This window comes from Scyliorhinus torazame, chromosome 8 (assembly GCF_047496885.1).
Source record: "Scyliorhinus torazame isolate Kashiwa2021f chromosome 8, sScyTor2.1, whole genome shotgun sequence".
NCBI classification, from domain to species: Eukaryota; Metazoa; Chordata; class Chondrichthyes; order Carcharhiniformes; family Scyliorhinidae; genus Scyliorhinus; species Scyliorhinus torazame.
In genome coordinates, this window is record NC_092714.1 from 229731260 (window position 1) to 229803348 (window position 72089).

Below are 72089 nucleotides of genomic sequence, written 5' to 3' on the forward strand. Positions count from 1 at the left end.
CTGGACCACTTGTTCACGTTCAGGAGAAGAGAAGCTGTAATGTGCAGGAGCACACACGTCTGGGTAGTGGAGTCCCCAACCTCTTCCAATTCGAGATGGATGTCTTGGACCTTGAAGGCAAGCAAGGAGCACAATCCTCAGGTGTTGGTGAGGCAAGGGTGTCACAGGGCAATATTGATGCGACCATCAATTCACACAAGAGGATTAGTAGAAGTGAACAGTGGTTTTAATAAGCTAGATCTGTGCCTGCCTGTGACTGCCCTGTACTGAGTGCCGCCTACAGGCTGCAGATCTGTATACCACCCCCGAGGGGGCAGAGCCACAGGCAGAGCCCACAAGGGTATCAACATAATACAATACAGTGGTGAATTGTAGCAGCAATACGTTCACCACATTCACCCCCTGTTAAAAAATTGAAGTCCAGCGGGGGTGAAGTGGGCTCACAGATCGAGTCTGTCCGGCGTCTTGATCGTTCTCTGTGATCACCTCAGCTCCGGCCTCGCTGCGGGCGCGGGTGTTGGGCTCGTTGACTCCGGGAGCGTGTCGTCTGGAGCTTCATCACGGTGGGTCGGCGATGGGGGAAGGGGGGGTGTAGGCCATGTAGGGGCGGGGGTGGTGTTCGGTGTAGGGGGGGTGCGTAGGTGATGGTCGCTGGGGAACCAGCGGGTGCCAGATCCCGGAGGGAAACTGTATCTTGTCGGCCGTCGCAGTGCATACTGAGGGTTGGCATGTAGGAGCTGGACCCTTTCGGCCAATGGGTCGGACTTATGGCTCCTCACGTGCTTCCGGAGGAGGACAGGCCCCGGTGTTGTCAGCCAGGACGGAAGCGAGACCCCGGAGGTGGATTTCCTGGGGAAGCCCAATAGATGGTCGTGAGGGGTCTCGTTCGTGGCTGTGCAGAGCAATGACCAAATGGAGTGGAGCGCGCCGGGGAGGACGTCCTGCCAGCGGGAAACCGGGAGACTTCTAGACCGTAGGGCCAGAAGGACGGCCTTCCATACCGTCGTGTTCTCCCTCTCCACCTGCCCGTTTCCCCGGGGGTTGTAACTGGTAGTCCTGCTCGAGGCGATGCCCTTACCGAGCAGGTACTGACGCAGTTCGTCGCTCATAAACGAGGAGCCCCGATCACTGTGGACGTAAGTTGGGAAACCGAACAGGATGAAGATGCTGTGCAGGGCCTGAATGACAGTGGCCGCGGTCATGTCGGGGCATGGGATGGCAAAGGGGAAACAGGAGTACTCGTCAACGACGTTGAGAAAATACACGTTGCAGTCAGTGGAGGGGAGGGGCCCTTTGAAATCGACGCTGCGGTGCTCAAAGGGGCGGGATGCCTTCACCAGGTGGGCCTTGTCTGGCTGATAGAAGTGCGGCTTGCACTCCGCGCAGACTTGGCAGTCGCTGGTCATGGCCCTGACCTCCTCGGTGGAGTAGGGCAGGTTGCGGGTCTTGGTGAAGTGGAGAAGCCGGGTGACCCCCGGGTGACAGAGGTCATTGTGGATGGCCCGACATCGGTCATGTTGCGCGCTGGCGCATGTGCCACGTGCGGGACAGGGCATCTGGGAGCTCATTAAGCTTCCCCGGACGATACACAATATCGTAATTATAGGTGGAGAGTTCGATTCTCCACCTCAAGATTTTATCATTCTTGATCTTGCCCCGCTGTGTGTTGTTGAACATAAAGGCTACCGATCTTTGGTCAGTGACAAGAGTGAACCTCCTACCGGCCAGGTAGTGCCTCCAATGCCTCACAGCTTCCACAATGGCTCGAGCTTCCTTTTCGACAGAGGAGTGTCGAATCACGGAGGCGTTGAGGGTACGGGAAAAGAAGGCCACGGGCCTGCCTGCCTGGTTAAGGGCAGCGGCCAGGGCGACATCCGACGTGTCGCTCTCCACCTGGAACGGGATGGACCCGTCCACCACGTGCATCGCGGCCTTGGTAATGTCTGCCTTGATGCGGCTGAAGGCCAGGTCGGCCTCAGTCGTCAAGGGAAAGATGGTGGCTTTGATAAGTGGGCGGGCTTTGTCTGCATAATTGGATACCCACTGGGCATAATATGAAAACAACCCCAGGCATCTTTTCAGGGCCTTGCGGCAGTGGGGAAGGGAAGTTGCAGGAGGGGGCGCATGCGGTCGGGGTCGGGCCCTAGGACTCCGTTTTCCACGACAGAGCCGAGGATGGCTAGTCGAGTTGTGCAGAAAACGCATTTCTCCGTAGGTGAGATTGAGGGCTTGGGTGGTTTGGAGGAACTTCTGAAGGTTAGCGTCGTGGTCCTGCTGCTCATGGCCGCAGGGGTGGTGTTATCCAAGTACGGAACGTGGCCCGCAGCCCGTACTGGTCAACTATTCGGTCCATCGTTCTTTGGAATACCGAGACCTCATTGGTGATGCCGAAGGGGACCCTGATGAAGTGGAAGAGCCGGCCGTCTGCCACAAAAGCCGTGTAGTGGCGGTCTTCCGGGCGGATCGGAAGCTGGTGGTATGCGGACTTCAGATCTACCGTGGAGAAAACCCGGTAGTGTGCAATCTGATTAACCATGTCCGCTATGCGGGGAAGGGGGTACGCATTGAGTTGCGTGTACCGATTTATGGTCTGGCTGTAGTCTACAACCATCCGGTTCTTTTCCCCGGTCCTGACGACCACCACTTGGGCTCTCCAGGCGCTATTACTGGCCTCAATGACCCCCTCCCTCAAGAGCCGCTGGACCTCCGACTTGATAAAAGTCCTGTCCTGGGCACTGTACCGCCTGCTCCTGGTGGCGACGGGTTTACAGTCGGAGGTGAGGTTCGTGAAGAGTGAGGGAGGGGCGACCTTAAGGGTCACGAGGCTACATACGGTGAGAGGGGGTAGGGGATCGCCGAACCTCAGGGTCAGGCTTCTGAGGTTGCACTGGAAATCCAGTCCTAACAAGAGAGGAGCGCAGAGATGGGGAGGACACAGAGTTTAAAATTGGCGTACTCGGCGCCCTGTATCGCGAGGTTCGCGACACAGTACCCCAGGATCTGCACTGAATGTGATCCGGACGCAAGGGAGATTATTTGGGATGCGGGGGAAATCTGGAGGGAACAGCGCCTTACGGTGTCCAGATGAATGAAGCTCTCCATGCTCCCAGAGTCAAACAGAAAGGGCGTTTCGTGCCCATTGACCTGGACGGTCATCATGGAGTTCTTGAGGTGCTTGGGCCGTGACTGGTTGAGAGTGACAGTGCCAAGTTGTGGGTAGCCGGCGTGGTCGGTGGTAGCGGGGTGGTCCCAAGATGGTGGCCCCCATCGGTCGCACGTGTTGGGCGCCGTTGAAGATGGCGGCCAGGATGGCGGCCCCCATGAGTCGCACGTGTTGGGTAGGGTTAAAGATGGCGGCCCCCACGAATAGCACGAGGCGGATGAGGCGTCAGAAGAGGGCATTACTGGCAGGCACGCAGCCACGCTGCGGGGTCTGCGGGCCTGTGAGTATGTGAGTTGGGCCTGCGATTTTGGAACTTTGGGTCGGGCCAAGCAGACTTTGGCAAAATGTCCTTTCTTGCCGCAGTCGCTGCAGGTCGCGTTCCGAGCTGGGTAACGCTGCCTGGGGTGCTGGTTCTGACTGCCGAAATAGCAAGGCGGCCCCCCGGGTTGGGCGGGCAGCCACGCGGCACAGGCCTGGGGCACCCTCGGGTCGGGTGATGGACGCGTCTCCGGCGCCCACGAGGAAATTGCGTGGTCGGAGGGGACGCATTTAGGCTCTGGAAGGCTACCTCTAATGAGGTGGATAGTTTTACCGTCTCTTCTAGGTCGAGGGCGCCCTTTTCGAGCAGTTGCTGTCTGACATAGTTGGACCGGACACCAGCCACATAGATGGCCCGGAATGCGAGTTCCATGTGCTGTGAGGCCGTGACGTCTTTGTAGTTGCAGTTTTGAGCGAGTATCGTCAGGTCACGTAGATATTCCTCCAGCGATTCCCCGGGGCGTTGACGACGTGTGGTGAGGAGATGCCGCGTGAACACTTCATTCACCTGCCTCACGTAATGTCTTTTCAGGATCATGACCGCGTCTGCATACGTGGTCGCGTCTTCGATTAGTGCAGAGATTCTGTGGCTCACCCGGGCATGGAGGAGACTCAGCTTCTGTGCCTCGGTGATGGCGGGCAAGGAGGAGGCGGCGAGGTAGGCCTCAAAGCAGCGGAGGCAGTGTGAAAAGATTCCTTTTGCTTCAGCTGCCTGTGGGGCGAGTTCCAGTCGATCAGGTTTGAGGGCGGCTTCCATTGCGATATCTTAGCTTATTAAATTGATGCAACCATCAATTCACACAAAACGATTAGTAGAAGTGAACAGTTTTTTTAATAAGCTAGATCTGTTCCTGCCTGTGACTGCTCTGTACTGAGTGCCGCCTACAGGCTGCAGATCTATATACCACCCCCGAGGGAGCGGAGCCACAGGCGGAGCCCACAAGGCATCAACATAATACAATAAAACACAGTGGTGAATTGTAGCTGCAATATGTTCACCACAAATATGAATTCAGTTGGTAGAGGAGAGAGAGAGTGGGGGAATGTGCGGAAAAGGCTGGATAGTGCCATTGCTACTGAGAAGGTTTCTTCCAGAGATCCCACAGATTAGCCGCTCTGAAAATCTAATAGAAACATGTGGCTGTTTGAGGAAAAGTACCGACTTGCTTGCACAGACACTTGCTGAGGATGTTCTTCATGACATTTTCTTTGTATCCCATAAAAGCGTGATCCTCTGAATATGCCTGCGATGAATGTAGAAATTGTTATATATTATATTTTATACACTGTTGCAGTAATGTTATTAAAAACCCAGGTTTAACATACATAGAGTGAGTATGTTTGCTAAACTGTAATTAAGGAGTTGTAGAAGGTGTGGACATGATTCATTCCAACCTACTTGGTTACAGATAAAGGGTTAATGAAATGTTGTTATGATTTTTGGCGATTCTCCAGAGAGTAGATAATTTATGAGGGGTTGTAATTAGTCCAAGCTAAGCAGGTGATGTTACATCTTAGTGAGATACAGGTGAAGTAATTAATGGGAGGAGCAAGGTCTGTCTGTACTTTTTCTGTTTGCCATATGATTTGAGTCTGACAAGACAGAAGGATTTTAAGTTGAATAGCAGTTTTGCCAAATGCAGTTAGGTTGAGCAGAAGTGTACTGAATATGCTCTTGAAAGGAACTCTCTCCAAGATCTGGCAACGATTCCAAAAGTGCCATGGTCTCTGTCATGGAGGGGTCCATGCAATGTCTCAGCAATATGTTGACCACGAACACCAAGCATTCAGCCTCCATCTTTGGAAGAGTGGCAATTCTATTGGAGATGTTACTCCAGGTGCAGAGGCAGAGGTTCCTGGATTGCACTTGGGCTTGCAAGCCTACATACAAGCAATGACTTCAGGATGAGCTTGTTGGAGTGGGGGATAATGAGGCACCCAGTTTCACTGCCAGGAGCTTGTTCATCATTGGTAAGCAGGGAGGTGCAAATATGACTCATGCTGGCAAAAGAGCCAGGCATCTCTGTGGGCTCCTCTCATGGCGCTCCTCCGGACAAGGGCGGCAGCTCCCCTATACCTGTGCCAGTGACCAAAGAATTTTCTGAGTTTGCACCCACTGAGGAATACTCAGCCATGTCGCTGCATGCACCCTTGCTGGCAGAGCCACCTCAGGCACCACAGGCCAGAGGACCACTGCCAAAGTCATCAGGTCCAACAGATCAGCAGAGTCAGCAATCCGCCTCATGCTGCTGCCAGTTGTAGCCATCTGGGATGGCCACGTCCCGATTATGAAATGGACACTTGCAAAGAATGCAGGGAAAATTGGACAATACTAAGAAACAAGCAGGCGCAAGCTCTGTCTGTTGATTAGGACCTTAAACTCTCAGGTAGGACAGAAACTGCCAAGCAATCTACATACTAATGAGCCATCTCCGGGGACAATACACAATGTTAAGGCAGACACCCCGGCGCCAGAAGAGGCTAAAACAAAGCAGACCAACAGTCACCTAGGACACGCCCAACGATCATGGAACCACCCCTCTATTGGAGGAAGGTCGATACGGATGATTGGGAAAGACCCAATTAGTTGACGCCAAGTTCAAGGCCCGCCCAAAAGCGCGCAAAGCCCTTTTTAGTATAAAAGGTATTCCCCAAGGGTGAATCTTCCTCCTTTGGCTTTGGCTCTCAGCGAAGAGAGAGACCAGCCTAGCAGCTACAGCAGACCAAGTAAGTTCCAAGTCAACGCACGCTACGAGATAGACGTTCCTAGTTGCTACCCTGTAAACAGCTCAACTCAGCAGCCTCAGAACCGAGCAACGGCCATTGTTCCTCTGACTGAATGGGCACCCAAAGCTAAGTATAGTCTTTAGTAATAGTGGTAGTTTAGTTTGTAGAGTTTATGCATGAGTAGATTTGACTGTGTGTAAATAAATGAGCATTGCTTTTGAACTTACTAACTGATGTATCGAGTCATTGATCAGTATTCGGTTCTGAACCTTGTGGCGGTGTCAAAAGATACCTGGCCACTCTTGAACAAACGTAATTAAACAGAGCAAAACTAAGAACCAACCAAAGAGAGCAACACAGTGAGTGGGGGAAGCATCAGGATGTAGCAGTCGCAAGTCTAGTTTTAAGGAACCTTGAGCACAGGATGGTTTTTCGCAGGTGGTTTTCATTTCTTTCATCAAAATATTGCTTTGTGTCTGTGTTACTTTGTCAAACATGTTCTGATCTATTTGTTGTCTGGTACTCTGCAGAGCAGATAACAGTTTTCTGTTGCTATGACTTAAGTGGTCTCATGTCTTTTCTTGGTGCTGGCCTCAACAGACCATGATATTGGAATGCAGGGGCAACACGCTTTATTTGAGAGATATCTTGAGGTGACATTCTGCTCCAGGTATTGTCTTCTCCGACATGTAGGTTAATGAGGCGGTGCACTTGATTAGCGACAATGAAGGTGAGGCCTTGGCAACTTAGCTGACTGTTCACTGAATGAGTGCCCCCCTGGTGTCCCAGTACACCTGCAGATTCAGAAATGCTGCACCCTTGTTCTCACCCTCTGACTGTCCATTCGAGTCATCATTGGATTCTTACTCTGAGGCGAATGCATCTGCCTCAGTGTGCTCCTGCTCCAGTGGTATTTGCCCCCCCCCCCCTTCCACCAGATAGTTCCAGGCATCAGAACCTGATTTTAAGTAGACCTCTTGCCCTCTCCACCATCACCCTTATGGAGGCATGACAGAGATTGTCTCTTGTTATGGGCCAGGGTTTAGAGAGCCCCAAAGTGTATCATGGAGTTCACCTGACCCACAACTTTGAATAGATTGTGGTTACGGGGAGCACATGGCCCTACTCTGCAGGTGTGATGCAACAGAACTTTACAGTACTTTTAAATTAAAACAATGTTTATTTATGAAACCAGTTAACACTTTATAAACCCACAGTAAACATCTTAACAACTATCAACACCAATAAATCCCCCAAAGAATACCATACTCTCTAAGTAACTCGTAATCCTTCCTTGCAACATCCATAAGACAAACATAACCCTCTTTACAGAAAGACATCAGGTTTAACTTCACTACTGAGAACAGTTACCACTTTGAAATCACCAAATGAACATTCATAAGCTTGCAGAGATTCATACACATCTTTCTGTGATTACAGCTGTTCCAAAACTAAAACGAAACTAAAAACACCCTGTAGCAAACAGCCTAAAGCGAAAGTAAAAGCAGACAGAGAGCCCAGCTCCACCCACACTCTGACATCACTGATAAACACCCATTTCTTTCCTCTACTGATATTTTTCTAAACATCCATTTCTTAAAGGTACTCTCACATGATAGCTCCCCCCAACAAAACAAATACACCATCAACTTCAAGATGGTTTCATTTTTCACCTTTTCACTTTCCTTTAAGAAATATGGACAATGAACATATGTTTTTTTTTAACAAAACAAAACACGCAAACATTTCATAATAACATCGTCCATTTTTGTTCTTCTTCCTCCAACTGGAATCCTTCTCGATTGACAGTCTCTTTGGACAAGAAGATCTCTGCACGATCGATCCATTTCTCGATGCCCGGCATTTCTCTTTAAAGTCAGATACTTTAGTTCAATCTGATCACAGAGTCCCTTGTAATTCTCCAACATGCGAGTATTGGTTATCACAACTTTCAGGCAGTCAAATACCACCTGAAGCTCCGCTGTCCACTGAAATTTTCGACGTTTCTTCAGCAAGTCCATCAGTGGAGCAACCACGCTGCACAAATTTGGCATAAATGTTCAATCAAATGCACTCATGCCAAGAAATCGCATTATTTCCCTTCCTCTCAAGGGTATTGGAAACCCCTCTATAGCTTTTGTTTTCACATCCCGTGGGACCATTCGACTCTGTCCAATTGTATGGCCAAGGAAAGTGACTTGGGCTTTTCCAAATTCACTTTTGGCTAAGTTTATTACCGAACCCACCTCCTGAAGCCGATCGAATAATTCCATCAGATGTTTTAAATGTTCTTTCCATGTCTGGCTGAAAATACCAGATCGTCGATGTATACCACATAATTGGGTAATCCTGAAACAACTTTGTTAGTTAACCATTGAAATGTGGCTGGGGCGTTTTTCATGCCAAATGGCATAACTTTGAATTGGTATATACCATCTAGAGTCACAAAAGCTGAGATCTACTTTGCCCTGTCGGATAAACGTACCTGCCAGTAACCTTTAAGTAAATCCAGTTTGGAAATAAAAACTGATTGTCCCACTTTCTCAATGCAATCTTCTAAATGTGGGATAGGATAAGAGTCCATTCTTGTAACTGCATTAACCTTTCTATAATCCACACACAACCATTGGGTACCATCTGGTTTAGGTACCATCACTATGGGTGAGCTCCATTGTATGCAACCCACTTCAATTATTCAATTTTTAAGCATACTCTCAATTTCTTTGTTAACCTGTGCCAATTTTAAAGGGTTAAGTCTATATGGATGTTGTTTGATTGGAACAGCATTTCCCACATCTACATCATGTATAGCCATTTCAGTGCTTCTCAACTTATCTCCACAAACTTGCCCATGTGATATCAATAACTCTTTCAGGTCGGTCCGTTTTTCCTCTGGAAGGTAACTCAACAATTTGTCCCAATTTTTAAGAACATTCTCGTTTTCCAATTTAATCTGAGGTTTGTCAAATTCAAAATCATCTGGATTTGGTTCGTCACTTTGAGTTAGAATCATTAAAACTTCCCACTTTTGCTCCCTTCCCTTTCAAAGTACCTTTTAAGCAAATTCACATGACACACTCGGTGAGTTTTCCTTCTATTTGACATTCTTACCACATAACTCACTTCACTTAATTTCCTTTCAATCTCATAAAGTCCACAAAGTCTTGCGTTTAAAAGTTCACTCACCACTGGTAACAATACTAAAACTTTGTCCCCACTGGCAAAACTACAAACTTTGGATTTCTTGTCCGCTATCCGTTTCATCACATTTTGTGCAACTTTTAAATGTTATCTAGCCAATTCACCTGCTCTAGCTGTTTAGCACAGGGCTAAATCGCTGGCTTTGAAAGCAGACCAAGGCAGGCCAGCAGCACGGTTCAATTCCCGTAACAGCCTCCCTGAACAGGCGCCAGAATGTGGCGACTAGGGGCTTTTCACAGTAACTTCATTTGAAGCCTACTTGTGACAATAAGCGATTTTCATTTTCATTCATTTCATTCTATTTAATCGTTCCCTGAAATTTGACACGTAATCCAATAATGTAAGTTCTGATTTCTCACTCACCAATTTTTCCTGAATCAATTCAAGTGGTCCTCTTACCTCATGAGCAAAAATTAGTTCAAAAGGACTACATTTGGTTGACTCATTAGGTGCATCTCTAATTGCAAACAGTACGAATGGAATGCCTTTATCCCAATCCTCTGGATAATCATGACAATAAGCCGTCAACATTGTCTTTAATGTCTGATGCCACCTTTCCAACGTTCCATGTGATTCTGGATGGTACGCAGTTGATTTAAATTATTTTATTCCTAAGCTATCCATAACTTCTTTGAATAACCTTGAGGTAAAATTTGATTCTTGATCCAATTGTATTTCTGTGGGTAGTCCATATCTAGTAAAGCATTTAAGTAACTCCTCCACAATTTTTTAGCTGTAATATTATGTACTGGAATGGCCTCTGGAAACCTAGTACACACATCCATTATAGTCAAAAGATATTGATTCCCACTTTTCATTTTAGGAAGCTGTCCTACGCAATCAATTAAGACCCTTGTAAAAGGTTCCTCAAATGCTGGAATGGGGGCGCTAGTTTTATCACTGCTTGAGGTTTCCCTATCACTTGACATGTGTGACATGATTGACAAAATTTAACTACATCTTTATGTAGTCCAGGCCAATAAAAATGTTTTTGTATTTTAGCTTGAGTTTTCCTGACTCCCAAATGACCTCCCAATGGTACCTCATGTGCAACTCGCAACACCTCCTTTCTCTACCCTACCGGCAATACTGCTTGATGAACTTCTGCCCACTTTTCATCCGCCTGCATATGTAAAGGTCTCAATTTCCTCCTCAAGACATCATTTTTATGGTAATAACACTCCAGTATACACTCAGATTCCTCTTCTGTGTAGGCTTTCTGATACATCAGTTTTATTCCTATATCTTTCTGTTGTAACTCAGCCACTTTTCCTGAACTAAAAATATCCACCTCAACCTCCACCTGTTCTTGTTCTTTTTCAACCATCTGATCAAAAATCGTTTCTGATAATTGCACTTCAACTTCATCTTCACTCTTTGATTTCTCCTCTTGTCTTAACCTTTGACTTTGCGACCTTGTTACTACACAATCTGGAAAAATCCCAGGATACTCGTCCTTCAACACTTCAGTTGTCCGATTTTCCACTGGCTTATCAACCACAGTAGACATCACTCCCACCTGCGATCCAGCTGGAGCATTACCCAAGATAAACTGTACGCCTGGACAAGATAGTTTCTCTATTACTCCTCCTACCACTTCACCACTCTTCATCGGACTTTCCAAACGTACCTTATATAATGGAACACGACTCTTCTCACCCTGAATTCCACATATTACCCCTTTTCTGGCAACATTCTTCCCAAACTACATAATTCCTCATCTCTTACCATTAAAGATTGACTAGCTCCCGTATCTCTTAAAATTGTGACTTCTTTACTTGCTCCTTCTGGTACACATGAGTAAACTTTACCCACACAAGTAAATTCTTTGAAGACATCTGGCACCTTCTTATCAATCACCTCTTGATCAGGCTGTACAACCTTTTGCACCTCCTTCGCTTCACTTGGGCTTTCCTTTACCACTTTAACAAACCCCACTGTCTTATCCTGTTTTACCACATCAGCCTTCCCAGTGCTTTTCTTCAACCATCAATACTGTGACTTTACATGGCCTAGTTTATTACAGTGAAAACATTTGAAACTTTTCATTTCTTTTCCACCCTCCTGGATTTCCTTTTTAATCTGAGGTACACTCTCCTTATTACCTCCCATCAGATCACCTTTACCTTTACCACTTGAGTATTTCTCATGTCCCCAGTTTCTATCCCTCACAGGCTGAAACTGATGTTGGAAAGCAAGCTTTGATTTTTGAACTAATTCATAATCATCTGCAATTTCTGCTGCTAATCTCACAGTTTTAACCCTCTGCTCTTCCACATGAGTTCTCACTATATCAGGAATTGAATGTTTAAACTCCTCCAAAAGTATAATTTCTCTGAGAGCTTCATAAGTTTGGTCTATTTTTTTTGTGAGGGCCACGAAGAATCCAGCACGAGTTTTAAGGATACAAAGAAATAACATTTATTTACAATAACATATAAATACAACAGCAGCAGCAGCAACTTCACTTGCTGCCCACTCCTTCCTGCTGGTTCCAAACTGGCCAGCTTTATTTATACAGGGAATCTGCTAATGATTTCTCCACCCCCCTCATTGGGGAAGCTTATACTGCCACAGGATTGTGGGATTGTCATTAGTCCCCAGCCAATGGTAAGCAGGCAGGTTATAACATCCCTCCCCCCCCAAAGTCCAAGGAATCCACCGAAGACCCTGGCGAAGGAGGGCGTCGGACTCGTTTTGCCGCAGGCCGGACACCATTTGCATGAGGCGCTGGATTGGGCGGCGTGTAACGAGATGGAGACCGGCGCTTCCGTGATGAACGGCGTAACGGTTGTACATCCACGGCCCGTGGGCCCGAGGACTCCCCCTCTGATGCGTCCTGTGTCTCCATCTCGGAGTCAGAGTCTACTGCCTCTGTCATCTCGGCGTCTCTGTCTCCATGCGGTTCTGTAACAACCTGCGCAGGCTTTGAGTGAGGCACCAGAGGAAGGTTGTGAGGACTACTTTCCATTGTCTCTGTGGCTGTAGAATTGAGCTCCGGGGGCGGGGAATCTTTGGAAGGGATAGTCTTCTGGACCGAACGTAGTCGACATGTTTGCGCTGGAGATGACCCTGGGCTTGCACCTGGTAAGATATAGGGCCCGTTTGGCGAAAGATTACGCCAGGGACCCACTGGGCACCACCAGCAAAATTCCGAATGAACACTGGGTCACCGGGCGCAAACTGCCGAATCGGCCAATGCCGAGAAAAACCATGTCCCTGCCGTTCTTGTGTGCAGCGTACTTTTGCGCCAATGTCCGGGGAAACCATGCTAAGGCGGGTGCGAAGTCTCCGGCCCATTAGGAGTTCTGCGGGAGCTACCCCAGTCACCACATGGGGGATGGTCCTATACGAAAATAAAAAGCGAGCCAGTCTCGTGTCCATTGTCCCAGAAGACTGCTTCTTTAGGCCTCGTTTGAATGTCTGCACTGCGCGCTCCGCCAACCCATTTGAAGCTGGGTGGTAAGAAGCAGTGCGGATATGGCGTATACCGTTCATCTTCATGAACCTCGCAAACTCCTCACTTGTGAATGGAGTGCCGTTATCCCTGACCAGCACCTCGGGGAAGCCATGCGTACTAAAAGACAAACACATCTTCTCAATTGTTGCGCAGGACGTTGTGCCGAGCATCTTATGCACCTCTAGCCATTTAGACTGGGCGTCGATTAATAGAAGGAACATGGATCCTTGAAAAGGGCCGGCCCAAGGCCGCCCTGGCCATTCCCAGTGATGTAGGGGTGCAGCCGGCGGAAGCTTCTGATGCTCCTGGCAAATGGAGCAGTTTTGGGCCACCTTCTCAATGTCGGTGTCGAAGCCTGGCTACCAGACATAACTCCGGGCCAACATTTTTATTTTGGTCACACCTGGATGCCCATTGTGCAAGTCTCTTAGTATCAGCTCTTGTCCTTTTTCCGGGTCAATCACAGGTGTCCCCCACAAGAGGATGCCGTCTTCCATGCTGAATTCTGACAGCTTGCAGGAAAATGCCCGCAACTCGCCTGGGAGCTGTCTATGCTGCCCACCATACAGGACTATGTGCCGAACCTTTGACAGGACTGGCTCCGTCTGGGTCCACTCACGGAACTGTGATGCCGTGACAGGCAAGGTGTCCATAAAATTTAGGGTTGCAACCACCTCACCGGTCGTGGGGGTTGACATGGGGCCGGTCGATAAAGGCAATCGGCTCAGTGCGTCGGCATTCGCTATCTGCGTTCCTGGTTTGTGCTCCAGAGAATACTCATATGCAGCGAGGAACAAAGCCCAGCGCTGGATCCGTGTGGAAGCAATGGGCGGTATTGGCTTATCCTCTCTGAAAAGTCCCAGCAGAGGCTTATGATCAGTCATGATAGTGAAGTAGCAGCCATACACGTACTGGTGGAAACGTTTCACCGCAAAGACCACTGCCAGGCCCTCCTTCTCGATCTGCGCGTACATTTTTTCCGCTGCAGTCAATGTGCGGGAGGCGAAAGCTATCGGCCGCTCGGCCCCGTTCTCCATCTTGTGGGACAGGGCCGTCCCAATACCATACGGGGATGCATCACATGTGACGAGCAAAGGCTTTCCAGGATCATAGTGGGTTAGTAACCCAGACGACGACAATTGTTGTTTTACCCGCCTGAAAGCGGTTTCTTGCGGCTGACCCCAAACCCAGGTGTGATTTTTCTTTCGCAGAAGGCGCAACGGGGCCAGCGTAGTTGCCAGATTGGGGAGGAACTTCCCGTAATAGTTTACGAGGCCGAGAAAAGAACGAAGATGCGAAGTGTCAGTCAGGGCGGGGGCCTGTTGAATCGCACGCACCTTCTCTGTGACAGGGTGCAAACCTTCGCAGTCCACCCGATAACCCAGGTAGACTATTTCCTTCGCCTGAAAGACGCACTTTGTGCGACGTAAACGGACTCCAGCCTCTGAAAAGCATCAAAGGACAGCCTCCAGATTTTCCAAATATTCCTGCTCCGACGTCCCTGTGATCAAAATGTCATCGAAGTAGACAGCGACATGCGGTAAACCTCTCAAAATGCCCTCCATTACACGTTGAAAAATAGCGCAGGCAGAGGATACTCCAAAGGGCAAACGTGTATATTCATACAGTGTATTAATCGTTACATATGGTCGGGAGGCAGGGTCCAACTCCAACTGTAGGTAGGCGTGACTCATATCTAATTTTGTGAACGAGAGTCCGCCTGCAAGCTTCGCGTAGAGATCCTCTATGTGAGGCATTGGATATATCGGTCGAGTCGGGAAGCCGTATCCACTGTAAGTTTATAGTCGCCGCACAAGCGAACTGTGGCATCTGGCTTCATTACAGGTACAATTGGTGCTGCCCAGTCAGTGAAACGGAGGGGCCTGATAATACCCAAAGTCTCCAAACAAGTGAGCTTCCCTTCTACCTTCCCGAGCAAGGCGTAAGGCACCAGGTGCGCCCGGAAATAGCGCGGCGTGGCTCCTGGTTCGACTTGGATACGGGCTACGGCACCTTTTATTTTCCCCAAACCAGGCTGTAATACATCTGGGTATGGTCCTAGCACCTCAGTCAACCCTCCAGAAACTATTTGGAGGATGTGCTGCCACTGCAACCGCAAATGGCGCAACCAGTCCCAACCCACCAGGTTGGGCCCATGGCCGCACACCACGATAAGTGGGAAACGCCCCTCCTGTCGTCCATAAACAACAGGGGTCATCGTAGTTCCTGCAATGTCCAATAGTTCCCCCGTGTTGGTGGCCAACCTGGCCTGTGTGTTGGTTAATGTAAGGGTCTGTATACCCTGCTTGATGCGGTCGAATGTCCTCTGGGTGATCACGGAGACCGCTGTGCCAGTGTCCAACTCCATCTCAAGCGGGTGACCATTGACCTGTACTGTCACCTTAATGGGGGCCACACGGGGAGCTGTCACACAATGCAGCTGCAGGCAGTCGTCCTCCGTCTCCACGTCCTCAGGAGCAGTCGCCGCAGGTTCATCCACATGGAAGGTAATACCCATGTGGGTACCCATGTGGGCTGGTCCCAGTTTCGGTCGGAACAACGGCGCCTCTGGAGCCCCCAGGACCGGCGTCCGCGACGGGGTCAGCGCCTACAAGTCTGACACGGAAATGGCTCCCTATCCATTGGTTCTGGAGAAGGCTCCCTTCGGGGAGGAATGTCCAACGGCCACTGGCATCGATCCAGACATCGCCTCGCCCAAGGTACCGCAGGAGTGCGGGGGGACGTTTTCGGACGGAAAGGGTTGCGCCCCAAGGCATGCACCTCCATTCCCTGTAGCTCCTGCACTCCTCGTTCTGCGCTCTCTCGGGACAATACTATTTGAATGGCCTGTTGAAAAGTCAATGTTGGCTCAGCTAACAACTTTCTCTGGGTGGCCGCATTGTTAATACCGCAAACCAAACGGTCGTGTAACATTTCTGACAAGGTCTCACCATAGTCACAGCACTCCGCAATCCTGCGTAGACTGGATAGAAAGTCGGCAACGATTCTCCTGGGGTCCTCTCAGCGGTATTAAACCGGTAACGCTGGACTATCGTGGACGGGGTTGGGTTAAAATGTTGCCCCACTAAATTCACAAGTTCATCAAACGTTTTGGTGTCCGACGCAACTGGGTATGTAAGGCTCCTAATCACCCCAAACGTATGCGGGCCGCAGGCGGTGAGCAATATGACCACCTGGCACTCGTTTTCGGTGATATTGTTTGCCCGGAAATAGTAATGCATCCATTGTGCGTATTGGTTCCAGCTTTCCAGTGCAGCATCAAAAACATCCAAACGTCCGTACAGAGGCATGGTATAATAGAAAACAACTTCCAACTTATATCCAACAAAAATCCATGGAGGTGGCTTCAGCAGTGTAGACAACTATTCACTTTAACCCTCGTCACCAGTTTTGTGAGGGCCACGAACAATCCAGCACGAGTTTTAAGGATACAAAGAAATAACATTTATTTACAATAACATATATATATATATATATATATATATACAACAGCAGCAGCAGCAACTTTGCTTGCTGCTCACTCCTTCCTGCTGGTTTCAAACTGGCCAGCTTTATTTATACAGGGAGTCTGCTAATGATTTCTCCACCCCCCTCATTGGGGAAGCTTATACTTCCACAGGATTGTGGGATTGTCATTAGTCCCCAGCCAATGGTAAGCAGGCAGGTTATAACAATTTTCAAAGCCCTTATCCACCTATCAAAATTACTCTGTTTGAGCCTTTCAAACTCCATGTATGTTTGACCAAATTCTTTCCTTAAATTTCTAAACCTTTGTCTGTCGGCTTCAGGCACTAGTTCATATGGACCCAAGATGGATTTTTTCACCTCCTCATATGACCCAGATACCTCCTCCGGTAGTGATGCAAACACTTCACTACCCCTACCTACCAGCTTTGTTTGAATCAGTAATACCCACATGTCCGGTGGCCATTTCATTTGTTTCGCCACCTTCTCAAATGAAATGAAAAAGGCTTCTAACTCCTTCTGATCGTCAAACCTTGGCAATGCTTGGACATATTTAAATAGATCCCCACCAAGCCTTCGGCTATGACACTCTTTCTCACTATCCTCATCACTAGCATCCAACTGTACGTTTCCCTTTACGTCTGCCAATTTTAACTGACTGTCATGTTTCATGGCCATTTTCTGAAGTTCAAACTCTCTTTCTTTATCTTTTTCCCTTATCTGTATGTCCCTTTCTCTTTCTTTTTGTTCTGCCAGGGCTATTCTTTCTGTTTTCCTTTCATCTCTCTCTTTTTCCTCCCTATCTCTTTCGTATTCAAGCTGCTATAATTCTTTTTCATGTTCCCTTTGTTTAATTTGCAACTGAATTTTTGCCATTTCGAATGAGTCAAACTCTATCTCAGGCAACTTTAAATGCTTAGCCACCGCCATAATCACCTCACCTTTTCGCATTTTGTCAGGTAATGTTAACTGCAATGTTGTTGCCAACTTTAAAAGCCTGTTTTTAGTCCCTGTCCGTAAGGTACTTACTGCGTGTGACCATCTCCACCCCCAAAAACTCCAGAGCTTCCGAAAGAGCCATTGCCCACAACACACTCCCTACTTAAACTGAAATACCACACCTGAAAAGCAACCACAATATGCTCACCCCTCACTGTCTTTAAATGAAAAATGAAAATGAAAATCGCTTATTGTCACAAGTAGGCTTCAAATGAAGTTACTGTGAAAAGCCCCTAGTCGCCACATTCCAGCGCCTGTTTGGGGAGGCTGGTACAGGAATTGAACCCGTGCAGCTGGCCTGCTTGGGTCTGCTTTAAAAGCCAGCTGTTTAGCCCAGTGTGCTAAACCAGCCCCTGTTCACTAAGCCAATCCAATAGATAAACTTTTATCCCAGACGAGCCTCTAATTTGTTGTAAGGGTTTAGAGAACCCCAAAGTGTAACATGGAGTTCACCTGACCTCCAACTTTGAATAGATTGTGATTATGGGGAGCACACGGCCCTACAATGTTTATTTATGAAACCAGTTAACACTTTATAAACCCACAGTAAACATCTTAACAACTATCAACACCAATAAATCCCCCAAAGAATACAGTACTCTCTAAGTAACTTCATCTTTCCTTGCAGCATCCACAAGACAAAAATAACCCTCTTTACAGAAAGACATCATGTTTAACTTCACTACTGAGAACAGTTACCACTTTGAAATCACCAAAGGATCATTCATAAGCTTGCATAGATTCTTACACTTCTTGCTGTGATTGCAGCTGTTCCAAATCTAAAACGAAACTAAACACATCCTGTAGCAAACAGCCTAAAGCGAAAGTAAAAGCAGACAGACAGCCCAGCTCCACCCACACTCTGACATCACTGATAAACACCCATTTCTTAAAGGTACATCCACTACAGATATTCTTCTGAACACCCATCTCTTAAAGGTACTCTCACATGACACTCTGTCCTCTGCCTTTGTCTTCAGGTCCCTGAGTGGCTTCATGAGCCATCTTTTCAAATGACATCACTTGTCACCCAGCAATCATCCATCGAGGTGAGCTAGAGCCATGAACAGCCTTGGCATTTGTGAGTGACACGAAATGTAGCATCATAACAGCTGCCAGAGTGCCTTGCTGAATCTGTGTCCTGTAGTTGAACGCTATCTGAACATTCATGGAGTGATACGCTTTCCTATTGACAAAGGCATCCAGTTAGCTGGCTGGCACCTTGATGGCCACATGGGTGCAGCTGATGGCACCCTGGATGCTGGGGAACACTGTCATAACCGCGAATCCTGTGGCCCGGTCAGCCTGACTGGCTTGGTCAATCCTGAAATGGATGAAGGCTGTGGGGCGGCGCAGTGGCACAGTGGTTAGCACTGCTGCCTCACGGCGCCAAGGGCCCGGGTTTGATCCCGGCCCCGGGTCACTGTCCATGTGGAGTTTGCACATTCTGTGTCTGCGTGGGTCTCACAACCCAAAAAAGTGTGCAAGGTAGATAGATCGGTCACGCTAACTTGCCCCTTAATTGAAAAAAAAAGAATTGGGTACTCTAAATGTTTTGTTTAAATGGATGAAGGTTGTTACCCGCCTGAACAGAGTGTCAGTCACCAGATTGATGCTGCTCTGCACAGCTGACTGGGCAATTCCGCAAAGATCATCCACTGATACTTGGAAAGATTCAGAGGCAGTAACGTTAAGGGTTACAGTGAGCGAGAGAGCCACGAGGATTGGGTGTCCATCCGCACAGTTGGAGACTCTCTCTGTCCCAAACATCTGACACATGGAAATGATGGTTCTCCTTAAAAGGCGGAGTCTCCTGCATCATTGTACCTGTGTTATGTTGAGATAGTTGGATCAGTGCCTGCACACCCTGGTTGCTGGTGAGTGATGTTTTTTGCGGGCCTGTCCTCCTTGCCCTCCCTGCAGGCCCTGCACACCTTGTGCCTGTGCCTCTCCTCTGAGCTGATGTCTGTGACCACCTTGTCTCCTCCCTCTTTGGCCCCTCACTTCCTCAGAACAGGAGGTTCCCCCTGCTGAGTACACAATACCCATCTGTTGAGAAGCTAATGAGGCTGTCCCGTGCTTTGTAGGTGCCAATGTGTTGCAGTTCTCGGAGAGATCCTGCAATACTAAAGAGTTCTAAAAAGCCCAGAAAATATGCACGAACCTCGAAAAAAAAGCAGTGAAAATGGTCACAAAACCCGAGTCTAAGCCCACACCATACCCTCACTAACTCCTGCCAACTCAGCCTGCCTTTGCTCCTTCCTCTTTTTATCCCACCCTTGGATGACAAATTGATAAAAACGGTAGATTGAGGCCATGAGGCCCATCGTGTCTGCACCAGTTCACCAAATGAGCATTATGGCTTTAGTGCCATTTCCCTGCCTTTTCCCTGTGTCTTTTCATGTTGTTTCTCTTCAAATAAACATCCAATGCCCTCTTGAATGCCTTGATTGAACCTGCCTCCACCACACTTCCAGGCAGTGCATTCCAGACCTGAGCCACTTGCAGTATGAAAAAGTTTTTTCTCACATCACATTTGCTTCTTTTGCAAATCATTTTAATTCAGTGCCCTCTCATTCAAGATTGTTTGACAAGCGGGAACGGTTTCTCCCTATCTACTCTGTCCAACCCCCTCATGATTTTGAACATCTCTATCAAATCTCCGTCTTCTCTCCAAGGAGAACAGGCCCAACTTCTCCATTTATTCCTCCTCGCTGATGTGACAGTTGCCCATTCCATCATATCACACAGCCACGTTATTTTTTGCCCGCTTCTTGATCTATTGTTTTCAATTTTTTCTAACAGGGTTGAATAAAGAGCCCAAAGTTTGTCATTTTCTCATCTGTTTTCTAATTGTTCAAGGAGCTTTTTATTAGTCACATTTCAGATATAACTCACTTTCAATGTACGTTGAGAACACCACAATTCAAATACAAACTCTTCAGCCTTCATGTTTCAACTTTCAGATTGGCAGTGATGTTCAATAAAAAAATCATCTGTATATATTCCGCTTAATGGTTGCACAAAATCTCCTTCAGGCTGTTAAAAGGTTCTATGCTGTCATCCATTTAATTTCTTTGTTTCTTTTACCATCTATTGTTACAAAAGGGCCAAGTCAACAAGTTAATGCAGTTATGCAATCATGTAATATTCACTTTGAGGTCAGTTTTTTTTGGAACTTTACTTTACTTGTGTTAACATTAACATCATCCCTCTGCATTGATTCTCAACCCATATATCCAAATTTGCCTGATTAACATTCTCAAATACCTCTTATAATCGGTTTTGTATTTCCTGGAATCATAGAATTTACAGTGCAGAAGGAGGCCATTTGGCCCATCAAATCTGCACTGACCCTTGGAAACAGCACCCTACCTAAGCCCACACCTCCACCCTATCCCCATAACACAGTAACCCCACCGAAACTTTTTGGACACTAAGGGCAATTTAGCATGGCCAATCCACCTAACCTGCACAGCTTTGGACTATGGGAGGAAACCGGAGCACCCGGAGGAAACTGACACCGACAGGGGGAGAAAGTGCAAACGCCTCACAGACAGTGACCCAAACCGGGAATCGAACCTGGTACCCTGGAGCTCTGAAGCAACTGTGCTAACCACTGAGCTACCGTGCCCCCACCCCCTGTTACTCATATTAAAACAAAATTCAGTGTGTACCCAGTCTTACTTTTCTTCTGGTCTTTATATATTTTGCTTTATATTTTGAATCGCAACAAATATTTTTTGAAGTATAGTTTACCAACATAATGAGAATTATTTTGAATTTGAAAAAAGCTTCCTGTTGAGTTCCCTGCGTTGTTAAATTAGTGCCTTTTGTGCACTTACTTAATACACAATAGACATGAAATTAGACTCCATAGTGCCATTGGAGCCACGTTACAGAAGCCCCAAATAAAATAGTGACCAGGGATAATGCAGAGGGGCATGCCCTGACTGTAAGGGCACTAGTGTAGGTATTTCATGGATGCGCCCAATTCTGAGTGGGTAAATCGTGATGTCAAATAGCATGTGCCACACGCTCTGCCATTTTGGATTTACAGGTCCTGTTAATGCCCTCTCACGATCACTTCCATCTCAACATGCAGTGAATATGCACGAGGAACACCACCTCTTTCCACCCCTCACTCCCAACTAGGGTCATTTGAAGAGTTAACCATCCAAATTCCGGGGGAGGTGTTTTTGACCTGCTTTTGCTGGTGCAGAGTCAGTGCAGTGTTCTGTGTTATTTGAAGAATTTTACTAACTTTTTGGATTTTCAAGGAAGTGGCGTTTGATCCTGATATGGTGGCCAGAGGAGTTTGTCAGGAAATATTCTGCTCCAGTAAAAAGGAGTAAGGTTTCCAGCCCCTCTCGTGCTACAGCATGACATCAAAATGGAGAAGAGGCAGCAGCAAGGAAGGTAAATGTCATAAAGAACAAAGAAATGTACAGCACAGGAACAGGCCCTTTGGCCCTCCAAGCCCGTGCCGACCATGCTGCCCGACTAAACTACAATCTTCTACACTTCCTGGGTCCGTATCCCTCTATTCCCATCCTATTCATGTATTTGTCAAGGTGCCCCTTAAATGTCACTGTCGTCCCTGCTTCCATCACCTCCTCCGGCAGCGAGTTCCAGGCACCCACTACCCTCTGTAAAAAACTTGCCTCATACATCGACTCTAAACCTTGCCCCTCTCACCTTAAACCTATGCCCCCTAGTAATTGACCCCTCTACCCTGGGGAAAAGCCTCTGACTATCCAATCTGTCTATGCCCCTCATAATTTTGTAGACCTCTATCAGGTCGCTTCTCAACCTTCGTCGTTCCAGTGAGAACAAACCGAGTTTATTCAACCGCTCCTCATACCAGGCAACATTCTGGTAAATCTCTTCTGCACCCTCTCTAAAGCCTCCACATCCTTCTGGTAGTGTGGCGACCAGAATTGAACACTATACTCCAAGTGTGGCCTAATTAAGGTTCTATACAGCTGCAACATGACTTGCCAATTCTTATACTCAATGCCCCGGCCAATGAAAGCAAGCATGCCGTATGCCTTCTTGACTACCTTCTCCACCTGTGTTGCCCCTTTCAGTGACCTGTGGACCTGTACTCCTAGATCTCTCTGACTTTCAATACTCTTGAGGGTTCTACCATTCACTGTATATTCCCTACCTGCATTAGACCTTCCAAAATGCATTACCTCGCATTTGTCCGGATTAAACTCCCATCTCTCCGCCCAAGCCTCCAAACAATCTAAATCCTGCTGTATCCTCTGACAGTCCTCATCGCTATCCGCAATTCCACTAACCTTTGTTGGCCTTTGTTGCAAAAGGACTTGAGTACAAGAACAAGGATGTCTTACTGCAGCTTTACAGTGTCTTGGTGAGACTACACTTGCAGTATTATGTTCAGTTTTGGTCTCCTTACCTAAGAACAGGTTTACTTGCATCATGAATTGTCCTGGTAACAGCCATAACACAAATTTAACAAGACCTAATAGGATGTAATATGTCCAGGAATAGGTAGAAATCTGCCTAGCAACAGCAGTAACCAATCTATAAAAAGCAGATGAGATGCATCTTTCCCAGTAATGAGATTAGCAGATACAATCAGGTGTGAATACCTTATTAGTAGATCGAGATGATTGGGAGATCACTGAGGCAAATACATGCTAACTTCTAGAGTCAAAGGATTTGAGGGGGGAATACTGCCAATTACACAGAAAGCAGAATCAAATGGGAACAAAGGTATAATTTCCAGGACCCTCAGAAGTAAGGGAGGCCAGTTAATATCTAGCAGCCTCAGAAGCAGACAAACCAGTTTCTGTGTAGCTGCCTGGGGGCCAGGTTTTACATCTAATAGCCTCTAAGTCTTAGAGTCAAGGAAGTGCAGAAACCTTTGTAAAGGGAGTTTTACATATTTTCTTTGGACTAGGAAAATACGATTTCCCAGCCTTGATCATCAAACATGCATCGTGTGGTAAAGAAGCTGGATTTAAGTTATGGACCTATTTAATCTGCATGTTGTTTGGAGACAGGGGATCTCTTAAAGAGTTCAGTGTTCATAGATATATTTTGGAACAAAGGGTACATTCTACATGAATTGTATGTATGTTTAGTGGTTCACATACTTAGTTGTCTTAGAGTAGTGTGTCCTGTTCATGTGAATGCCGTTTGTTTAGTTTAATAAATAGTCTTTAATAAATTTTACAAGATAACTGGACTGCTATTCTCACTGGGGCTTCACTTGACGCCTCACACCATTCCAAAAACAAACCAGTATAACAAATTGGGATACACGGTGGTGGCACGGTGACACAGTGATAAGCACTGCTGCCTCACAATGCCAGGGACCCGTGTTCAATTCCGACCTCGAGTGACTGTCTGTGTGGCGTTTGTGCATTCTCCCCCTGTCTGCGTGGGTTTCCTCTGGATGCTCCAGTTTCCTCCCACAATCCAAAGATGTGCAGGTTAGGTTGATTGGCCATACTACATTGCCCCTTGGTGTCTAAAAAAGTTAGTTGGGGTTACCGGGGTAGAGTGCGTGTGTGGGCCGAAGTAGGGTGCTCCTTCGGAGGGTCGGTGCAGACTCGATGGGCTGAATGGCCCCCTTCCGCACTGTAGTGATTCTAAGTACACTCGCAGCTAACCTCAGTGCGGCTTGTAACAGTTACCATAGCGGGAGTGCAGCGAAGTTTCACCAGACTGATTCCTGGGATGGCTGGATTGTTGTTCGAGGGGAGATTGGGTTGAAAAAGCCTGTTTTCACTAGAGTTTAGAAGAATGAGAGGAAATACATTGAAACGTATTAAATTCTGACAGGGTTGGACAGACGGGATGCAGAAATGTTGTCTCCTCTGGCTGGGGGGAGGATCTGCAACAAAGGGTCACAGTCTCAGGCTATGGGTTGAGACTGAGATGAGGAGAAACCTCTTCAGCCATATACACCATATTTGTATCAGAACTTTAGTCTGATTGCTGGGGAACAAAGGACACCCACTCTATACCGGGCTAACGACTGCCATCTATCATTCAATCATATGAGGACAGTGCACCTATAATGAGAACCATTCAGCACCAAGAATGTTTGGCAGAAAAACATCAGCATTCTGAAGCAATAGTTGCTGCCTGGAGCATTCGGCTGGGTTGGCGTGGGGGCGGGGTGGGGGGGAGGGGGGTGGGGGTGGGGGGTCTTCAAAGCCTGTGACAAGTTCATGATGGCCTGCTGCATACTCCACAATACAACTATCATGAAGACACAGAAGGCACAGCCTCTATCGGCAGGCATGAGGAGGGCACCTCAAAGGAGGAAGACGAGGAGAAGGGGTTCACCCTTCATTCTGGAGGGTGGACGGGCAGGAGCAAATACTCACAATGCTGTTTCTCCAAGGTGTCATCACAGTTCCTACACTGTTTCCTACCTTTCAATCCCCCCTCTAAAGGACCACCACAGTACCCTTACAACCAAAATCCTGAAATAAAAGCCCACTCGCAAAACAAATATTCTGTGTCAACTTTATTGAATAATCCCCTGTTGTTCGGGCTTGCGATTGAGCCATTGGTCATCGTGTTGAGGAGTTTGGAGGTGTGTAAAGGAATAGTGTGGGGTGTCGAGCATAGGATATCTTTGTATGCAGGCGACTTGCTGTTGTATCGGAACCAAGTGTGTCTATGGGGGGCATATTGGAGCTGCCTCGAGTGTTTGGGTCTTTTTCGGGATGTAAACTAAATTTAGACAAAAGTGAATATTTAGTGTTGCCTCAGGCAGGGGTGGGGGGGCTACCATTCCACAGGGCGGGGACTCACTTTAGATATCTGGGGGTGCAGGTGGCACGGGATTGGGGGGGGTGGGGCTGCATGGGTATAACATTACTAGTCTGTAGGGAGGGTGAAAGCGGATCTGACAAGGTGGGATGGTCTCCCTCTGTCACTGGCAGGTCAGATACAGGCAATTAAAATGAACGTGTTGCAAAGATTTTTGTGAATTTTCCAGCGCCTGCCAATCCTCCTGCCCCAACCCATATTTCGCCCCAGTTCCTTCAATCCCGCAAACCGCCCCCCCCCGGATCCTCCAGCCAAAGGCATTTTTCAAGGAGGTTGAAAAGATGATTACCTCGTTTATATGTGGGGTGGGGTGGGGGGGGGGGTGGGTGAAGATGGCTAGGATTAGGAAGGTGCTGTTGCAGAGGGGACGACAGTCAGGGGGGTTGGGTTTTCCCAATTTGCTATATTATTACTGGGCGGCGAAGGTGAGGAGCTGGATTAGAATGGAGGAGAGTCTGTATTGAGGGTCGGGTCTGAGGGCGTTGGCAACAGAACCACTCCCGTTGGCCCCAGGGAAATACTCAGGGAGTCCGGTAGTAGTAGCGATGTTGAAATTCTGGAGGCAGTTACACTAGCACTTTAGGCTGGGGGCGGGGTCAAATGCCGATTCAGGGGAATCACAGATTTGAGCCAGGGAAGTGGGATGGGAGTTTTCGGGGATGGGAGGAGAAGGGAGTCAGGGCATGAAAGGATTTGTTTCTGGGGGGCCGGTTTGTGGGATTAATGGAGCTGAGGGCGAAATATGGGTTGGACAGGGGGAAATGTTTAGATATATGCAGGTCCGAGATTTCGCTCAGAAGGTGAGACGGCGCTTTCCAGTGGTGCCGGCCTCCACACTGTTGAAGGAGGTGCTGACGACTGGGGGAATGGAGAAGGGGTGGTGTCGGCAAGTTCTGAGGCGATTCTGGGAGAAGAGAAGGCACCACTGGAGAGGATTAAGGCAAAGTGGGAGGAAGAGTTGGGAGAGGACTTGGAGGAGGGGTTATGGTGTGAGTTGCTCCGGAGGGTGAACGCCTTAACTTTGTGCGTGAGATTGAGGCTGATACAGCTGAAGGTGGTGTGTAGGGCTCACCTCACAAAGGCGAGAATGAGCCGACTCTTTGAGGGGTAGAGGATGTTTGCGAACGTTGCCGGGGGTGGGGGGCTGCAAACCACGTTCATATGTTTCGGTCCTGTCCAAAGCTGGAGGGGTATTGGAGGGAGGTGTTCAGGGTAATTTTGAAGGTGGGGTTTCAGGGTAATTTCGAAGGAGGCCATCAGTGTATCGGATCGGCCGGGGTTGGAAGCGGGTGCGGAGGCAGATGTTTTAGCCTAGGCCTCGCTGATCGCCCGAAGGCAGATCCTGTTGGGGTGGAGGTCAGTTTCTCCACCCTGTGCCCTGGCGTGGTGGTGGTGGGGGGGGGGGGGTGAGAATCTGTTGGAGTTTTTAACACTCAAGAAGGTGAAGTCTGAGTTGAAGGGGAGGCTGGAAGGGTTCTACAACTCATGGGTTTTGTTCATTATGCACTTTCAAGAATTGGATGACATCGAACATTGAGGGGGGGCGGTTGGAGTGGGACGGGGGTTGGAATGTATATGTTATTGGTGACTATGTATGGGTGGATGGTGGATTCCTGAATTCTTTTCTTTGATGCTTGTATTTAAAATGTTGAGGGTTGTTTGGGGGTTGGTGGGGGGGAGGAATTGTTGGCCTGGGGATTGACATTGTATTTGATACCATTGATTGTTTGTTGGTGGGTGTAAATTTGGATGAAAATGTGATAAAAGTGAATAAAAATACTTTTCAAAAACTTTACTGAATACCAGTTCTAATAATACATATCAAATTGAAGCAATCATCTTGGCGTAATGCCGTAGCAGCTGCCTTGTGGGTGCCTTGCCTGTCTTAGCTCTCTTCTGCAGTAACTGCAGAATGGAATGGAAACTTTCACTGGGGATGACTGCAGGTGACCTTGGAGAATGACCTCGAGCAGCTCTGAGCCTTGAGGCCCAACATTCAGACTGCACCATGTCTGCATAGATGGCAACATTCTGTGCTAGCAGACAACAGCAAGGCCACTGGCAGTAGTGGAAGTTTTGTCAGTTTGGAAGAAGGTACGGCAGGTTTATGCTCCACAGAGCCACTGGAACTCCCCTAGGGAAGCACTCCAGCAATCCTAGTCATGCATTTGAAGACATATTGCTGGACTGCTGTGAGAGCCTGTAAAACCCGGTGATCACTGATCCACAGCCACAATGACACATTCTGTGACTAATGCCAGGAATGGGCGGGTTGTCTTATGAGGAAACGTTGGAGGGGTTATGCTTATATCCACTTGAGTTTAGAAGAGTAAGAGGTAACTTGAGCAAAACCTTTAAGATCCAGAGGGCAATTGATGGGGTGGATGTGGAGCAGATGTTTTCTCTTACCGGAGAATCTAGAATCAGGGGTCACTTGTTAAAATTAAGGGGTCGATCATTTACGATGGAGATGAGGAGAAATTGTTTCTCTCAGAGGATTGTGAGTCTTTGGAACTCTTTTCCTGAAAAGTCAGTGGAAGCAGAGTCTTTAAATATTTTTTAGACAGAGCTCGGTAGATTCTTGATTAACAAGAGTATTCAATGATGGAGCTGGCCATCGCTTCAATGCTGGGAAGGATGGGCTCCAAACTGTGCACAAAACCTTGTACCTTGTTGAAGCTGGACTCCCCCATGCTACTTGGCAGTGACCACAAATTCTGCAGCAAGTTGGTGACATTTACTGTGATTGTCTGAATTTGATATGCAGTTCTCTCAGTTGCTAACTTACTCCAAAGTATTGAGTGCCAGCGGTCGTATACAGACTAGGAAAGTAATGCAGTCTGTCTGTGTAAGAGCCTTAGAGCCATGGTTGATTTTGCTATCCTTCTCTCCATCCGCCCTGTCTATAATAAAGTAGAACTGGATTCTATGTTGTACTGTTTTTTTTGCCGAATTCTTCTGTGACTGATCAGCCACTGTTTCCTCCTCCCTAAAGATTAAGGAAACAAGTAGATAATCATATCAGTTCTACGGGCGTGGTCAATGTGCAGATAATCCAAATCAAATCATAAAAGCAGAGGTAACGTTAAATCAGATGAGTCTGTTGTTTCTCATTACACTTTAAATTGGAATAATTGAAAGGACTGGCCTGTTTTGTTTCCTTTATCATCTGTTGCCATTATCAAACCTGTTACCCGGTGTCTGTAAAGTAAATAGATTAAGTTCGGCAAGGCATGTTCAAAAAGTGAACATTTACATTGCAAATTTAAATTTCCACATCAGCGTTTTAGAATCCAAATGATTTACTGTAGTTTCTCATGTGCAGCATTCCCTTAGCTAACTGTACATACAATATTATCAGAAGCCATTTCCATTAATTTGCTACAAGAAGTGATGGCGCAATAGGAATCCAAATGTAACAGTGAGCGTTCACTGGTAATTAATCTGCTCCTTTCCGACATGGACAGTCTGCCATTCCACTATTTCTGAACTCATGAAGAATGGCAAGAGCTCCACATGAAAGTCGATTTTCCTCTACAAATAATAAGAGTATTTTCACATGAATCCTTTTCTCAGTCATGGATCACTAGCAACAATAGGTTTTAGTCCACATGACAGAGGCATGAGAATTGGCATTTATCCAGGAAATGTGAAGGGCTATTAATTTTAATAGGGACAAATATATGATAATTAACTTTCTCACTGTTTTGCAGAGGGTAACCGTGGAGCGGTGCAAAGGTCGCAGGAAATTATTGTGACATATGCACTGGTGTTATTCTACACGTTTCTGTTCCTCAGACATGGGGCGGGATTCTGTGATCCTGAGGCTAAGTGTTGATGCCGTCGGAAACGCCGTCGTGTTTCTCGACGGCGTCAACACGGCCTCAGGATCAGCAATTCTGGCCCCTACAGGGGACCAGCGCGGCACTGGAGCGGACCATGCAGAAGAAAGGAGGCCCCCAGCCAGAGAGGCTGGCCCGCCGAGCGGTGGGCTCCGATCGCGGGACACTCCCGGAAGAGGGATCTCCAGGCATCTACCGGCCGCACTGCACCCCCGTTTGGGTATAACGTGTCTGATGGATTGCGCCCATAATGTTTTAAGTTTCTGACGTGTTCAATGTTAACTCGAACTGCATTCATATGATGCCCTGATGCCAGCATTGCATTCTGTTTGTGACATAAAGACAGTCACTGTTCTTTGATGTAATTCATTAAATGTGAAGAGAAATGGGATTTTCCTGTAAGGAATGCTAAGTTGCTATATAATGCAAGTAATTTTTTTCTTCATTACAGAAAAGTCTGTGGCAGTAAAACTCAGTGACACAAATATACATAGATAAGATTAAATTCTCCTTTTGGAGCTGGGGGGATATATTGAAAGCTAAAAATTGATGGCAAATGCAGGAGTCAGAGGCAAATGTGAAATGCACAATAAGAAAGACAGGATATGGAAATGGAGCTCTAAGCTAGAGCAAGGAAAGGGCCATTGTGCAGACTGATAGGCACTCTACCATCCCCTGAGGAACAATAAGGTTAAATGCAACAGGGTGGAAAATAAGCATGTATAAGTTGCCTCTTACCCGCTCTAATTTAAGAAAGCTGCGTGTTTTGAACGTCAGTTTGGTCTGTTGCATTCTTCTTTGAAATAAGACTGTCAGCAGTAGTCACACAAACAGTATCAACACTGAGTTGATCACGTAAAGAAATCAGTATTTTAATAGGAAAGACAAGTTTATTGCACTGCGACCACTTTAATGTGTCTGTTTTGCTGGTCCCCACCGAAATCAGACAGGAGCCTTATGGGTAACATGAGTTATGGACCTATGATATCATTAGGACATCTGCATGATCTTAATGCCTGACAAGACGGTTCATCCGCTACAGACACTTTGCTTAATAAAACCTGGTGCAAATCAGTGGAGGCCGAGTCAGGTCAGTTTAAACTATCTTTGTAGAGCCAAGAGGAGGAGTGCTCCCCTGGCCCCTGGAAAGAAAGTTTGGACCACTTGATAGCCACAGGGTCATTTGAGTTTCACAATCTCACAACCTGTGAGGTGCCTCTTGTTGTTCATTTTGGACAGGCAGCTGGCCAATGAGACCCAACTCTTTAAAACGGACCAGGTTTTCAACTGCAGGGCAACGGTGTCAGGCTGTTGTGTCCCACCACATTCCACCAGGAATTAAAACTCCCACTCAAGGTTACCTTCCCAAGCTCTGGCTAATAACAACCTTACAATAGCCTGAGAAATAACCTGAATGCCGATATTAAATGTCCGATGAAATCAGCACAATCGGCAGCTATCTGAATATCTTGTATGTAATTTAAAGTACACCTTTCCTTCCCCTTTCCTCCTATAGATGCTTTGATTTGTCCATAACTTCTCTTGGCAAAGTCGCTCAACAACAAAGATACAAATGTTGGATCTTGAAGGTGTGCCAAAGATGGAAGGAAGCAGTGATAATGAGAAAGTGCATCTAGTATAGTCTGAAAGGGTACAAGATTGAAAAAAAAGTATCCCTGATGGCTGACCTTAGTAAATTTAGCATTTATTCTGTGTTAACTGCTAGCTATATGAGTCTTCCCATTGATTACCAGCATCCCCTAAGCTCAGTATGAAAGCAACTTCAGCAAAGTGTCAAAGCTGCCCCTTTTGAAGAACTCTGCTTCTCAAGTTTATCAAAGTAACAGGCCCAATATACTTTCAGCGACATGGTGTTCCAGCCACTTTTCAATCCCTGTGTTTTGCAATGATGTAATGGTAATTTTGCACTATGGCAGGAAAGGAAATGACTTGCATTTACAGAAACTTATGGATAAAAAGAAAGCTATGCTTTTTACAAAATGGTCTGGCATTCCAATACCGCTCTTTGTATTGCATGATTATTTGAGCACACAGCACTCAGATCAACGAAAGTTATTTGGCTAAGTGTAGACCTCCTGTACTCAGAACATCAACAATCTGAAAAGTCAGACTGCAATAAATGGAAAGAGAATCTTTGTAGACCAGCTTGAAACTTCAGCACCTTCTCTGTTAGACAGCTGGACGGTTAAACAAAACTGGACTCCTATATATTCAACCCACTGCTGATGTGTCGTTGTGTTTCGAATCAAATGGGTTCTTACTAATTAGTAGTTTAGTGAAGGGCTTCAAAAAACTTGGATGCAAAGGTACCTTCCTCAAATGAGATGAATGTCAGCTGCCAGCAACAAACAAATCACAAATTTCATACTTTGTTATGGGGGACCATGTAACATTTGGCTCATGTTCAAAATCTGCAATTTACTTTCCTTTTGTGCTACTCTGTACCTTATTAACATCTTTTTCATCAGCAATAAGTGCTAATTAAATTGTACAACATGTGGCAGAAATTTCAGTTGAACAGAGCATGTAAATTCTGGTTTGTTTTTAGCTTCACCCTGATTGAATAGTACTCACTGGCATGCACAGCAAAACGTTCGTAACACACCTCTACAACATAAGAACTCGAAATACGGTAAAAAGGCTATTATTCTGCTGCATGAGTCAGATATTAGTTAGTAATGGACTTGAACTCACAACTAAAGCAACCTTAGAATCTGTCTTAGCCACTGTGCTGTGAAACTACTAGCTGCAAGAACAATGCCTGTATAACTAAAGTTATACAGTACTATGCAATCAGGAAATAAGCAAACACCACAAGACCCTTTATGTTTTAAAATTGCATTTTTACAATTTGTGCATATACCCATTCTGTAATTAAAAAAAGCTTACATTTCTGTAATAGGTCATGTGGCAATTTTACCCTCGTATTTTATTCCAAACATTTTATAGATGCACTGAATTGGCGTTGAGAATATAGGGCATCCAGTTGTTATTATGTCATGGCTCTTGTGCATTGTTAAGTTGGTATGGGAATTCTTACCTATAGGATTTAGTCAATGGAGCTTTGCTTTTTTGTAAAAAGTTGCACTTTTAAATAAAAGTATTCTGCTGAGCAGTGTGACAACAGCACCATTTTTTAAAGAGCTTGCTGTATTATTCAGGAAATCCTAGGCTGGTCAGGTTGATGGCAACAATCTTTCAAATGGCACAATTAAAGATGATTTGTCAGAAACAGATAGGATTAATGAAGAGGAGATAGCCTTGAAACACTTGGAACTAATGCAGCCAGATGATAGATGACACTTCACCTCATCCCCCACCTCCCCGCACAAAAAAATGTAGGAAGTTCTGGAAATACACAACAGATCTGTCAACATTTGTGAAAGTAAACCACAGGTTAACAGGTTGTATGCAGACCTATTGTCAGAACACCAGACGGGTTTGCTCCCAGAACATCAACCTGCCATTTCTCTTTCACAAGTACGGGCAAGGCTGCTGTGTGCTTCCCAGATCCAGCATGTGCTTTCTTTTTGTCGGTAGATGGTGCAAAGAAAATAGGCATTATACTGCTTCAAATGTATTTCATATAAAAACACAGAAGAAACTGTTGGTAGATTGAAAGCATTCAAGAATTGATTGAGGGGGGATTGGTTGAGTGTGGGAAGTATCAATGAATCAAACTGTTTCATTGTCCGAAAAGTAAGAAACCGAAGGAAAATACAGTTGGGTATTATTTGAAACGGGAAGAGGTCACTAGCGGATTATGTGAAGCTTTATCTTGCACAAGTTGGGTGGAAACATGTCAGGCTCAGTTTGAAAACTGGCATGTAACTGTCCAGTTGCACAAACCATTTTTCTCTCCCAGATCTTGAGCATCTTTAAAGATTGAAAATTAGTGTGTGGTTTACGCTATCACTCTGGCGGGGCCTGATAGAGCTGGTAACTGGCTCTGCAGAAATCAGGGCACCATCTATAGAGGGCGCCCTTATCAGCACTGAAACATAACGGTCCCTAGCCTCTACCACGGAGATATTGCGGGCTCTCCCCACCCCACCACCGACAGTCATCGTCGGTATTCACTGCTCCCCTCCCCCCCGACAATTATCGGCAACATTCCCCTCCCCCTGCACACCTGACAATCATTGCTAAAATTCCCTCCCCACCGCTCTACCACCATGGAAGTATCACCGGTATCCTCCTGCAACACCCCCCCTCCCCCCCCCTCTCGCCCGCGTGGGATGGGGAAAATCGGGAAACACGGGGCTGGATTCTCCGTTTTTGGGACTAAGTCTCCACGCCATTGGAAAAACGGTGGTGTTTTACGCCAGGAAACCTGCCGTCAAAAGGCCACAGATTCCCGTTTTGCTGGGTGTTAGCAGGGAGCCATCGGAGAGCTCGCATCACCAGTTGCTGATACAGCCCTCAGCATTTCCGGGTCAGAGGCCGTGCATGGGCACGGCGGCAGCCTGTAGCGGCCGCGCCGTGCTCCATGGCGGACTCAGCCCGCAGACCTGGACTGGCAAAGTAGTGCCCCTCATCGGCCTTTCACGCGCCGCTGACCACACGCCCACATTGCCCCCAGCCACAAATGAAGCCCCCCCTGCCCACCGATCGGCCCTCCCCAGACTGTGGCGAACCCAGACTGAGTCCGCAGCCACCACATGAGGATTCCGGATGGTGTGAGCACACGTCGTCGGGAATTCTGCCAGTCGGCACGGAGCATCGCGGGGTGGACCTCAGGCAATAGCCTGAGGCCATGGATACTCGGCGCGGCGTAATTCACAAGTACGCCGATTTTCGGGGGTGGCGGTGCAGCTCCCGATTTCGCCACCAAAACGGATTCTCCGCCTCGTCGCCGAACTCGATTTCAGCATTGGGGAGCGGAGAATCCAGCCCGCGATCTCTCCAGAGAGAATCGCCTTTCCCGATTCTCTCCGAACTTTCTGCCCACGTTGCCAATCCTGACATGTGGGCTCAAAATTGCCCCCTTTGATATTCCAGGTTCAGAGGAGATACAGAACATTTCCACATGTTTATACAGCAAAAGATATGTACGAACAACTGATTAAGATTGGCACGTTAATTAAAATTAGGATAAAAATAGTAGTTTTTGCTGCAACTAATTCATTCCTTGCTAGAATATAAACCTTCCCAAATAGCCTGCAGTTCTGAGCAGGAGAATGCAACCTAACAAAAACAGAATAATATTACTAACAGTGCTTAGAATCTGCACAGTAAAGCACTGAGATGATGCAATCTTTCATATAATGTTGGCATCGCACTAGCAAAGGGACATTGATACATTAGAAATCACTGAGAAATGTAAGGTAATGTATATCACTACTAAGAATAGAAATTGTGATTACACAGTGAAGGGTAGATCATTAAGCACGGAGCAGCAGGAAGCAGACTTGAGTATGCTACTTCACCAGAAATAGCAAGCATAGACACATTGCAGACAGTAATTGCTAAGTCAAGAAGAATACGAGAGCGTAAACTAGGTTTTGAATTATATGAACGCATGGACAAGGAGAAGGAGTAGGCCATTCGGCCGCTCGAGCCTGCTCCAGCATTTAATAAAATCGCGGCTGATCTGAGGGTAACATTAAATCTGCAACCCATCTACCTCCGCTAAGCTATCACTGCCTAATTTGCTAAAAGCCTCTGCCTTAAAAATATTCAGAGACTCTGCTTCCACCACCTTTTCAGGAAGAGAGTTCCAAGACTCACAACCCTCTGAAAGAAATGTCTTCATCTATCTCCATTTTAAATGAGCGACCCCCTATTTTTAAACAGTAACCCGTTTCGAGATTCTCCCACAAGAGGAAACATCCTCTCCACATCCACCCTGTTAATTCCGTTCAGAATCTTACATGTTTCAATCAAGTTGCCCTCTTTTTTCACAACCTTGAGGCCTCACTCTCTTTAACCCTCCTCCTATTGGGATTGGTCCTCACCCCATCTGGGCACAGCTTTTCTCAAAGTCCCTCAATGTAAGGCTAATGGTGAGGCCCACTCAAGCGGAAAGTAGCACACACCCTGGAAGGATTCTACCATTATTCAGTGAACCCTCGACCTTATCCCCTTCTAGAGCAATGGACAAAGGGATGTAGTCCCGACCCTCGTTCACCCATGAGCCGGGGAGTCAACGCGCTGACAGCAGACAGACAGGAGTCAGACATACACAAACGTTGAGGTGCATCAGAACTCTCCCCACTGCGAGTTGTCATCACGCTCCTGCATTAACATGCTAAGCATGCACATGGACTTCCCAGGCATAGTCCCGGGATGGGATGTTTTTGTGGCTGACCTCCACCCTTGGCCGTGCAGGTGCTCACAAAGGTTGTGGGCAGCTTCTAGAGCTGTTGGACAACATGATGGCCCTAATGTGCAAACCAGGAAGCAAGATGGGCATCTCCTGTCCTCCTGCACATGTGCACCCTCGCACTCACCTGGCCTCTATTCTCCAGCTCATCTTTGACCTCTCCCTCCACTCCCTCCTGGAGTTCCTCCTCATCAAAGGAGAGGTATCACACCTCCTTGTCTTCATCGAGGACGTCGCCCCGCTGCTGTGCTAGATTATGGAGATGTGGGAGACCCTCTGGAGATTTTGCTGCAGGGCCCCAACAGACCTCTCAAGGGCACCCATCCCTCGAATGAAGCAGCGGAAAAGGGACAGACAGGCAGGTGGGATGACCCCCTCGGTCACCTGCTGCCTGGACCTGTTAACGGCAAGCTTCCTTGACTTTGAGAATGTGGGCAGCTGACATTGTTAAGGCTCAGCTCATGGTGGCCAATTAGTTTGACAAGCATGACTCTCGGGAATATTAGAGAGTTCAATTACTCTCTGTAGTTGAGATAGGCACCGTTCATAATTAGGCTATGTCATGCCACGATATCTTGTTGCCATGCCTTTGCACTCTTACGACTCCTGGGCAGTCACTGCATTTTCTCTAAATGCTTGCCCACTTCCACCTCCCCCAATGCCCCCCAACCCTTCCCGGCTGGTAACAATCCTGCCTTCTATTTTGGGGCCTCATCCAAGCAGCCTCTTAGGCTGCCCTCCTATGTCTCATCACACCCTTGTCACCACCTCATGAGCCCCGCACCCACAGAAGCTCCATACCCCCATTCCATTAACAGCTATAGCCTAAGCGCTCATTTTCCCTTCCATCACCACCAGGCAGAACTCTCATTCAGGGTTGTGCACAGTTAATAAATCAGTCAGGCATCAGAATCATTCAGGGCTGTGAACACTTTCTGAAACAGACAAGCTGAAGGCTTCAGGACAGCACACAGCAGCCTTTACCCCCATCCCAGAGGAGGAACGTGAACACAGCCCTCTCACTCCCAAAATGCCCCCTCAAACACCCTTGAACCAGCCCCCTTCTGCAGCTGCCCAGAGGATCCCTGTCCTCTTGCACACCCTGATACAAGGTGGAGAGGGGTTCTCACCTCCTTCCTCCCATTCAGAGGTCACGGTGCCTGGTTCCCGTTTATAAAAAACAGAAGTGAATTGCTCTCGTGAGACACCATCATGTTGGTGGGTGACAAGATTCAATGAAGTCTGAAGATTTGGCTTTCAACTCGCTGATGATATTGAAATGGATTCAAATCCGTTTCTCAGCCTTCCTGGGTGTGAACCTGATCATGTCATTGGGAAGTGCCCAGGAATATTGGATCCTGAAGATCCCAGGTTTGACCTCACAAGATTTTACAGCCATTTTCCTGCTGACGGAAAATAAGTTTAGAATTTTGTTCTCTCAACTTTGAAGGCGGGTTAAAGACGGCTCGAGTTTATCACTGAGCTATTCCATAAATCTCATGAATGCTCATTAAAAGACTAACTCACAAGAATTACGTTACCCCTCAAAATTAAGTACCCTGCCAGCAGATATTTAGAACAGTCGGATTTAAGACTGCACATAAGTGCCGTGCACCTGGATAACTTTATATCATCCATGATTTGGGAGTCAGTATATGTTGCTTTTGCCTTCCTTTAACACTGGAACTGCAAAATATCAAGGGGGGGAGCGGGATTCTCTGGCCATGTTGTGTTCAGTGCAAAGTCCGCAATGTCAGGAAAATTGCAGAAGAGCCCTGAAACACGCTGGGCGGGATTCTCCAAGCCCGTGACAGGTCGGAGAATCGCCGAGGGAGGCGAGCAAATCCCCCCACCCTGCTCCGACGTCGGGCCGCCTATTCTCCGGTCGGGGACATCACGGCACTGGTCGGGGGCCGTTGAAAGCGGCTCCCGTGGCGATTCTGCGCGCTTGATGGGCTGAGTGCCCGCCGAGTTCTGCCGAGTCCCGCCAGAGCGTCATCCGTGTATGGTCCTACCCAGCGGGACCTCGGCATTTTGGCTGCGGGGGCCATACTGGTGGGAGGGGTGGGGGGAGCCGACTCGGGGGGGGGGGGGGGGGGGGGAGGCTCCACGGTGGTGAGGCCCGCGATCGGGGCCTACTGATCGGCGGGCGCGCTAATTCTGTGGGGCCCTATGTTCCTCCGCGCTGAGCACCTGTAGGGCTCCACCATGTTGCCTGCGGGCTAGCGCGGAGACAGCAGTGACGTGCATGCGTGGACCCGCGCCGGCCATGTAGGGCAGGCTTTTGGTGCCGGAGCAGCGCACAGCTCTCCGGCGCTGTGCTAGCCCCCGAGGAAGGGGAGAATGACTTGGCCTGGAGGCCCGTTGATGCCGGCGTTGCTCGTGCCGGTTTTAACACCGGCGTCAACACTTGGCCGGAATTTCAGAGAATCCCGGCCGCTATATGCAGCATGCAAAATAGTTTGCGATTCTCCTGGCCCACTCCAGATTGTATGATCAGGATCTCACTCTGAAAGGCCGATCATAGCTAATTTGCATTCATTTAATCTCCTTAGTGAGATTAATGCAAAGGCCTCCTGGTATGCTCCTGCCATTGCCCCCCCCCAATCCTACCTCCACCCCCCAACCCCCCCCCCCCCCCCCCCCCACCGCCCCCCCCCCCGCTCCAGCAGGAAGTCAGCTGGCCGCAAATTACTACTGGTCCTTAGAAGTTGGGACCAGGTGCCATGGACTCAAGAGGAGGAATAAGAAGGTGAGTACTCCTCTCCACTTACCTCCAGGGAGCACAAGCTCACAGCAGCATCTGGCCAGATGCTTTGAGGGGATCCTTCAAGGGAACTGGGGGTTGGGAGGTTTAGGCAGGACTGTTGTGGGCCAGGTCAGGTGTCTCCCTGGGATGGGGGTCAGGGGTCACTTTGGATCTGTGAAGACAAAGTCTGCTTTCTTCCATATTTAACATCGCATAATGGGGCAAACAGCAATTGCAGCCTGGCTGTCCTAAAATTCTCTCATGGGACAGAGCCATTCTGCAGCTTGTTTCTTGGAGAAGCATTTTACTCCCCTTGAAGTTTCAGTAGACTCTGTGGTTTCACTGTTGCAGTATGCCCACTTTTATCCCCTCAAGCTTCAGTGCTTACATAGAATTTCACACCCCATTGACTTTTCCTGGCCTCTTGATTTACAGCTGATGGCTATCTAAAAGGAGGGATTAGCTTTGTTTGTTTTTATAGCACTTCATGGCCCATTTGATGTGCTTCCTCTTTTGCATCGGTGTCCTGTCTGATCACATATTTTCTATAGCAAATGTTTTTTCTGCTCTAAAGTGCTACTTAGAAAGACCAGGTGCACTGTCTGTGTGTTTTTTGTTCATAGTGGAATGTTTTTTACTCTTATGTGCTTCCTGGAAAGAGCAGGTGCACTGTCTGACAGCAATTTTATTAGATTGGATCTTTTCAGACGTCCGATGACTGAACAACATGTCTGCATTGGAGGTATTTTTCCACCATAGAAGCAACTCAGGCACCACTCAGACATAAAGTGCAAGTGTTCCTCAATAAGGACCTTCTCACAGCCATTGTTGAATTATCTCAGTAGACGTGACGACTACGCCTACGGGGTAGCCTGAAAGGCCATTGTAGCCCACAGGTGGCAGGGACATTGCTGGACAGTTCCCTGGCACTGCCAGGGAAGTGCCAAGTTGGCATTGCCAAGGTGCGGGGTCTGAAGGGGAGACTGGGGGAGGGTGCCTTGAAGGGGAAGCACCTGAAGGGAGGCCCTGAAAGGGGAGCCTTTGGCGACCCCATATTGGGGGCTCGCTCACTTCGGGGAGGGGGCTGATGACAGCGATGGGAGCGGGTATTTGCTGGCAAAAAGTGGGGGCGCAATATCTGAAGATCCTGCCATACCGGCATCTTTGGATGTTGCACATCATATTTTTAGAACAAATTACACAAGGTTCAAAAAAAATGACGAAATGTGGGAAGATCACGATGGGAATCATGTCAGAACAGCCAGTGCAATTTGCACCAATCTTTCTGCCTGAAATGACACTTTGTCATTTTTTCAGAGAATGCAGACGCAGATGGGCACAGGAGGCCAAGGCAGGGCACAGGAGGCACCACCAGTAGGGAGAGTTGAGATGGAGGCAGGAAGGATGGTTGGGGGGAGTCGGGCAAATACAAGAGGAGAGGATGAGGTGGTGGCAGGATTCAGGTATCAGTGGAAACACAAGAAGGGGAAGAAGAGGCCATGGCAGGACTAGGGTGGGGGAAACACAAGAGGGGAGGGGTGAGATATAGGACTAGGGTGTGTCATGGTGTCATGGAACAGAGTGGCAGAGTGAAAGACTGTCCTGGGGCTGAGGCCACGATGTCCGGGACATATTTTGGAGACTGATCTGTGCAGATTATATTAGATGGCAAGCGTTTCTTGGTCCCGGTCTTGGGCCAGGGAAGCACTTTCTGGACAGTGACGGTCGTGCACAGTATGGTGTGCAAGACATGGTAAGTCAGCTGAGGTATTTGGTCCTGGGGGTTTCAGTCATGATATTGTGAGGCAAAGGGCACAATAACGTTCAGGGGAGGCTGCTGGACCCTATAACTTGGTAGCTGAAATGTCATGGGCCGCTATTGGATCGTCTCATTGGTGAAGGAGGGCAGGTCCCAAAATGTAAGGATGCATGTGCCCTCGGGAAGGGGAGGGGTCATACCAAGCAACAGCATGAGATCAAGGAAGGGGTGGTTGTTGGAGATTAGGATTGTTGACATGTATAATGATGGGGTCAAGGATAACAGGGGGAGGCTGGATAATGATGGGTGCAATGGGATTTTGGAGGTGGTGACAACAGAGGATGATAGGAGGAACTTGGTAGGGGTTGAGGGAGGTTGGAACCTGGCCCCACTTTCAAAAGTTAAGAGCATCATTCTTGCACTCACAGATGAACAAAGCAGTTGGAAATACAAGATTGAAAAAATCAGTAAGGGAGAGTTCTCAGGGCATGTGGGAGTAGTTCAGTACAACAATTGAAAGGGCACCCTATTAATATCCTGCCCAAACCATAAAGAGCATGGCTCAGCTGAGTGCTGGATCTAATGTACAATGAACAAGCTTTGCTCCTTTACTGATGTTGTGCATTCAACCACAAATCCATTAAGTTTTGATGCTGCAGTGCAGTTGGTCCCAATGGCCATCAGATCCTCTAAGAGGTATGTGAAAAGGGAAGAAGGATTAAACAATCAAGGGTCACGGCTGCTGCACCAAAACAAAATGGATCCTACAAGCCTCAATATTCCTAATGTGTAGTTAATGGCATTTAAGGAATCCTGGTTACAGGCATCAATACTATTATCAAGGCTACTGGAGATGAGTTGACAATAGCCTTACTGAGGGCTATGGCACATGGATCTTTTGAGCCCAATGATGACCCTTGTTCTGAATGTACAGTTACGTCTGAGTGGAATTCTCAGCCACGTGGCTACCTACAGGATGCTATCATCCTGCCAAGGGTATCCTGGATTTGCAATTATAGACTGAGGGCAGCACAAGGGCTACAGTGACTGGATTCCTGCCTTGGAAATGGAGGGAGAACTTTCAAGAGGAACTACCATTGATTGCTCAATTGTATCTGTTCACAGATGCAGGGAGAAGTGGGGAATACAGGCCAGAGGCAATGCTGGTAGCTATTATTAGAATGAGGAGACGAAGGCCAATTACCAATTGATGACACAGAGTGCATCTGAAGAGAGAATCAATTATGCATATTCCACAACAAGGCCCTTAATAGAACAAACTATTGGTCAATTAAAGATCTGTTTTGGATGTTTGGACCAGTCAGGCGGGGCTCTCCAATACTGACCACAGAGAATATCCCACATCTTTGTTGTTTGCTGCAGCCTGCATATACTTGTGCTGTAAACGGGGGATGTATTGCCTGAGGGAGACATTGAGTAGCTAGAAGTTTGCAGGTGTTCTTCCACCCTGCTGCCCAATGGGAATCAGGCTGACCACTAGAGTTAGTCTACAGAATGGAAAATTCCGCCCATTGATGAATCTAGTCTTGACCGAAATACTTGTGTGAAATGAGTGAAAGGAAAGACATTGATCTCAGCCGTTTCCATTTTAGGGTGAAGAATGAGCATTGGAAAGAACAATTTTAAGTTGCAATCTCATGCATTCAATCTCTCCCGAATATGCAGCAACTTCCGATTTTCTCAGATGCATGCCTGGAAGAAGCGGGAGGCCACCTGACTGTGCTATTCATGGCACTAATGCCTGTTTCAGGACATTGGTCATCACCTGGGAAGATTATGTTCAGCTCAGAACTTCTTTGTCCCAGAGGCTTAACCAAAGGTCCTTACAGGGGACATTGGAGGTTGTCAACATTAAGATAAGTTAACTCATGTTTACATAGATCCAGAAGGAACACTCCCATTTTCTGTTCTCTGGAAGACAGTTTCCTTCATTGATGAGGAAAACTAATAGGACAGGATGAGTATGAGGTAAGGGTAGGCAGTGTGGTTAAGCTACTTTACCAGAGGGGAGGGCAAGAAAGATGGAAAGAGGGCGTCATTCTCCGACCCCCCGCCGGGTCGGAGAATGGCTGTAGGCCGCCGTGAATCCCGCCCCCGCCGAAGTCTCCGGTACCGGAGATTAGGCGGGGGCGGGAATCGGGCCGCGCCGGTTGGCGGGATCGCCTGCTCAATTCTCCGGCCCGAATGGGCCGAAGTCCCGCCCAGAAATTGCCTGTCCCGCCGGCGTAAATTAAAGTAGGTATTTACCGGCGGGACCAGGCGGCGTGGGCGGGCTCCGGGGTCCTGGGGGGGGGCGCGGGATGATCTGGCCCCGGGGGTGCCCCCACGGTGGCCTGGCTCGCGATCGGGGCCCACCGATCCGCGGGCGGGCCTGTGCCGTGGGGGCACTCTTTCCCTTCCGCCTCCGCCACGGCCTCCACCATGGCGGAGGCGGAAGAGACTCTCCCCACTGCGCATGCGCGGGAAACTTTCAGCGGCCGCTGACGCTCCCACGCATGCGCCGGGAAACTGACAGCGGCCGCTGACGCTCCCGCGCATGGGCCGCATTTCCGCGCCAGCTGGCGGGGCAACAAATGCCATTTCCGCCAGCTGGCGGGGCGGAATTCCCTCCAGCGTCGGCCTAGCCCCTCAATGTTGGGGCTAGGCCGCCAAAGATGCGGAGCATTCCGCACCTTTGGACCGGCGCGATGCCCGTCTGATTGGCGCCGTGTTTGGCGCCAGTCGGCGGACATCGCGCCGTTGGGGGAGAATTTCGCCCAGAAGGTGGAAGGAATTGCAACAAAATGAAATTTTGGTGCCTAATGGTTTACACTTGATGTTGTGTTATTTTCTGAAATAGACTGTCATCCAACACAGTGAATTCAGTTTCAATTAAACCATTCAAAAAGTTAAATAGACAGATTTCTGATTCATTGAAAAGTGCAATATTATTAATTTGAAAGCGATGCAAATGATTTTCACACTTCTTAAGGTTAATAAAATAAATTTATAAATGCTAAATATCTGACATCATTTTGGAGATACATAGCAGGCTCATCAGGAACTAAGAAGGGAAGGAGTATGTTAATATTTTGTGTGTGGTCTGTTCATCAGATGTGTTATGTATTTTCCAGGATTTTTTTTGTTCTTCCAGCTCATCAACATAACTCTAAATAATTGAAGAGGGAGGAGGATAATTTGTTCTGTGTGTTAGTTACTGTGTATGCATCAGAAATGTGACTGTGTGACTGTTAGAAGAGGCAAGGACCTCACTGGGCAAGTCATAAGACAGATGAGAGGAAGAGTGAGGCATAGAGATGGGGGGACTCTGGAGCAAAGCACTGCATAGGGTAAACTTCACCCCCTTATGCGCAGGGTTAAGCCTAATGCAGATAAAGGTGGTGCACAGGACACACTCGACAAGGACACACATTGAGTGGGTTGTTCCTGGAGGTGGAGGACAAAAGCGGGAAGTGCCGGGGGGTTCAACCAACCTTACCCACATGTTCTGGTCCTGCCCCAAGCTGATTAGGTTCTGGATCGCCTTCTTCGAAGCCATGTCCAAGGTTGTGGGGTGAGGGTGGAGCCGTGCCTTTTAGTGCCGGTCTTCGGGGTCTCGGAGTATCCAGAGCCCTTTATGGAGAGAGGGGCTGACGCCCTGGCCTTTGCCTCTCTGATAGCCCGCCGGAAACTCCTCCTTGGATGTCGGACGACAGTGCCACCCAAGGCCACAGACTGGCTGTCTGAACCAGCGGAATCCCTGAAAACAATAAACAGAATACCATCTGTGGGTTGAAGGAAGGGTTCCACGACACATGGAAACAGTTCACCCACATCGAGGACCTATTTATGACCAGCAACTGGGTGGGGAGGGGGGTAGAGGGAGAACAGAGAGGTGGGGTGGTGAGGGAGAACAAGAGCAGAGGGATGGGGGGATGGGGGGGGGGCGCCCATATCACAGAGAAAGTGATAGTGCGTGGGGGTCTACGAACAGCACTACAGCAACACACCCCAAGAAGAGGGCAGAGTCCCGAGAAAGGCCTTACCACCTTCGGTGGGTCTTGTCCGAGGTGCTGTATGATGGGACTACCCACTGCCCTCTTGTGACATCACAGGGTGGGGGAGGGCATAGGGGGGTTTCTGTGAATCTACCGTACCTGTCACAATCTGTAAATATTAACCACTGTTGCAGGATGCGTACCACAAGTATATAGTTTAATCGGATAGTGTCTGGGTTGAATTTAAAGATGTATAATATTTGTTGTTTTGGTAGAAACAACTGTATAATTGGATTATGTGTGTGATGCGTTTGTTTGTTATAAAATGAAAACCTTTCAATAAAAACATTTTTTTTAAATAAAAGTGACTGTGAAGGTTTACTATGATTGATATTTCTATCAAATCATAAACAGGTTCTCATTTACAATTTCGCAAGACATGATAGCCAGCAACTTTTTCTCTCCGTAGAATGAATGAATCTTTTAATGTTATAATCAGAGCAGAGCAAGAAAAATAGCTTGGGGAGGAGAATGGTAAGCGTTGCACTAGTTATTACAGCATATTAATTTAGCTGTGGGACGCGTTGACCAATCTACACTACTAAAGTACTGAGTAGTTAGTTTAAAAAGCCTTGCCTGGTCCCGTGTCTGTTCTTCTTTTCTGTTTTATTTGTTTTTATATAAGGCGGGAACCGGAAGTTCGACCTCTGGCAAGTCCCCCCGCCCCCCCCCCCCCAACCAATAAATTCTGGTGGAGAGGAAACCCGAGACACTACACGTGTAGTGTCTCCCACCCGCCCTCCTCCTCTAACCTAATAATAAGACCCATTGGTGTAAGGTAAGTGCCATATTATATTATTATATTATTAGCATTGTGCAGGTCAAGGATCGGTGGTGGAGGAGCAGTCTCTGTCAGCGAGAGAACCTGAGAACATCTCAGACACTCAGAAGGTAAGTAAGTGATTTTTACTTTTATACCTTTTTTCAAATTGTGTGTGTCGGGGGGAAACTGAAGTGACATCACAGAAAAGCTGTGAGCTGAGTGGCTGGTTGGGATTCTAACCTAAATTTTAAAAAAAAATTTGAGTATTTGGGAACTAATTAAACATAATAACTTAATTATAATTTAGAGGATATCTAAGCCAGAGATCGGAGAGTATTATAGTTAGCTATCGCATTTCTATTAGAAATCTAGTGCTAGGAAACAGATAGTTGACAGTAACTTTGCAATTAAAAAAAAAAAAGTATTTTAAAAAAAAAGACAAATTTTAATTTTAATTAATTGACGCAATGTCAGTTAGAGGGGTGCTGTGCTCTGACTGTGAGATGTGGCAGGTCCGGGAGGCTTCCAGCGTCCCGGATGTCTTCATCTGCAGAAAGTGCACCCAACTGCAGCTCCTCACAGACCGCATGGTTCGGTTGGAGCAGCAATTGGATGCACTTAGGAGCATGCAGGTGGCGGAAAGCGTCATAGATCGCAGTTATGTAAATGTGGTCACACCCAAGGTGCAGGCAGAGAAATGGGTGACCACCAGAAAGGGCAGGCAGTCAGTGCAGGAATCCCCTGTGGTTGTCCCCCTCTCAAACAGATATACCCCTTTGGATACTGTCGGGGGGGATAGCCTATCAGGGGAAAACAGCAGCAGCCAGAGCAGTGGCACCACGGCTGGCTCTGATGTTCAGAAGGGAGGGTCAAAGCGCAGAAGAGTAATGGTAATAGGGGACTCTATAGTCAGGGGCACAGATAGGCGCTTCTGTGGACGTGAAAGAGACTCCAGGATGGTATGTTGCCTCCCTGGTGCCAGGGTCCAGGATGTCTCCGAACGGGTAGAGGGAATCCTGAAGGGGGAGGGCAAACAGGCAGAGGTCGTTGTACATTTGGTACTAACGACATAGGCAGGAAGGGGCATGAGGTCCTGCAGCAGGAGTTCAGGGAGCTAGGCAGAAAGTTAAAAGACAGGACCTCGAGGGTTGTAATCTCGGGATTACTCCCTGTGCCACGTGCCAGTGAGGCTAGAAATAGGAAGATAGAGCAGACAAACACGTGGCTAAACAGCTGGTGTAGGAGGGAGGGTTTCCGTTTTCTGGACCACTGGGAGCTCTTCCGGGGCAGGTGTGACCTGTATAAGATGGACGGGTTGCATCTAAACCGGAGAGGCATAAATATCCTGGCCGCGAGGTTTGCTAGTGTCACACGGGAGGGTTTAAACTAGTATGGCAGGGGGGTGGGCACGGGAGCAATAGGTCAGAAGGTGAGAGCATTGAGGGAGAACTAAGGAATAGGGACAGTGTGGCTCTGAGGCAGAGCAGACGGGGAAAAGTTGCTGAACACAGCGGGTCTGGTGGCCTGAAGTGCATATGTTTTAATGCAAGGAGCATTACGGGTAAGGCAGATGAACTTAGAGCTTGGATTACTACTTGGAACTATGATGTTGTTGCCATTACAGAGACCTGGTTGAGGGAAGGGCAGGATTGGCAGCTAAACGTTCCAGGAGTTAGATGTTTCAGGCGGGATAGAGGGGGATGTAAAAGGGGAGGCGGAGTTGCGCTACTTGTTCGGGAGAATATCACAGCTATACTGCGAGAGGACACCTCAGAGGGCAGTGAGGCTATATGGGTAGAGATCAGGAATAAGAAGGGTGCAGTCACAATGTTGGGGGTATACTACAGGCCTCCCAACAGCCAGCGGGAGATAGAGGAGCAGATAGGTAGACAGATTTTGGAAAAGAGTAAAAACAACAGGGTTGTGGTGATGGGAGACTTCAACTTCCCCAATATTGACTGGGACTCACTTAGTGCCAGGGGCTTAGACGGGGCGGAGTTTGTAAGGAGCATCCAGGAGGGCTTCTTAAAACAATATGTAAACAGTCCAACTAGGGAAGGGGCAGTACTGGACCTGGTATTGGGGAATGAGCCCGGCCAGGTGTTGGTGTTTCAGTAGGGGAGCATTTCGGTAACAGTGACCACAATTCAGTAAGTTTTAAAGTGCTGGTGGACAAGGATAAGAGTGGTCCGAGGATGAATGTGCTAAATTGGGGGAAGGCTAATTATAACAATATTAGGCGGGAACTGAAGAACATAGATTGGGGGCGGATGTTTGAGGGCAAATCAACATCTGACATGTGGGAGGCTTTCAAGTGTCAGTTGAAAGGAATACAGGACAGGCATGTTCCTGTGAGGAAGAAAGATAAATACGGCAATTTTCGGGAACCTTGGATGACGAGTGATATTGTAGGCCTCGTCAAAAAGAAAAAGGAGGCATTTGTCAGGGCTAAAAGGCTGGGAACAGACAAAGCCTGTGTGGCATATAAGGAAAGTAGGAAGGAACTTAAGCAAGGAGTCAGGAGGGCTAGAAGGGGGTCATGAAAAGTCATTGGCAAATAGGGTTAAGGAAAATCCCAAGGCTTTTTACACGTACATAAAAAGCAAGAGGGTAGCCAGGGAAAGGGTTGGCCCACTGAAGGAAAGGCAAGGGAATCTATGTGTGGAGCCAGAGGAAATGGGCGAGGTACTAAATGAATACTTTGCATCAGTATTCACCAAAGAGAAGGAATTGGTAGATGTTGAGTCTGGAGAAGGGGGTGTAGATAGCCTGGGTCACATTGTGATCCAAAAAGACGAGGTGTTGGGTGTCTTAAAAAATATTAAGGTAGATAAGTCCCCAGGGCCTGATGGGATCTACCCCAGAATACTGAAGGAGGCTGGAGAGGAAATTGCTGAGGCCTTGACAGAAATCTTTGGATCCTCGCTGTCTTCAGGGGATGTCCCGGAGGACTGGAGAATAGCCAATGTTGTTCCTCTGTTTAAGAAGGGTAGCAAGGATAATCCCGGGAACTACAGGCCGGTGAGCCTTACTTCAGTGGTAGGGAAATTACTGGAGAGAATTCTTCGAGACAGGATCTACTCCCATTTGGAAGCAAATGGACGTATTAGTGAGAGGCAGCACGGTTTTGTGAAGGGGAGGTCGTGTCTCACTAACTTGATAGAGTTTTTCGAGGAGGTCACTAAGATGATTGATGCAGGTAGGGCAGTAGATGTTGTCTATATGGACTTCAGTAAGGCCTTTGACAAGGTCCCTCATGGTAGACTAGTACAAAAGGTGAAGTCACACGGGATCAGGGGTGAACTGGCAAGGTGGATACAGAACTGGCTAGGCCATAGAAGGCAGAGGGTAGCAATGGAGGGATGCTTTTCTAATTGGAGGGCTGTGACCAGTGGTGTTCCACAGGGATCAGTGCTGGGACCTTTGCTCTTTGTCGTATATATAAATGATTTGGAGGAAAATGTAACTGGTCTGATTAGTAAGTTTGCAGACGACACAAAGGTTGGTGGAATTGCGGATAGCGATGAGGACTGTCTGAGGATACAGCAGGATTTAGATTGTCTGGAGACTTGGGCGGAGAGATGGCAGATGGAGTTTAATCCGGACAAATGTGAGGTAATGCATTTTGGAAGGGCTAATGCAGGTAGGAAATATACAGTGAATGGTAGAACCCTCAAGAGTATTGAAAGTCAAAGAGATCTAGGAGTACAGGTCCACAGGTCATTGAAAGGGGCAACACAGGTGGAGAAGGTAGTCAAGAAGGCATACGGCATGCTTGCCTTCATTGGCCGGGGCATTGAGCATAAGAATTGGCAAGTCATGTTGCAGCTGTATAGAACCTTAGTTAGGCCACACTTGGAGTATAGTGTTCAATTCTGGTCGCCACACTACCAGAAGGATGTGGAGGCTTTAGAGAGGGTGCAGAAGAGATTTACCAGAATGTTGCCTGGTATGGAGGGCATAAGCTATGAGGAGCGATTGAATAAACTCGGTTTGTTCTCACTGGAACGAAGGAGGTTGAGGGGCGACCTGATAGAGGTATACAAAATTATGAGGGGCATAGACAGAATTGATAGTCAGAGGCTTTTCCCCAGGGTAGAGGGGTCAATTACTAGGGGGCATAGGTTTAAGGTGAGAGGGGCAAGGTTTAGAGTAGATGTACGAGGCAAGTTTTTTACGCAGAGGGTAGTGGGTGCCTGGAACTCACTACCGGAGGAGGTAGTGGAAGCAGGGACGATAGGGACATTTAAGGGGCATCTTGACAAATATATGAATAGGATGGGAATAGAAGGATACGGACCCAGGAAATGTAGAAGATTGTAGTTTAGTCAGGCAGTATGGTCGGCACGGGCTTGGAGGGCCGAAGGGCCTGTTCCTGTGCTGTATATTTCTTTGTTCTTTGTTGTTCTTAAATTCATGAGGCCTATTTTGTTTTTGTGCCCTGGGTGGACGCCTAAAACAGGCATCAGATTCCTTTCACAGGCAAATTACCAGCCTAAAGCCTTTTAAAGGACCCCTTTGACAAATTGAGCAAGTATCCTTCAGCGTGCCCCCTTGGTCAAAACCAAGGAAAAGAAAGAAAACTAAAGCATTTATCCGGTGCTTTTCATGGCCACCGAATGTCTCAAAGCGCTTTCCAGCCAATGACATATTTTATGAAATGCAGCCATTGTTGTAATGTAGTAAATGCGACAGCTACTCCCACAAGTAAAATCCCACAAACAACAGTGTGATAACAAGCAGATAATCTGTTTTATTTTCTGATGGTGATTGAGGGATAAATGTTGGCTGGATGAAACTGAAATTTGACACAGTCCCATTGGCTGCTCTCCACTTTGAGAGAGAAAGCTGACTGGTGGTGATTTAACCTGTGGGTCACTACTCCTCAGGCGAGGGACAAGGTTGAGAAGGTGTTTGTGGTAACCTCAGTCGGTACAGGAATTGAACCCATGCTGTTGGCGTCGCTCTTGCATCACACCCCATCCGTTCAGCCAATTGAGCTAACCGACCTCTGGCACACTGGGGATAACTCCCATGCTCAAGAAGGCAAATGGAACTTCAGTTTAATATCCCATCCGAAACATAGTGGGCTGGATAAAAAACGCTGGCGTTTCACTCTTGACTTTCCTTTAAAAAGTCAAGAGCGATTCACTTATCTGCAGGGGGCTAGCAGGGCCCCGGAGTGCTTCTCGCAGCTCTGGCTGCGGATACGGGCACCCTCACTTCCGGTCGGGAGTCCACACATGCGCACAGCGACGGCCTCCAGCGACCGCGCCGTGTGCCATGGTGGACTCAGACCGTGGACTGAAATCAACAATGTAGGCCCCGGCCCGAGTTGGCGCGCGCCCGCGTATCCGAGCCGCCCAACCGCTGCCCCGGCTGCCCATGAGGCCCCCCCCACAGTGCTCGATCCCCCCCGCCCCCCCCACCAGGACGGCCGTGACTGAGTCCGCAGCCGCCACCCAAGGTTCCCAACTGGCAATACGTGGTTAGAAGCACGCCGTCGGGAACTTGGTCAGTTTTGCCTGGAGAATTGCTGGGGTGAACTCTGTCAATGGCCCCCCAGCCGCGCCGTGTAATCAGCGCGCGAGCGATTCTCTGGGGAACGGAGAATCGCGGGAGCTGCGCCAGGCACGATTCCCACATAAACATCGATTCTCCACCCCTGCGCCAAATGCGATTTCGGCGCTGGGCTGCGGAGAATCCTTCCCAGCGCCTCTGACAGTGCAATGCTCCCTCAGTGCTGCAGTGCGGTGTCAACCTCCATCTTAATTTTCTTTCCCCGAAAGACGATTCTGTGATGACAGAAAGAATGCTCCCATGACCCATTTCAAAGGGTTCTTGATCAACTTCCGCCCCCATCATTGCCTTCTTTAGCCACTTCAAAGGGCACACCTGCAAGGACGTCAGGGCTTTGGGGGGGGGGGGGGGGGGGGGGGGCGCGAATGTTGGGAAACCCACATGATCACTGTCAAAATTTAAATCAGGCTTCCAATTGCAAGGCTAATGAAATATCCTGCCTCCCCAGAATGGGCCACTCGCAATACACAAAACCAGCCAGCATAAAAACAGCAATGGCTACATTTACGGCCATTCCCTATTTTAACATTTTTAACTCCACCCCACCCTCCGAACACTGTCCCACTCCTCATGGGGGCAGAGCGTAGCATTGAGTTCATTGTTTTTGAATTTTCAGCAAAATTAATCAATGTACTTGCTCTTTTTGCATCATAAATTTACCCTTCAAATATTTTAGATGAAAGGGGAAATCTATTTTGAGATGCACCCAATTTACATATGTAATTATTTAAGGAAAATTAGCATAATTGAGAAGTACATTATCCTTAGTGGCATAATAAGTGCATCTGTCAAGTTCTGCAAAGATAGGAGTTTTTCATTTCTGAATTATAACCAAAAAATGTTTAATTGTCATTGCCCTTCTTCATTTTAATATTTTATGCTGTTCCACAAGGTAAAAAGACACAAGTTCCTAAGATAACAGAATGAGGAAGATTCACACTCACAGTTTTAAAGGTTCATGCAGAAAAAGCGGGTAGAAGGGTGAATCCAACATTCTTGGCGAGGATTGTACAAGTTCTTCACTGGTCAATAGACAAATTTGGAGGAGTTGCCTTAAATCCAGAGATTTATAAATAAAACTGCAGAAAGCAATGCACAGGCTAATACATTGCACTGCACAATACCATCCAGTCCAATTAACATATTCATACAATGCCCTTTCTAAAGCATGAATTATTTATACACTTAGCCTACTGTATAACTACAGGTCATTGACTAAATTACAGTCCAATTCAACTAATTATCATAATGAGCCACACCTGCTTTTCTCTTCAATTGAATTTCACATTGTTACTTCCACTGACTCCTGCTTTCAGATAAAACAACGTAACATTTTCTAGAATTTTGGGAACATTCCCTTCATTTGTCAGTAATAAAATAAACCATTTGTACCCAAATAAAAATTGATTTTGCATATAGAAAGCAGGAGTTATTAAAAATTAAGTTTCATGTTCCTGTCACAAGCCAATAAATTCTACAGGATCTATTGATCAAAATTATAGTCAAATCGTACGTATAAATCTAGTTTAGTTTTCCCAGAATTTTCAGAAAATCTGGCTGCAAGCCCAGTAACAAACTCAACAAAAAAGCTCTGGCGGCACAGTGGTTACCGCTGCTGCCTCACCATGCCACAGATCCGTGTTCGATTCCCACCTCAGGTATTGTGTGGAGTTTGCACATTCTTCCCGTGTCTGCGTGGGTCTCCTCCGTGTGCTCCGGTTTCCTCCTACAGTTCGAAGATGTGTAGGTAAGGCAGATTGGGTATGCTGAATTGCCCCTAGGTGGGATTACGGAGATAGGGTGGGGGATTGGGCCTAGGAGGAGTGCTCTTTAGAGGGCCGAATGGCCTCCATATGCACTGTAGGGATTCTATGATTCTATAATTTAACGTAGAAGTAACAGAGTTGTTGTCATGGGTGACTTCAACTTCCCTAATATTGACTGGAGCCTCCTTAGTGCAAATGGTTTGGATGGAGCAGATTTTGTCAGGTGTATACAGGAAGGATTCCTGACTCAATATGTAGATAGGCCGACTAGGGGGGAGGCCATATTGGACTTGGTGCTCGGCAACGAACCAGGCCAGGTGTCAGATGTCTCAGTGGGAGAGCATTTCGGTGACAGTGACCACAACTCCTTGACCTTTACCATAGTCAAAGAGAGGGAAAGAAACAGACAGTCTGGGAAGGTATTTAATTGGGGGAGGGGAAATTATGCTCCTATTAGACAGGAGCTGAGGAGCATAAAGTGGAAACAATTGTTCTTGGGGAAATGCACAACAGTAATGTGGGGGTTGTTTAAGGAGCACTTGCTGCGAGTGCTGGATAGTTTTGTCCCACTGAGACGAGGAAGGAATGGTAAGGTGAAGGAGCCTTGGATGACAAGAGTAGTGGAGCTTCTAGTCAAGAGGAAGGAGGAAGCTTACGTAAGGTTGAGGAAGCAAGGATCTGACTCGGCTCTAGAGGTAGCCAGGAAGGAACTCAAAAACGGACTGAGGAGAGCTAGAAGGGGACATGAAAAAGCCCTGGCAGGAAGGATTAGGGAAAACCCCAAGGAGTTCTACACATGTGAGAAATAAGAGGATGATCAGAGTGAGAGTAGGGCCGATCAGGGATAGTGGAGGGAACTTGTGCCTAGAGTCTGAGGAGATGGGGGAGGCCATAAATGAATATTTTGCTTCAGTATTCACTAGAGAGAGGGACCTTGTTGCTCATGAGAACATGTGAACCAGGTTAATAGACTCAAACAGGTTGATATTAAGAAGGAGGATGTGCTGGAAATTTTGAAAAACATCAGGATAGATAAGTCCCACGGGCCTGACAGGATATACCCAAGGTTACTGCGGGAAGCGAGGGAGGAGATTGCTGCACCGTTGGCAATGATCTTTGCCACCTCACTTTCCACTGGAGTAGTACCGGATGATTGGAGGGAGACAAATGTTATTCCCCTGTTCAAGAGAGGGAATAGGGAAATCCCTGGGAATTACAGACCCATCAGTCTTACATCTGTGGTGAGCAAAATATAGGAAAGGATTCTGAGAGATAGGATTTATGATTATTTAGAAAAACATAGTTTGATTAAAGATAGTCAGCATGGCTTTGTGAGGGACAGGGCATGCCTCACAAGCCTCATTGAATTCTTTGAGGATGGGACGAGACACATTGATGAAGATCAGGCTGTGGATGTGGTGTATATGGATTTCAGTAAGGCATTTGATAAGGTTCCCCATGGTAGGCTCATTCAGAGAGTTAGGGGGCATGGGATATAAGGAAATTTGGCTGTCTGGATACAGAATTGGCTGGCCGAAAGAAGACAGTGAGTGATAGTGGATGGAAAGTATTCCGCCTGGAGGTCGGTGACCAATGGTGTCCCGCAAGGATCTGATTTGGGACCTCTGCTCTTTGTGGTTTTTATTATAAATGACTTGGATGAGGAAGTGGAAGGGTGGGTTAGTAAGTTTGCCGATGACAGAAAGGTTGGGGGAGTTATAAATAGTGCTGAGGGTTGTTGCAGGTTACAACAGGACATTGACAGGATGCAGAGCTGGGCTGAGAAATGGCAGATGGAGTTCAACCTTGATAAATGTGAAGTAATTCATTTTGGAAGGTCGAATTTGAATGCTGAACACAGGGTTAAAGGCAGGATTCTCGGAAATGTGGAGGAACAGAGGGATCTTGGGGTCCACGTACATAGATCCTCAAAGTTGCCACCCAGATTGATAGGGTTATTAAGAAGGCGTATGGTGTGTTCGCTTTCATTAACAGGGGGATTGAGTTTAAGAGCCGCGAGGTTTTGCTGCAGCTTTATAAAACCCTAGTTAGACCACACTTGGAATATTGTGTCCAGTTCTGGTTGCCTCATTATAGGAAGGATGTGGCTGCTTTGGAGAGGGTGCAGAGATTTACCAGGATGCTGCCTGGACTGGAGGGCATGTCTTTTGAAGAAAGGTTGAGGGAGCTAGGGCTTTTTTCACTGGAGCAAAGAAGGCAGAGAGGTGACTTGATTGAGGTGTACAAGGTGATGAGAGGCATGGATAGAGTGGATAGCCAGAGACTTTTCCCCAGGGTGGAAATGGTTGTCACGAGGGGACATAATTTTAAGGTGATTAGGGGAGATGAAAAAATGAAATGAAATGAAATGAAAATCGCTTATTGTCACAAGTAGGCTTCAAATGAAGTTACTGTGAAAAGCCCCTAGTCGCCACATTCCGGCGCCTGTTCAGGGAGGCTGTTACTCTGTGATGTCAGAGGTAGGTTCTTTACAGAGTGGTGGGTGTGTGGAATGCACTGCCAGCAGAGGTGGTGGAGTTAGTGTCATTAGGGACATTTAAGCGACTCTTAGACAGGCACGTGGACAGCAGTAAATTGAAGGGGAGTAGGTTAGGTTGATCTTAGATTAGGATGAATGGTTGGCACAACATTGTGTGCTGAAGGGCCTGTACTGTGCTGTACTGTTCTATGTTCTATGTATGTCAAATAGAAAGACAAATTCCTGACCATGTGCCCACATGGTTGTAGCAGCCTTCTGTCTCACAAGCTGGTGGTTTGTGCCACAGTAGTCAACTCTGTGATAAACATTGCTTGGGGGAGCTCATGAGCCCCACACTGGCATGGCAATCTCTACTGCACTTTCTGCAGAGGTTGACAGTGGGTTATGAGGCCCACGATTCACTGGCTGCTGTTCTCTCTGGGCTCTCTTCGCAGCCAGCTGAGCTTTTTATTTCTGCTCGCCTCTTCCAATGCCCATCCAAACAGTCAGCTCCAGAGGTCACAGTGGTCAGAAACTGTCTCCCAGCTATCAGCGTCAATATCCACCATCCTCATATCTTGCTTTTTGGGGTTCTTGTAGCAGAGATATGGATGCCCAGGAGGTTGTGTCCCAGTGATGAAATCACTGTACAGCATATGGCCATCATCCATCTGATGAATGTTGCCTAGCCAGTGCAGACATTCATTGGCTTAACAATGAGTGTATGCAAATAGAAGTAGTATACATCAGGACCTCTGAGCTGGTGACCTTGTCCTGCCAAGAGTTGCTGAGAATACATCTTAGATTTGAGATAACAATGATTATCAAAGATTATTCGGCCTTTCCTCCTGCCTAGATAAGCTGTTGAGGTCTCACTACTCTACAGGAGTGGGCTGAGGACCCAGGCTTAGTAGATTCAGTGTTCTCAATTAGGTTGCTGCCGTTCCACACTCTCTTACTCAGCTGAGACATAGCTGCAGCTTCTGTGATGCATGTGTTGGTTTCAGCATCAAGTGACAGACTGCTGGTGATTGTGGAGCCTAGATATGCGAAGCTATCAACAACCTCCAGCATCATATTGTCAATGTTGATAGATGGCAATATGGCAACATCTTGGACAATGACATTTGTCTTCCTGATGTGGATGGTCAAATCAAACCCTTTACGGACATGAGAGACTCTGTCCATTGCCCTTGCATGTGACCTTCAGTAAGGAATCTTCGTTCAGCTTCGCCAGCATAAAGCAACTCTAATAAACATTTGCGCGCCTTTCTCGTGGATCTCGGTTGAGCAAGGCTGAACAGCTTTCCATTAGTACTGGTAAGCAAGGAGGCAGCTTCTGTAGGTGACCCGAATGCATATGACAATCGCAAAGAGAAAGATACAGTTTATGAAACACAAACCTCATTTCTCCAAAATTCAGCCACTACCCCAATTTAATATCCGATTACATTTCCAACAGTCTATTTCTAAACGCATCCGAGTCAGAACATTTTGGTAAGCATGTAAATTGACATTGTAGGCAAGCACATTTAACAAGACAGCCCAATGCATGTGTGTTTCATCTTTACCTCTGACACATAGACTTGTTACCCTCTAACTACTGATTCTATGTTTGTTTTACCCAAATGTCACTTCCTCCAGGTAATTTAGCAGTCTTGGTCCAATAAGGTGCAGCGCCTTTTATTCATTATCAACATAGCGCAATCACTGCCAGCTTGGGAGTGCTCTTACATTGAGTCAAAATGTGCAGATTCAAGCTTGACTTAGTCCCATTAGTAAATTATCTAGTCTAAAATTGACTGTAGTGTGGAAAGAATGCTGTACTGTCAGGGATAGCTCATGTCTGGCAAAATGAAAAATAAAGGACTTGCTGTGTGCTTTCGTTGTTCAGGTAGATGTAAAGGATCCCATGGCACTCTTCACAGAAGAGGCAAACGTTTTGGCATTCTGGCCAACATTGCTCCCTCAGCTAACTCTACCAACATCTCATTAGAAGCATGTAAATTGCTATCATGTTTACCTACATAAAAGTGGGTGTACTCCATACGTAATTCATTGGTGCTTCGGAAAAACGCAAGTCCTATCTTAATTAGGTGCAGTCAAAGTTAATATGCTCATTATTGTAAAATTTGTTTAATTAAGTGGTAACTGTTGTCCACTGTCTCAAATTTGCATATTCACTAAAAAGTATTGTAATCATAACATTAGTTAGTTGTGATGTACCTTCAATTACCACGAGACGAGAATGGTGGAACAATCGAGGCTTTATTGAACAAGATGTTGTGCCTCCTGTAGCTGGAACCAGAATGGCTGCAGCGCAGGAGAGCACACACTTTTATACGCCGCCTGCTGGGCGGAGCCAGCAGGCAGGGATTTACCGTCGTACCTGTAATATATGGGCAGTGCCGTAATACATACAATATACCACTAGTGGTGTTTACCACATTCACCCCCTGTTAAAGAAAGAGTCCGGTGGGGATGATGGAAACATTACAAATTAAGTCTGTCGGGGGCTTTGCCCCTCCGCCGCGATCGCCTCAGTCCTGGTGGTGATGTGGGTACCGACGTGGTCACCTGCGACTCCGGGAGCGTGTTGTCCTTGTCTTCGTCACCACTGAGTGAAACCAGTGGGAGGACGGATCCTGCTGGGGTGGGAGCTGTGGTGAGGTTCGCTGGAGGGAGGGTGAGTGGCGCAAGGGTGAATGAGGCAACCGGGGGGGGGGGGGGGGAGCGGTGTCAGGTCGGGGGTCATGGGTGGGGACCCAGCGGGTGCCAGGTCCCGGAGGGATACGGTGTCTTGACGCCCGTTGGGGTGTGCCACATAGGAGTACTGCGGGTTTGCATGTAGGAGGTGGACTTTCTCGACTAGGGGGTCCGATTTATGGCTCCGCACATGCTTCCGGAGGAGGACAGGTCTAGGAACTGTCAGCCATGTTGGGAGCGAGACCCCGGAGGTGGACCTCCTGGGGAAGGCAAACACAAGTTCATGAGGGGATCTCATTAGTGGCGGTTCAGAGGAGCGACCGGATGGAGTGGAGCGCGTCGGGGAGGACCTGTGCCAGCGGAGACCGGGAGATTTTTAGACCGCAGTGCCAGCAGGACGGCCTTCCAGACCGTCCCATTCTCCCTCTCCACCTACCAGTTTCTCCGGGGGTTGTAGCTAGTCGTCCTGCTCGAGGCGATGCCCTTGCTGAGCAGGAACTGATGCAGCTCATCGCTCATGAAAGAGGATCACCGATCGCTGTGGATGTAGGTGGCGCAACCGAACAGAATGAACATGCTGTGCAGGGCTTTAATTACCGTGGCAGAAGTCATGTTGGGGCATGGGATGGCGAAGGGGAACCAGGAGTACTCATCAATAATGTTGAGGAAGTACACGTTGCGGTCGGTGGAAGGGAGGGGCCTTTGAAGTCCATGCTGCGGCGTTCAAAGGGGCGGGAGGCCTTCACCAGGTGTGCTTTATCTGGCCGGTAGAAGTGCGGCTTGCACTCTACGCAGACTTGGCAGTCTCTGGTGACGGTCCTGACCACCTCAATGGAGTAGGGCAGGTTGCGGGCCTTGACAAAATGGAAGAACCGGGTGACCCCCAGGTGGCAGAGGTCATTATGGAGAGCCCAGAGTCGGTCCACTTGTGCGCTGGCACATGTACCGCAGGATAGGGCATCTGGGGGCTCATTGAGCTTCCCCGGGCGATACAAGATCTCATGGTTATAGGTGGAGGGCTCGATCCTCCACCTCAAGATCTCGTCATTTTTGATCTTGCCCCGCTGTGTATTATTAAACATGAAGGCAACCGACCGTTGGTCAGTGAGGAGAGTGAATCTCCTGCTGGCCGTGTAATGCCTCCAATGCCACACAGCTTCCACAATGGCTTGGGCCTCCTTCTCGACAGAGGAGTGCCGGATTTCAGAGGCATGGAGGGTGCGGGAAAAGAAAGCCACGGGCCTGCCCACCTTGTTGAGGGTGGCGGCCAGAGCCACGTCCGATGCATCGCTCTCCACTTGGAAGGGGAGGGACTCGTCGACCGCGTGCATCATGGCCTTGGCGATGGCCACCTTGATGTGGTTGAAGGCCCGGTGGGCCTCAGCCATCAGGGGAAAAACTGTGGACGTGATGAATGGGCAGGCCTTGTCCACATAATTAGGGACCCACTGGGCGTAATATGAGAAAAACCCCAGGCAACGTTTCAGGGCCTTGGGGCAGTGGGGGAGAGGGAGTTCCAGGAGGGGGCATGTGCGGTCGGGATCGGGCTCGAGGACTCCATTTTCCACTACATAGCCAAGGATGGCTAAGCGGTTGGTGCGGAAGGCGCATTTCTCCTTATTGTAGGTGAGGTTAAGGAGTTTGGCGGTATGGAGGAATTTTTGGAGGTTTGCGTCGTGATCCTGCTGATCGTGGCCGCGGATGGTGACGTTATCTAGGAACGTGAAGGTGGCCCGCAGCCCGTACTGGTGAACCATTCGGTCCATCTCTCGCTGGAAGACCAAGACCCCGAAGGGAACCGTAAGGAAGTGATAGAGGCGGCCATCTGCTTCGAATGTAGTGTATTGGTGGTCCTCCGGGTGGATGGGGAGCTTGTGGTAGGCGGACTTCAAGTCTACTGTGGAAAAGACTCGATACTGCGTAATCTGATTGACCATGTCAGATATACGTGGGAGGGGGTACGCGTCGAGCTGCGCGTACCGAGTGATGGTCTGTCTGTAGTCAATGACCATCCTGTGCTTCTCCCCAGTTTTTACTACCACTACTTGAGCTCTCCAGGGGCTGTTGCTGGCCTCGATGATCCCCTCCCGCAGAAGCCGTTGGACATTCGACCTGATGAAGGTCCTGTCCTGGGCACTGTACCGTCTGCTCCTGGTGGCAACGGGTTTGCAATCCGGGGTGAGGTTCGCAAACAGGGAAGGTGGATCGACCTTAAGAGTCATGAGGCTGCAGACGGTGAGGGGCAGGGGGGGGGGGGGGGGGGGGGCAGGGGTCTGCGGAATTTCAAAGTCAGGCTTTGGAGATGGCACTGAAAATCCAGGCCAAGCAACAGGGCAGCGCAGAGGTGGGGGAGGACGTAGAGCCGGAAGTTGCTGAACCCTACGCCCTGGACGGTGAGGGTCGTGATACAGTACCCCCGGATTTCAACAGAATGGGATCCGGAGGCCAGGGAGACAGGGAGACTTTCTGGGTGGCGGGGTGTACCGGGAGGGAGCAGCGCCTTACCGTAGTGGGGTGGTTGAAACTCTCTGTGCTCCCGGAGTCAAAGAGGCAGGTCATCTCGTGTCCATTGGTCGTCACCATCGTTGTGGCGGTTGCGAGGTTGCGGGGCCGAGACTGGTCCAGGGTGATGGAGGCGAGCTGCAGAAGATGCTGGGAGGTCCCGGGCTGATCAGCGGTGGCAGAGGTAGCAGTAGGCGGCGAGTGGCCAGATGAGCAGGGGGCCTGAGGCACGGTCCAAAATGCCGCCGAAGATCACGGCATCCATGGGGCGCACATGGCATGAGGTAAACATTTCTCGACCAGAAGATTCAAAAGATTTTCTGATGACAGTCGTAAAAATATGATTCAATCCATTGATTCTGACACTTGAGGAATATCTTGCCAGCGTGAGAAGATATTCTCAACACGGTTTTAGCATTGTTTAGAGTTTGCACTAACATCCACAACATGTACGTGACAATTAGCCCAGCCCCTGGTTGTTCTGAAGAAACATGAAACCATGAAGACAAGGGGCGCGATTCTCCCCTACCCGGCGGGGCGGGGGTTCCAGCGTAATGGAGTGGCGGGAACCACTCCGGCGTCGGGCCGCCTCAAAGGTGCGTAAGTCTCCGCACCTTTAGGGGCCAAGCCCTCACCTTAAGGGGCTAGGCCCGCGCCGGAGGGGTTTCCGCTCCGCCAGCTGGCGGGAAAGGCCTTTGGCGCCACGCCAGCCGGCGGCGAAAGGTCTTCACCGGGCGACACATGCGCGGGAGCGTCAGCGGCTGCCGACGTCATCCCCGCGCATGTGCATGGGAGGGGGTCTCTTCCGCCTTCGCCATACTGAAGACCATGGCGAAGGCGGAAGAAAAAGAGTGTCCCCACGGCAAGGCCCGCCCGCGGATCGGTGGGCCCCGATCGCGGGCCAGGCCACCGTGGGGGCACCCCCCGGGGCCAGATCGCCCCGCGCCCCCCCACAGGACCCCGGAGCCTGCCCGCGCCGCCTTTTCCCGCCGTTCAAAAGGTGGTTTAATCCGCGCCGGCGGGAGACGGTTGACAGATGCGAGACTTCGGCCCAGCGCGGGCCGGAGATCGTCGGGGATGGGCCCGCCGACTGGCGCGGCGCGATTCCCGCCCCCGCCAACCGGCGCGGCGCGATTCCAGCCCCCGGTGGGGGGTCGGAGAATTGCGCCCAAGGTGTGTGTATTTTACCAGGCAAATGTGAGAGGCTATACGTGTCTCAGCAGCCGACTGCACAATTTCCATTGGAATGAATGGAGATAAAAATATCAGGTGGTTTCTATATTGGGAGAGGTGGGGGATGATCCATAATTCTACTTTTACATCAAGGCAACAAGCTAAAAATCTACTCTGATAGCTCAGGTTTACATTTAAGTAAAAGCTATGTATAAATTGGAGAGGGTGAAATTCGCCTTGAGTGGTACAAGGGTTCTTTAGGCAGTGGCAACCGTTCTTAGACTTTCTGGCAGAACGATAGACATTGGTCAATGGCAGCAGCAGCTCGGGGGGGGTGTGGGGGTTTACTTTATTTTTGTTTATGTTACTTACACTGGAGAGTTTGAGGGGGTGTATACACCTGCTGTGTTAAGTCGGGGTGTTAATGTTAATTTATTATTTATGTACAGGGGGAGGGATTTGGGGGTTGCTTTTTTAGATAGTGTTTTGTACTTAACCCTGTTGGGTTCTTTTTTTTCTCATTTTGTTATTGATAATTTATGAAAACCTGTAATAAAAATTATTTAAAAAAAAAAATTAAATGCTATGTGGGTTCAATTACCTCTTCCTAAAGGACAATTTCTTTCACAAATCACACTATATCAGAATCCCAGTGCAGAAGAGGCCCTTCGGCCCATTGAGTGTGCACCGACACATGAAAAACACCTGACCTACCGACCGAATCCCCATTTGCCAGAACTTGGACCATAGCCTTGAATGTTATGGCGTGCCAAGTGCTCATCCAGGTACTTTTCGAAGGATGTGAGGCAATCCGCCTCTACCACCCTCCCAGGCTCTGCATTCCAGACCGTCACCACCCTCTGGGTAAAAAGACTTTTCCTCTTTTCCCCCCTAAACCTTCTGCCCCTCAACTTGAACTTGTGTCTCCTTGTGACCGACCCTTCAACTAAAGGGAACAGCTGCCCCCCATCCACCCTGTCCATGCCCCTTATAATCGTGCACACCATATAAAATTAGGTAATTTGACATTCTGAATTCTCCCTCAGTGTACCTGAACAGGCCCCGGAGTGTGGCGACTAGGGGATTTTCACAGTAACTCCATTGCGGTGTTCCTATTTGTGACAATAATAAAGATTATTATTATTATAAATGTTACTGCAGCAGAAAGAATAATATTAGACAGCCAAAGGCTAATGGGGTCTATAGGTGGTCGAAGGAAATAGACAAGTTATAATAAAAGTTCCTGGATGTGGAGTTTCTAGAGCAATCCTGAAGACTGTTGCTTGCCCCCACCCCCTGTCATGATATTCAGGTAAACATCATAGCACATACATACTGATGGACAGATCAACGGACCAATCAACACACACACACCACAGCCAATCACAGGCAAGAGCATATACAGTACAAAACAGGGAACACGACACTTCCTGAGGATTCCAGCAGGAGACAGCTCAGGGCACAGAGCACATAGCAAGCCACTCAGACATTCACCATGTGCTGAGTGCCACTACAAGATAGTATTAGGAATCAGTCCACAGATTCTAGGGTTATGATCGAACCTCAGTAACCAGTTTACCACTGTAAATAAATGTTAGCAATAAAACTGAGTTGTACCATTCGCAACCGTGTTGGTTCGTCTGTGTAGCAGAGTACCCAACACATCATAGTACCAAGAGTAACTGTGGGACCTACCTACGGATCCTCCGGAATCTGCCATCCTGCGCCATGGACACCGTCAGCACACCGCAGCCGCTACAAGTCGGAAACCTCGGCGTTAATTGGAAGCTGTTCAAACAGCACTTCCAGCTTTTCCTGGAAGCCAACGAAAAGGAGAGCGCTTCGGACACCAGAAAGATCGCCATCCTCCTCACCACCGCAGGTCAACACGCCATCCATGTCTACAACTCCCTGGTGTTTGCGGAAGGTGAGGACAAGACCAAGTACAAGACGGTCCTTCTCAAACTCGACCAACACTTCAACGTCGAGGTCAACGAGTGTTTCGAGAGGTATCTTTTCCAGCAGTGCCTGCAGGGTAAGGATGAGCCCTTTCAATCCTTCCTTCTGCATCACCGTATCCTCACGCAGTTCTGCGGTTACGACACCACCTCCGATTCCATGACTCGGGACCAGGTCGTTTTTGGGGTCACCTCGGGCACCCTACGCCAGCAGCTCTTAAAAATAAAGGGCCTCACCCTAGCCTCCACAATCGAAGCCTGTGTCCTGCATGAAAACACGACTAGCCACTACTCCCAATTTCAGGCGGCCGAATCAGCATGGCAGGGGTCGTACGCGGCCGGATCGGTGTGGCAGGCGTCATACGAGGCCGAACGGGTCCAGGCAATCGAGTTCCTCCCGGTCCACGGCCCGGACGAGGGCGGCCATTTTGTGCGCTTTTCGAGGCCTCCCACGTTTGTGCGTGCCAAAAACAACGTCGACACAGAGGGATGTGATGCGCAGGCGCGCTTGACACAAGACCGAACTGCACATGCGCGGTGGCGCAACGAACGCCATGACGTCACGATGTGCGGCAACTGCGGAGCCGCACATTTAAAGCGGCAGTGTCCCGCAAGAAACCGACAATGCCTCCGCTGTGGCAAGATGGGCCACTACGCTGCCTGCTGTTGAGCAGCTCAACCTGCCAATGTTCCCCAATTCCGACAACCTCGCAGGGACATGCGGACCATTCAGCCTCCTTACTACGAGTCGTGCCCAGACGATATCCAGACCAGTGACACAGACGACCGGGACGCCTTCCGTGTTGCGGTCATTGATGGGAACCGGATGTCTCCAGCCAGGACCCACCAGCCGTTGCAAGTGAACACTGTCAATCCGGGTGATGAATGGTGTGCCACCCTAACGGTCAACCGATCACCGATAACATTCCGTCTGGACACTGGCGCCTCCGCCAACCTCATAGCATGGTCAGCCTTCTACGCCATGAAGGTCAGACCACCAATCCGGCCATCCCGTTGCAAGATGGTTGACTACAATGGGAACGTTATCCCGGCTATGGGATCCTGCCAGCTCCAGGTGACACACAGCGCACACACGGCCACACTCTCATTCGAGATAGTCGGATCATCAAAGGACTCCCTGCTAGGCGCACAGGCATGCAAGGTTCTCCACCTCGTGCAACGAGTCCACGCTCTGTCTCCAGAAGGCCCATCTGACTTCCCGGATGCAGAATTCAGAGCACAGCTCCAATCACTCCTCGCCCACAACCAGGAGGCATTCAAGGGCATGGCAACACTGCCCTACACCTACAGAATTCGGCTCAAACCGGACGCTACCCCGGTCATTCACGTACCTCGCAGGGTCCCAGCGCCACTCAAAGACCGCCTCAAGCAGCAGATGCAGGATCTCTAGGACCAAGGGGTGCTATCCCGGGTCACGCAGCCCACGCCATGGGTCAGCTCCATAGTGTGTGTTAAGAAGCCCTCCGGCGAGCTCCGGATCTGCATTGATCCAAAAGACCTCAACAACAACATAATGAGGGAACACTACCCCATACCCAAACGGGAAGAGATCACGAGCGAAATGGCCCGGGCTAAAATCTTCACAAAACTGGATGCCTCGAAAGGTTTTTGGCAGATCCAACTGGATCAGTCCAGCCGAAAGCTGTGCACCTTCAACACCCCTTTTGGCATGTTCTGGTATAACAGAATGCCATTTGGCATCATCTCGGCATCCGAGGTCTTTCACAGGATCATGGAGCAGATGATGGAGGGCATCGAAGGGGTACGCGTCTACATGGACGAAGTCATCATCTGGTCCACCACACCACAAGAGCACATCAATCGTCTCCAGCGCGTCTTTGCGCGCATACGGGAAAACGGCCTGCGCCTCAACCGAGCCAAGTGTTCTTTCGGCCAAACCGAGCTGATGTTCCTGGGGGACCACATTTCCCGGTCAGGGGTCCGTCCGGATGCAGACAAGGTCAGCGCCATTACAGCCATGCCGCAGCCGGCAGACAAGAAAGCAGTGCTACGCTTCCTAGGCATGGTCAACTTCCTGGGAAAATTCATTCCCAACCTTGCCTCCCACACGACGGCTCTCCGCCACCTCGTCAAGAAGTCCACGGAGTTCCAGTGGCTGCCCACACAACAGAAAGAATGGGAGGAGCACAAAATTAAGCTCACCACAGCCCCGGTATTGGCGTTTTTCGACACATCTCGTGACACTAAAATTTCGACTGATGCCAGCCAGTCCGGTATTGGGGCGGGTCTCCTACAGCGGGATGACACTGCGTCATGGGCCCCGGTCGCCTATGCCTCACGGGCCATGACCCCCACAGAACAGCGCTACGCGCAGATCGAAAAGGAGTGCCTGGGTTTGCTGACCGAAATAGACAAGTTCCATGACTATGTGTATGGTCTCCCCCAGTTTACCGTTGAGACTGACCATCTCCCCCTGGTCAGCATCATAAATAAGGACCTGAATGAGATGACTCCTCGCCTCCAGCGTTGAAGCGCAGGTGGCCTTCACATCGGCAAATCTGCCAGCTGACGACTCCAGTCTGGCCCGTATTCGCCGGGAAACTGCGGCTGACCCCCTTCTACAACGGGTGATGCGCCACATGATGGGTGGGTGGCTCAAAGGGCAGTGCCCGCAGTTCTACAATGCTGTGCATTACTTGGCCGTCATTGATGTTGTCCTTCTAAAGCTGGACCGGATTGTGATTCCGCACAGCATGCACAAGCTGGTCCTCGACCAACTACACGAAGGCCATCTGGGGGTCGAGAAGTGCAGACGGAGGGCCCGAGAGGCGGTATACTGGCCGGGCATCAGTGACGACATTGCCAATATGGTGCTCAACTGCCCCACCTGCCAAAAGTTTCAACCGGCGCAGCCTCCTGAGACGCTTCAGCCCCATGAGCTGGTGACGTCCCCCTGGGCGAAGGTGGGTGTAGACCTTTTTCATGCGCTTGGCAGGGACTACGTAATCGTCATTGATTACTTTTCCAACTATCCAGAGGTCATACGCCTGTACGATTTAACATCGTCCGCTGTCATAAGGGCTTGCAAAGACACGTTCGCTCGCCACGGCATTCCGATTACTGTCATGTCGGACAATGGGCCCTGTTTTGCCAGCCAGGAATGGTCGTCCTTTGCTGCTTCGTATGGCTTCACACACATGACGTCCAGTCCTCTACATTCCCAGTCCAATGGAAAGGCGGCGAAGGGCGTTCACATCGTCAAGCGGCTCCTCTGCAAGGCTGCTGCTGCCGGATCAGATTTCTGCTTAGCCCTGCTTGCCTATCGCTCGGCCCCACTAGCCACTGGCCTCTCACCAGCCCAGCTGTTGATGGGTCGCGCCCTCAGGCCCACTGTGCCATCCATTCTGGTACCCACAACCAACCATGCTCCGGTACTACACAAAATGCAACAGCAGCGCGTTCGTCAGAAGATGGCATATGACATACGGGCAACTGATCTTCCCGCCCTGGCGCCTGGAGACGACGTCCGCATCCACCTACCAGACGGTGGCTGGTCAGCACCTGCCGAAGTTCTCCGACGCGTGGCTCCCTGCTCATTCCTGGTTCGCATGCCTGATGGATCCATTCGTAGGCGCAATCGCCGGGCTCTTCACCTACTTCCACGCTCGCTACGGGAACTTACACCGACACCGCGCCCTCCTGTTGTTCCTGATATTGACTTCGTGGAGTTTCCTGCCACCATGCCCCTTCCGTCGTCGCCCGTGGCCAGGCCCATTCCTCAGCCGGTGGATCCAGACCCACCCTTGAAGCAGTCAACCTGAATTCGTCGCCCACTTAGACTGGACTTATGAGCCTGTTTGTACATTGAACTCATAATACCACTGTGTTAATATGTTTTTGTTCTTCCTTGTCGTTACAGGAGTTCGTTTTTGTCGTTCAACATTTCCCCGTTCTTTGTTTATGGTACAACCTCGTTGTTATGTCGCACCCGACATCGCCCCTTGCATATAGGTTAGCCCCATGTACATGCTGTAGATATTGCACACACACACATTCAGCTGCACTCAGTACACATCTCTATTTATAACCACATAGGCACATGTTCTTGTACAAAAGGGGGGATGTCATCATATTCACGTAAACATCATAGCACATACATACTGATGGACAGATCAACGGACCAATCAATACACACACAACACCACAGCCAATCACAGGCAAGAGCATACACAGTACAAAACAGGGAACACGACACTTCCTGAGGATTCCAGCAGGAGACAGCTCAGGGCACAGAGCTCATAGCAAGCCACTCAGACATCCACCATGTGCTGAGTGCCACTACAAGATAGTATTAGGAATAGGTCCACAGATTCTAGGGTTAGATCGAACCTCAGTAACCAGTTTACCATTGTAAATAAATGTTAGCAATAAAACTGAGTTGTACCATTCGCAACCGTGTTGGTTCGTCTGTGTAGCAGATTACCCAACACATCACCCCCCTTCAGCCTCCTCACATTCACTTTCCCCCCACCCTCCAACTACCGACCACCCAAGATCCTAATCATTCTTCAGCCGCTACCTGAGGACAACTACCTGCCACCCCAAATTCAAACCTGCTTCGGCAGTAGCTGTCCAGAGACATCCCACGATCACTGATCTAAATTAAAGGAGATCCAAGATCCAACAGGTAGCCTCTGGTCCAGCTCTTCTGGTGCAGAAATCATTCCCTGATACCAGTTCGCACTGGCAGGCAGCACAATCCAATTTTAACTCCATCCTTACATTTGGGAGAGAATATTAGTTGATTTGACTTTAACACAGTTGCATGCTGTGATAAAAAGCGACAATGTATTTATAGCAAATGACTAAAGCACACCATATCAATTATCACTTTGTCAGTGCCAATGTACAGACAATTAGGCTATTTTGTTCCTGTAAAATTATACCTTATTAAGCTTTTTGTAGTTATCAAAAAAGCACAACAGGATTTTGGTTTTATTTCACATGCTGTTCTCCCAGACACAAGAGACATCTGTTTTCTGAGGATTAAAATAGTTCAACCAAAGCATAATATATTCTGTCACAAAAAATCAATCTAATAATGGCCATATTTTCCACTTGGTGCTAATTTTCATGGTAAGTAAATAAGGGTAAAAGACTGGTTGAATATGACTATGGACTAAATGTCAGTATGTCCAACTATGCACTTCTTTCAGGCACCAGGGAGGTGAAAGTGGTTTTGGGTTTCAGCACAAAAAGGACCACAGCAAATTGACAGCCAATGTTGCATACTGCTGTACTCTGTTTAGAGCTTGGGAAGTGTGTCCTGCAATCAGCATCACTGTGAAGCAATCTTGAAACAGCATCCTGCAGTCAGCATTGTAGTGAAGCAGTCTGGGAAGAGTGCACTGCAGTCAGCATCACAATGAAGCAGTTGGGAACAATGTCTGCAGTCAGCATCATCGTGAAGCAGTCTTGGAACAGTGTCCTGCAGTCAGCATTGCAGTGAAGCATAAGAGCATATGAGATAGGAGCAGAATTAGGCCATTCAACCCATCCAGTCTGCTCTGCCATTCAATCATGGCTGATATGTTTCTCATCCCCATCCTTCTGCCTTCTCCCCATAACCCCTGATCCCCCTATTAATCAAGAACCTATCTATCTCTGACTTAAAGACACTCAGTGATTTGGCCTCCACAGCCTTCTGCAGCAAACAGTTCCACAGATTTACCACCCTCTGGCTGAAGAAATTCCTCTTCATCGCAGTCCCTTCAGTCTGAGACTTTACCCTGGGGCTCTAGTTTTTCCTACTAGTGGAAACATCCTCTCCATGTCCACTTTATCTAGGCCTCTCAGTATTCTGTAAGTTTCAATCAGATTGGCCCCACCCCCAACACCTTTCTAAACTCCAATGAGTACAAACCCAGAGTCCTCAACCGCTCCTCATATGACAAGCTCTTCATTCCAGGGGTCATTCTTGTGAACCTCCTCTGGACCCTTTCAAAGGCCAGCAAATCCTTCCTTAGATATGGGGCCCAACACTGCTCACAATGCTCCAAATGGGGTCTGACCAGAGCCTTATACAGCCTCAGAAGTACATTCCTGCTCTTGTATTCTACCCCTCTCGACATGAATGCTAACAATGCATGTGCCTTCCTTTTAAAAAAAATTTTTTTTTAAATTCTCCTCCATTTTCACATTTTCTCCCACATTTACATCCATCAACAATAAACAATAATCAGCAAGATATGTCAGTCCCCATAATAACAACAACGATCCCATCTACCCACCAACCCCCAAACCTCAACCCGCATGTTTACATAAACAAATGACAAAAAGGAATCAGGGATTACCCGTAGTCACCCTTAATCTTACACAGCTCCCGCGCCCCCCCCCCCCCCCCCTCCCCCCACCCCAGGTCTCCAGCTCCTCCCGTCCACTGCCTCTTGTAAAACTCCTCCCCCTACCCTCGGTTCCTTCCCCCCCAACTTTCCACCCCGGCTAGACCACTCGGACCCTGTTCTGCCAGGCTCCGATGGCCGCAGCCCCTCCCCCCACCTCACTCCCGTTCACTGGCCGGCACACACCGGCCAGCGTGGAGGCCCCCGCCCGGGTCCCTTTCCCACTTGCCCGGCCCCAGGAAAGCCCAAAGATCCCCTTTTAGCACACAAACCCCGCATATCCACCTACACCCCAAAGAACTCTCATTTCGAGTGAAAGTCCCGTCCCTTCCCTTGTCCAAATATATACCACATTGGCTCCTTTAATCTCTACATCCGCGCGCAGTGATACAAAAAAGAAGAAAATACAGTCATGAGGTTACATCGGCACATGGCCATTTCTCAATTTGTCAGTTCTGCCACAGTCCTTCTGCTTTCGCAAACTCCTCCGCTGCTTCCGACGTTCCAAAATAAAAGTCCCTGAGCTTGTAAGTCACCCTCAGCTTCGCTGGATATACAATGCCGCACCGCACCTTGCTAATGTACAGTGCCCTCTTCAACCGGTTGAAGGCAGCCCGCCTCCTTGGCAGATCCACCGTAAAGTCCTGGTATACACGTATACCAGCTCCAGCCCACTGCACCACCCGCTTCTGCTTGGCCCAGCTCAGGACCTTCTCCTTCACCCTGTACCTACGGAAACACAGAGTCACTGCCCTTGGCGGCTCACTCGCCTTTGGTACAGGCCTCCACGACCGATGAGCCCGATCCAGTTCATATCGGGAGGGGTCCTCCCCCTCCCCCAATAGTTTTGCCAGCATCGCGGCAAAATACTCAGTCGGCTTCGGTCCTTCAATTCCTTCGGGCAGCCCCACAATCCTCCAGTTCTGTCGCCTGGATCTATTTTCCAGGTCTTCCATTTTTCCTCGCAGATCCTTGTTAGTATCCATCACCTTCCGCATCTCTTTCCCCATCGAGGCAAGTTGATCACCGTGCTGCAATAACGTCTCCTTCACTTCCTTCAGCGCCTCCCCTTGCTCTCGCACCTCCGCCACTGCGCCCGCCACCTCCGTCCTCACCGGGGAAACCGCCTCCTCCACCAGCACACTCAAAACCTCCCTCATCTCCTTCCTCACCGTCTCCATGCATTTCGCAATCTGCGCCAACTGCTTTTCAAATTCCGCAGCCACCACCTTGGTTATTTCTTCAGCCGTAAGCAGTGCGGCCTTCCCTGGTGCTCCAGCTTCCATTTTTCCTGGTGACCCCGCGGTGACCTTTCCACTCCCCGACGGACCTCCAGCTGGTTTTTTCTCGGCCGTTTTTTTGCTCACCCTTGACATTTTTCTTTGGGTTTTTTTCCCCTCCTGTGTCTTCTCAGTGCCTCCTCCGTGCCTTCTCCCTGCTTCTGCCGCCTCCGTGGACCCTGGGATCGGGCTTAAAGCCCCGAAATTGCCGTTTCCGAGCGGGGGCTCTCCATTGTGCGGCCGCCTCCCGCCGTCACCGGAGGTCCCTCTGCATGTGCCTTCCTAACTGACGACTGAACCTTCACGTTAACCTTAAGAGAATCTTGAACTAGGACTCCTAACTCCTGTTGCTAACTTTGGCTGTGTTTCTTCATTTGGCTCTGTTTAATTACGTTTGCTCAAGAGTCGGCAGGTATCTTTCGACACCGCCACAAGGTTCAGAACCAAATACTGATCAATGACTCGATACACCAGTTAGTAAGTTCAAAAGCAATGCTCATTTATTTACACACAGTCAAATCCACTCATGCATAAACTCTACAAACTAAACGACCACTATTACCAAAGTCTATACTTAGCTTCGGGTGCCCACTCAGTCAGAGGAACAATGGCCGTTGCTCGGTTCTGAGGCTGCTGGGTTGAGCTGTTTACAGGGTAGCAACTAGGAGCGTTTATCTTGTAGCGTGCGTTGACTTGGAACTTACTTGGTCTGGTGTAGCTGTTAGGCTGGTCTCTCTCTTCGCTGAGAGCCAAAGCCAAAGGAGAAAGATTCTCCCTTGGGGAATACCTTTTATAGTAACAAGGGCTTCTTGCTCCTTTGGGCGGGCCTTGAACTTGGCCTCAATTAATTGGGTCTTTTCCAATCAGTCGTATCGATCTTCCTCCAATAGAGGGGTGGTTCCCTGATTGCTGGGCGTGTCCTAGGTGACTGTTGGTCTGCTTAGTTTTAGTCTCTTCTGGCGCCGGGGTGTCTGCATTGTGTATTGTCCCCGGAGATGGCTCATTAATATGTAGATTGCTTGGTAGTTTCTGTCCTGTCTGAGAGCTTAAGGTTCTAATCAACAGACAGACCTTGCACCTGTTCATTTCTTAGTATTGTCCAATTTTCCCTGCATTCTTTGCAAGTGTCCATTTTGTAATCGGGATGTGGCCATCCCAGATGGCTACAGACCCTCCTTGTGATCCTCAACGCGAAGCGTGAAGGATCACACTACAACGTCGTCTTCATCCTCTGACCAACTGGGGCACCCATACTTAGGCTGTACACTGTCCTATCCTATGCAACACAATTTTGCCTAAACCATTTTAAATGCATTCATTATTATAAAACTCGACGGGGCGCTATGGCATTAATACATGCATTACAGAAAAATAAAAAAACTGGAACCTCGAACTATTCTCAATAAACTATCCTTATTCAAACAATCCAAAAATCTATACATCTTAACCTGTACAAAATAGCAGCACACACATTTCTCTGGCCTGGCAGTCAGACACAGAGGTTTACATCTCTTTATTCTACAGAATACATAAAGAAAATGGATGCATTTTAATCCGTCCCAATGGGTTC

At 48.5% G+C, this 72089-nt stretch overlaps 1 long non-coding RNA gene across 1 annotated transcript; it reads right to left on the reverse strand.

Annotated features, from left to right (window-relative positions):
* Positions 1–20197: 20197 nt before the first annotated feature.
* LOC140428826 (uncharacterized) lies at positions 20198–43667 on the reverse strand. Its single transcript, XR_011948911.1, has 3 exons — positions 43371–43667; positions 27964–28164; positions 20198–20447 (listed from the first exon to the last, which is right to left on the reverse strand). It is a non-coding gene; the product is annotated as an uncharacterized lncRNA (long non-coding RNA).
* Between the last annotated feature and the right edge of the window lie 28422 nt (positions 43668–72089).